Here is a 72,089-nt window from a genome sequence, read left to right as displayed (position 1 = left end):
GATCTCCCGGAGCGAAAGCCATGCTGCTGCGGCACTAATAGTGTTTAAGTTCAAATTCAAATCCATCTAACACCAGACTCTCAAAACTTTGACAATGTGTTTAAATAACAATCGGTCTGTAATTCGATGCAAGGGTACTATTGCCAGATTTGAATATGGGAACTATGTATCCTGTCTTTAAGCAGTCTGGAAAAATACCTTTAGAGAAGAATATGTTGAAATAAAATATATAAATGAGGGGAAATCACGACACTGCCATATTTAATGCACCGACGGAGGAATATGGAATCAGGACCTGCCCTTTGTTTGATCTAGCTGGCTAAGCTTACGCTCAATGGCCTCAACTGAAAGGCACCAGGTTGTTAAGACTTTGAACTCTCGCTTAGGGTGGTAGACAGGGAGATCATCGTGAGTTTTACTAAAAAATGATTGCGAAGTTAGCTGGCAAAAACACGACAATTTCTTCAGGATCTTCCGCAACCGATTCCTCATGACGAATCATCTTGGGTTATTTGTTCGATGTTTTTCCTCTGTTGACTGACACATAGCTCCAAAAACTTTTAGGGTTGTTCGACACTGAACCATTGATGCGATCCAGAAGCTTACGACGGACACCGAGAAACAAGAACAGTACATTGGGCTCTAAGTCGCCGGAAGATCGCGTAGTGAGTAGGATCAGAGGTTTCCTTGAAACGTTTGTGAGATAGCTTCTTCTGAATAATCAGTTTTTTCAAATCAGTGGAAACCAATGAGAAAATGAGGTTGTGCCTATTTTCTTACTGTATGGAAAAAATTATTAGAATAGCATTCCTGAGTTTCATCACAGAAGTGGGACTGAAAAGCGTTTCCGCATTAGGTATGTATCAACCAATGTGGTAAACAAACTGGCTTATATAGTTGAATAGTATAGCTGGGAGATCGCAGCGTCTGAGATCAGGACAAGTTGCAATTTTCCATTTGAAACGGCCACTCTCAGTGCCTATGTTCATAATTCAGAGCTGGATGATCGTCCCTCCAAAGGAATCAAAATAAACATCATGAGCTGGTTCAATACCACTTGAAGAAGTCAGAGGATGTAGTGATTATTTTCAAAATAATAATATTCAACCTCAAGAATGCAATTATTGTTCGCTGTGATGGACAAAATCAAGTTATCAAGGTAGTTATTGTCTGCAAGTAGGTCACATGGCCTGATCAACCTGTGTTAGTTTCTTATCAGGCTGGATTAAGTAAACATTGCTGCAGCCCCAGTTGGCCCAAAACTACAATTCTACTACTCTTGCCTTGATTATTTCCTGCCTCTTGGATTGACTCTGCATCACTGCCGTCTACAGTAGTAGTTTCAGAAGATTGGAACAGAAAGCTTCTCGTGCCTGTGCTCCCTCCTTGGCTCTTAAATTAGATTTTTTTAACCTAAGGTGAGAGTTAATTCTTATAAATGTAATTTGTTAATAAAGTTCATGGACAAAAATAAACTTATGTTATGGACAATAGCTTGGTATAAAAAAAAATAACTGTAAACAAATTTGATGTCATAAATGAATTTAAATATGGACAGAGACAAGGGAGGTTTATTCCTGAAATTTACATGAAATAAAATGTCAATTGATTATTCATTGATTTGCTTTTTAAGATAAAATATTGTGTTTGATGTCCAAGAAAATTATGTATCTATATGTTTGGAAATTGTTTTATAGTGGGTTGTCGCGCGGTGTGGATTTGAATACTGTATTGTTTGTTTGTTGCTGATAGTCGAAGTAGCGGGTTTTGTGTGTTTTTGAAGTAGGTTTATTGTTTGTATTTTTTTATTTATGGTTGTTGGTGTGTGGGGGGGGAAGGGGTGGGATTGTTGTTATAGATATGGGAATGGGGGGGGGGGGGGGGAGGTTATTAGATAAATTTATTAGGGAAAACCTATCAGACAAAATTCTGTAGATAATAATGGAATCATGTATACAACCTGTCATCATTGTCCATTGTGTAATGTTGTAACTGTTTGATGCATTTTTTTAATGTAATTTTTACACTTCACAGCCTTAAGGCTTTAAGAATTGGTTTACTTACCTTTAATGCCCGTACAATTTTTAATGGTCATCAAATTTTTGTTTAATTGTACAGAGTGGAATTTAGAGATGAAAATACTTTAAATATTCCTGTAATGAGAAATTTCAATAATAATTATTAATTCTTAGAACTTTGATTATTTTAAACCATCTATTTAATGTTAGAACTCAAATTGTTAATTAAATTCAAATAATGGTAATTTACATTAAATCTTATTGCTTAGAAATTAATATTTCAATGTTATAAATACAGAAAGTCCCTTATTTAAAATAAACTATGTTATTAATAAAAAGAAAAATTTTAAAGTAGTAGAATCGGATTGTACCATGCTAGTAATATTGTTTTCCCCAAACGATTTATTCTACTGATTGGTGTTATTTTATTATTTTATGCTAGTCACCATTATGTTGAAATGTGTAGTCTAGCAAATTTTATATTCCCCTCTTGGTTATGCTCAGGGATATTTTGGGAGCTGATTCCGGCTTGTGAGACTCCCACTACCCACCTGGCGTACCTAACTGGCCTTTAGCGCAGCTGCCTGGTTGCCCTGCCCTTACCCACTATCTACCTAGGCCTACACATAGACTATTGGGCGGGGCTCATCGTACCGATAAGTGGAAATACTTTTATTCTGGAAAGGACTATTCATTATTTTCACTTTGCCGGCCAATGCCAAATAATCTGAAATAGTTATGGGGAAACTTATGATTGTTAGTCTCAGTTTACACCTTGCAGGGACCAATGGTGGGGCTTTCAAATCTTACCTCCCACCTGTGGTATGTAAATTAAATAATAATTTTTTGGGACTTTTTGTGAGCCTGACCCTTACAACTGTGAGAACCCTGTGGGCCTATTGTTAGCAGTGAATGGACTTCAATATTGGAACTGTCTACAATTGTTACTGGGATATCACTTATACTACTTATTATTAACTGTTTATTGTCTATTTATTTATGTGTGTAGTGTGTAAGATTTGTATATTGTGTTAGTTATAATCAATCTAGATATAGTTAACTTGTTTATTTCAGTATGTGGTGGCCACCCAAGGTATTTGTACAAATATTACGCTATGTATTTAGTATTGATTTTTATCTCATATTATAACTTGATTTATCTCATGTTAAACATATTTTCTTGGATTAATAATGGTGACACGGGTATAAATTGAATCAATCTTTGGTCCACCATTAATGGTTTGCAGGCATTTAATAGGGCCTTATTTCATGCTTTTGGAGTACAGTACTTGTGAATTCACTTAATCAGAGAGCACCTTTGGAATAAATGGTAGTAGACAATCTTTGACATTGATTAATTAAAAACCTGTATGTCTATGTAGACCGACCTTGCCTTTTTTTCAGTTTAAATTTAAATTGGGGAGAGAATTAGTTTTTTTAGGAACTTGTATACTTAGTTTATAACTATTACAGTCAAAGTCAACTTAAAAAGAATTCTTTAACAATTTAGGATTTTTGTCTTTTTAGTATTAGTATTTCTTAGTGTGTGAGTTTAAACCAAGAAAACCAATTTAAGGACTCTCTGGCAGACTAGACCTCAGCTGATTTTCGGCTACCATTACTTATTCCTTAAGTTCCTTTTCCTTGTTCAGGCCTGGATTTAAACCTATGACAAAACAAGGTGGCGCCCTGTAATATGTTGTTTTATACGAATACTTAAAGGTCCATTGGACGTAAAGCAACTGTGTGATTTTTGAGCAATCTACCCCCCCCCCCCCTTGTCTGAGTGAAACCGGATTGTTACAAGGAGAAGATCAAATCCAAGAGAACGCCCCCTCTTATTTCCTGATCGGTATTTAGCTGATGAAGGTCCAGAATCGAAAACCAAGTCCACCAGAAACCCGGAAGAGCTGCTCAAATTAGAAGATACTGGAAGACCATCCCAAACTGTCGCTGGCTGATTGAAGTCCCCAGTAATGATTATTTTATCGAAAGATTTACCTGATGACAAAATTTCTTTCCGTAGCCAAGCCTAAGCTCCTCATAGACTGAGGAAGAGGGCATCAGGTGGACATATATACAGTGCAAAGTAAGAAAGAGGTAGAATAGCTCTTCATGCAGACAAAGACACATTCGAGAGAGGTGAATGAGGAATGCAGTCGCCAAGATGGGAAATCACTGTTGGCTAATAGCTATCAAAGTAGCCGCCTCCCGATTTTTTGGAACTAGTGTGTATCGATCTGTCTTGACGTGTACATTGTAGTTAGCTAGTTCAAGTTCAGAATTAGAAATGTTCCTCGGAGAGATTAGTTTCACATAAGCAAATTATATCATAAATGCAAGATATTCACGGCTTTCTTGAAAGTCTCCATTGTTTGACGCCATTACTACTTGCCGCTGGCAAGTTTCTCAGTAGTAGGTCGGCCAGTGCATACTACAGACCTGTATTATTTTGCTGCGATTTCAATAATAGTGTTTTTTATTAAGTACTAGTTTTAGAGAATAGGTACAATGGTGTGATACTCAAACTTTGTATGTAATTCCTGTCTCTTGGAAGTCACAGGGGTGCTGGTATGTTTTTGTGTGTATAACCTGATTGTTGTGGTATGTAAAGGTCAGTTATCCCACTCGAACAGGAATTTGCTTGAGAGATCTCGAAAAATAATGTTAATTGATTTTCTTCCATCAATGCACGATTGCAAATGTCTTCAAAAAAATATACGATATTGTTAGAATATTTATATTAACGTATTCTATGTTAGAAAAATATTAGGATTATATATGACAGTTATTGACCATACAAATAAATCATGCCAGAAAATATATAAATGGTCAGTAATAAAGAAGAAACATTTTAAATGATTTCTTAGTTCTGTAATTTTATCCAGCTTTTATTGCTACGACCATCACTTAGTAAGTCAAACGGAAGGAGACATTGTAGTTTACTGCCTTATTCATCATTTCACCTCTTTTATTGTTACGCCTAGGAGTAGTACCTTTTCCGTATTTAATTAAATTTATCAAATATATGGTAAACTTACTTTATATTTATCTTTATGACAAATAATAAAGTGAAACTAAACACTACCACGTAAAAAAAAAACTTTATTTATAACATATTCTTACAAAGGTTAACACTTCAAATAAAATAAATTAATTTTTACGTAAACCATATTGTACAAATAAATTAGAAATTTCAACTAATTTATAGAACGTTAAACACGTGTAAATAGCAGAATAAACAGTTTATTGCAATGTACTCGTATGTCCGTACCTAATACAATGAAGTAAGAGACATACGAATCATCTCAGCGCCTTTGTTAAGCGTTATTGTGTTAAGCAGATAACATTTATATTGGAATCGATGTAGCGAACGAGATATTGGCAAAGTTCCGAGATCTTTTATCTTCACGTTTTTCACATTTATCTTTATCTAAAGCCGCGCGTGGTTCTGTTGCGGTGTTTTAAGCTAATGAGATTGCAGGCCATACGATATCGTTCCAATATTTTAAATCAATAATAATTTTGTATAGTTTTACAATGGCATATTGATACAAAGTTGTATAATTGTATACGATTACAGTTGGTGGGCCTTTAAAAAGTAATTAACATGAACTCAAAGGCCTTAATGAATAAAAGTTTATAAATACAACTTATTTTATTCAACTTAAAAAATCCATTAATACGTTGTCGAAATAGGCCTATATTGATGTAAGAAAAATATCCAAGATAGTAGTATTTTGATGCAACTGCCTTTATACCTCTGTAGTTTTAAAGGATACACCCAAGCATAAAAACTAAATGATTGAAAAAATACTTTATATGTTACTATAGTATGAGTGTTTCAACCGTATTATAATATAACTTGTCGATGTTATTAAAGTTCAAGCCACCTGTGGGCTTTTGGTGCTAGATGTGTTTATAATTTTTAATTTATTAAAACTGTGTTAATAAATACACTGAAATACATGTAGGCCTATACGTTTTGTATTTCTATGTTTTATAGTAATTTTACGTATGAAATATATATTTATATATCCTTGAAATATATTTAAGAAAATGTAGTATAAGAAAGTGGTCACAGGGGAAAGTTTGAAAAACTAATGCTTTTATTTAAAACTAGACAAATATAAGACTTTTTAAACACAAATCAATGTTTAAATGATTTGTAAACATTATTGATATAAATATCCATATAGTAAAACCATTTTCTTACTGACGATTTGGGGTTTTCCTTATATGGGGAAGTTATTTATTATAAAACATCATTTTACTTAATTATCAAGCTTAGATAGGGAAGTTAATTGAATAGAAAATGTAACCTACATAATAAGTAAATATATAGTATATAAATAACATTTCATTGTATTCGGAAAGATCTTTTTGTTTGAAAAATATGATATCGTCAAAGAAAACTTTAGTATCTCATGCAAATATAAGTTTACACAAACTGACGATGTTGTCTGGTAGCAATTAACTGGGAGAGAGCTCGTGCTTGGGTTTTTATTTACCATTTAACAGAAATACTGTTATACCCAAATCATATTTTGTAAAACTCACGTGAGAGCAATTTTCGAGGAACTAATTTGATTTTATTCCAGCGATTCCAGTATGTAGAAAAATGCGTTATTTAATCTAAGGAGAAGTATGATTTCACATGTACATTACTAGTGAAAGAGTAAATTTTATTAGTAACTGGCTAATACGATATAAAACCATCAGTGTAATTATTATGATACATATACGGAGTATCCATTAGGTCCGGGACCGCTAAATATTATGATATATTTTAAAAGTAGAGCTAACAACTGTGCATGTTCTAGTTGATATAAAAAAATATTCAACTCATATTTATTGGAACGCTTCGCTCCTAGGGGGTGGGCTCACAAGGAATTTGGAGAAAAGTGTTAATAGGAGCGTAGCTTGAGTTTTATATCTAATTAAAGGTCATTATTATTAAAACAAAATGTCACAGATTCGATCTAAAACTGTTAACTATATAAACAGGGCGACTTATTGACATTTTAAAACCTTATTAGTATCATATTTAGTATTATTTTCGTATTATCTGTGAAGAGCAAATACAACGGTGACAGAACAATCTTTCAAACACCAAATTAAAGGCTTTTATTAGAAATGAACAACTTAGTTTAATTTAATAACTACTAAGATCATGGAAATTAGATCGTGTTAGAATGACAGAGGATTAATGCTCAAATGTGCTTTACACACGACTAATCCAATTACCAACACAATTTTTCACTTTGAGGGGAGATTAAAAAAAAGCATCTCTCTTGATGGATAACCCTACACACATGTATTTGGAAATATCAAAACTATAAAGCATTAGAGGAAGACTGGTCTCTATTTACACATATAACACTAACACGACATCAACGCGCAGTCTAGAATGCAAAGAGTGAAGCTCTTGATTAACAACTGAACACGTCCTGTGTTGCACAAATCCACTCCTCCCTTCAGTGCTATCCAATCTTAACTGCTCAAGAATTCATTTCTTGTGACTTGGAACCTTGCATCGGAATCTGAGCTCTTCGTTTTCCTCCTCATCTTCATCCGCTTAAGGCTCTGTTGAAGATCACAATAAATATATTTTATTATTAGGAAGCTTGGTTTGAATTTTGGATTTATGCAATAATAGCCTTTCCATTACCAACATTTTGTATGGGACATCTTTGTAATGTGAAAGAAGTTAGTTGGATTGCTATAATTTCTCCATAAGTTTCAAACCAAGCTTCCAATAATTACATTATTCTTAAACATTGAGCTTGGAAAAGTCCCTTACTTCTTAAAAAAATTATTATGAGCCAGCAAATTACTGCTACAAATACTCTATGATAATGTTCAACAGATTTTTCAGGCCTTTTACTCTATAAGATATTTTGAACCCCGGGAACATAAACTAACCACTTCCTAAATTTCATGAAAATATAAAAAGCCCAAACGGCTATATTATTTTAAATAATTTAGTTAAAAAAATGATAAAATATAGAAGAGTTTGGTATATTTTTGGAGCTCCTAGGGGTTCAGAGCTGTCAGGAAAGGGAGTTTTCAAAGACATGGAATTGCCAGAGTCGAAAGGCATGGAGCGTTTTAAAGATAGTGTAATTTACATAATATATACTATCAAGAACCAGGTGGCCCAATACTCGTAAGTTCCGTATACCCACCCTATCAAATCTTATGGAAATGTGCTTGAATTTAATTTCCGTTGATTCAAACAGTCTTATTTAAAAATATGTAATAGCATGAATATTATTAACGTAGTACATTTTACGCTATTATAAATTTTTAAATTTTAAATAAACACAAAATATAATCCACCAATATTTTATATTTCATTACAGTGCAAAATGTCGGGTATAGGTGAGTACCTAAAACGTCTAAACAACACGAATGAACTAGTTTATTGTCACATGCAAAGACTAGCCATAACAATGTTCAGTTTATCACCGAGTACTCTACAGAGGACCGTAGTGTTATGGCCTGAAGTTACATATTGCAGTATATCACGTTCTGCAGAGACTGTAATAACGGATATATTGCCTGTAATATTACAGAGTAGGCAATGTGACGTTGAAATAACACAACCACTCTTACAATACAATTAAGGGGGCCATTTACCCATAAAAATGATTTTTTTTTCAAAAATTTTTTTTTTTCTGTTTTTATTTCTTAAACATTCTGGAAGACATGTTTTGACATTTAAATAAGTTTTTATTGACTAAATCATGGTTTTTTGTGTGGTTTTGTACATGCATACCACTGCCTGACTCCCATTTTTTCGCCTGCATGCAGAAACCTTCATTATGCTACACCCAAATACAACTATCCAACAAAATTATTATTATTATACAATTATTATATAATTATTATATAATTATACAATATAACAGTGGTTGTTTCTCAGAGTTTTTGATTTGTTAGGTTGGCAATACCAGCCAGAAACAATATCTGATTTTTTTGTACTGGCAAGCAGAAAGCCAGCTGTTTGTGTGTTTTGTTTACTTCTCTAGCCTTGTTTTGTTGTGGTCAGTAAACACAGTGTGTTAATTTTTGAAGTTTGCTTTTATTTTCAGTTAGAAAAGCACAAACTATAAATAGTGAATTGATATTAGTTTTATATGTTAGTGGAAGTGTTTGAAGGACGGTGCTGTCTTCTTTGATTTGTTTTGAAGGTAGACAGATTTGTTTTGAAGAATTTTGTTGGTGAGCTTATGAATTTTTGTATTGTTAGTGAAAATGGCACCGATAAAACATTCTACTATTCAGAAAAGTGCTAGAAACTAAGAGTAACAAAAAAACTAAAAGCTGCTTTAGCAGCCAGTAAAAGATGGGGGCAAGTGGAAAAAACTTATAGGCCTACCACATCCTGTGATGATTCTAACCCTGTTCCCAGTACTTCTAAAACATCTGAGAATAAGAGTGATTTAATTAGGTCTACAAAATCATTAGGCCTACCTACTATTAGAGTAAATGATATAAACACAGCCTTTTTACTAGGCGTAACTCGGAAGTTAGCTGCGAGGGGATAACACAAGCCTTCACGGCCAGTACGCATAACACACCGGAGTACGCAGTGGTTGACATTAGGTGTTTGAAGCCTCTTGTTACTAGCCTAGCTTGCCCTCTATGCTTTCAACAAAATTTAGTTTTGAAGACATCAGGACCAACGTGGGTTTGCAATAAAACTTACGATTTCATGTAGTACTTGCGAAGAATTAAAAGCTTCTTCTTTTACTTCTGATACAATTGATGAATCTAACAACTTTGATTGTAAACCGTAGAGTTGTGAAAAAGTTTTACAGCATTAGGAAAAGGTTATGCTGCTGTAGAGCCAGTTTTGTATGATTATGAACATGCCTATTTTGAGTAGCAAAACATTTCACAAGCATGCTTCAGTTGTAGCAAATACTGCCATTGATGTCAGTCAAAGTAATCTTGAAATGGCTCGAAAAAAGAGTGCGTGAAGTATACAAAGAAATGATTGTACTGTAACTGACGATTCTGTCATTGATCTCGGTGTAAGCTACGATGGATCGTGGCACAAGAGAGGCCATACATCCAATTATGGCATTGGATGTGTGATAGAGCTACAAACTGGCCTAGTCGTAGACTATTGCGTACTGTCAAAGTATTGTCAGGTGTGTGAAATTACTAAGACAGAGTTAGGTGAAGATTCTCCAGAATATAATATTTGGTTTAGTGGACATAAAGACTTGTGCTACAAAAACTATGATGGGTCATCCCAGCAAATGGAAACAAAAGCTGCGGAAATCCTTTGGCAGAGATCTTTGACCTATAACTTTCGTTATGTCACTATTTTGTCGGACGGTGATTCTTCTGTATTGGTCACCTCCAGAGCCTTCATATTTATGGAAATGAGTTAGTCCTAACAAAAGAAGAATGTGTTAACCACGTTGCCAAACGCCTTGGGACTGGGCTTCGCAATATTATTAAGACATGTCGTGCTAAAGGTATAACCCTTGGTGGCAAAGGCTACGGAATGCTCAAGGAAACAACAATTATAAAACTGACAAAATATTACAAGAATAGCATCCATTAGGAATAAAGATGACATTTCTAAAATGAAAAGTGACATACTTGCCACTTTACATCATTGTACATCCACAGATGAAGCGCCTCGCCACTCAAAATGTCCTGATGGAGAAAAGAGCTGGTGTTTTTACAAAAGGGCGCAAGCTACAAACGTTACACCTGGTCCGCATAAGGACAACTTGGGTACTGCCATCACGCCACAGGTTCTCAGACACATCTTTCCTGTTTACCAAAGGTTAGTGGCAAAGGATTTGTTGGAAAGATGTGTAAAAGGAAGGACCCAAAATGCAAATGAGAGTTTGCATGGTACCATATGGAAAAAATGTGTCCTAAAACAAGAAACGTTTCGAAAAGACTCTTGAGGGCGCAGTAGCTGAGGCTGTTTCACAGTTTAATTTTGGAAACTCTGTATTTTCATTGAGCATGAGTGCTGCTGGAGTCTCTCCTGGAAGGTTCAGTGGTAGAATAATAAATATCAGAGACAAAAAGAGAGTTACTAGCACTGTGCGCAAGAACAATCTGCATTACAAGAGATATCGAAGGAATTTGAAGCTGAAGAAGCAGAGACTAGAAGACAAGAAAGAAGAAGAAAGAAGGGCCTACTTATGGAGCAGGGAACTTCTAGGAACTTATATCCTTATAAGTAAGTGTTTAAAAACTAAATAAAATGTAAGAATTGTGTCAAGCTTTTGTTTTTTGGACTTTTCCGAAAGTTTTAAAATTTCTGTGTTTTGCGTCGTCGCAGGAAACACTCTAACTTTTTTATTTGTTAATATATCAACTTGAAATTTTTTATGTACTCTCCTAGATACTTTATCTACACACTGTAGCATGGAAATTACAAAAATACTACAAATAACCCCACAAAAAAAATCTTTTTGAAAATTTTTTTTTTAAAAAAACCTGACTTTTTGAGGAAAAAAATTTTTTATGGTAATAAATAACTGAATTTATTAAAACCCATGCTACAGTGTGTAGGTATTTGCTTACCCTACAATAAAAAAAAAATACTTAATTATCTATAATACTAATAAAACTAGAGTGTTTCCCGTGAAAACAAAAAAAAACTGCTCTCCCCCCCTAAGGCAATGGGTGGGGGGGGGAAAGAAAGTTTTTTCATTGAAATTTTTTTTACAAAACTAACCAGGTTATAATAAAATAGTCAAATTAAAAAAAAAATTATAATTAAAAAACTTTTGGTTTTGGGTAAATGGCCCCCTTAAAAAAGCTTTAATAGATATAAAGGTCCAGACGAACAATGAGATATAGATACAACCCACACGGATTTGCATTTTGGACTCTAGGCCAAAGGCAGCGACGCGAGCATGGACGCCTCCGAACACGTGGTGTACTAGAGAGGTATCGGGCAATGTGGAGCAATTACACGATTTGATCTCCTCGTCTATACAGCGCAGTGCAGCCAGCTTATTGAGTTTTAGATAAAGATAAAAAATTTAAATCAAACTAAACAAAACAATTAAATCCTATTTTATAATAAAGAAACATGTATACAAATATTATGCACGTACATATCCTTAATATATAGAGTATCATTTAAAAATCTGTTTTAATTACCATCGAACAACTTACATTGAATAATGACAGCATGTAATATCGCGGAAATGGCAAGCTGTATATAACGTCTAATTAGTTAGTTATGACAGACAATGATGTCCATTGTATGAAGACCCAAAGGACTCATTATACCTTTAGAATGTATACCACGTTATTGTCCCATTGTAATGGATGTGTATACCGGCAGTACATCGTTTCAGTTATAACTAGCCCGCATAAAGGCTTGTGATTTTTGTGATATTATACGTCGTCGTACTATTTAGTATCTATATTTTTATATTTCTGAAAATGTTAAATTTTGTTTACTAATAAATTGCGAAAGAATTGTATATAAAAATATAAAGGATAAGGATAAGCCATATTATATCATGCAAGAATGAATTAAATTTCTTAAATTTTATTGATATTATTTTAATCATTAGTAAATAGAAATAGAGTACTCCATAAATTATGAACAAAAATAATACGAACATTTTAATTTTTAATTCGCATCAGTGAAGATGTTGATACTACAAATCATTAATAAAACAACTAAACAAAATATTATTTCCTGTACAAAGAAACTAAATTTTAGGATAAAATGTGCAGATGTGCTATACATTTATTTTTGAATAATGTCAAGTCATTATTGTACAGTTATTTTGTTGAATACGGTTACAATTCCCATTAGGTTTTCCTACCGCCTCTGTTTTTCCTAAAGCTGTAAATAATATGACAGGATCTTTGACCTGCGACAACACCACGTCATACATGCGTCCTATTAGCCTAATGATTTAATCAGAAACACTTTTCATAAAACCTATAAGCCTACATTATCAGAATGCCCTATCAGTGACTAATGGTGCAGGGTAACATTGCAAAGCATTCCTGACACTAATTGGTGTCCCAACATTGGAGGTGCCACTCTTTGTTGGGGGACAATTTACTAGCCGTAGGTAACTAGTTGTTGATGATTTACCGGGTCATTGTATGAAATTTAGCCAATTAGCCAAAGGTAACTAATTAATGATTCAACCGAGTAATTGGTTACAGACGTTAGCGATCTTGGTCAAAGGCCGGGTAACATTTGTTGCTCAGCAATGTTCTTGTGCATTATCCAGCAGTCACTGGTAACGTCATTGTTTGCATTCAAAATTATGTATTAAAACTATCTCTTTCTCCAAAGTCCACATTGCGCTTATTGTTTACTATACTAATCTTAAAGTAAAATAACTCGGTGGATAGTATAGTGTACTAATATGAGATCCGTTGAAATATTAAAGAGGTAAAATGGATAGTGAAGTTAGTGGTCTTTGCAAATATAAAATATGTAAGAGGAAAATTATATTGTTTATATAATTATAAACAATATAAGATAGAATAAATAACAATATAAGATCCTAGAATAAATATTGCATGCATTAACAGCGAAAACCTTATACAGTTTTGGCGCCTTCAAGAAGTTAAATACCGACTATACGCACACTTGACCAACGGGACTTGAACGCTTATTTTGCAGGCACATTTACTTCTTTAATATTAATACTTACGCTTTTGAATGTTTTAGTCAACGGCTGATGAATAGACAACATTCTTAATTAAAACCCCTCTTTGGAAAATAAGTTCAACGCGTAAATTATTTTAATAAAACTTTTATTGCAGTTTCAAAATATTACACATTAACTAATAAACTGAAATGTAAGCTATGTTTATTTCTTAAATCTATAAAAGGAGAAACTATTTGAAAAAAAAATCATTAAAGTCAAGAAATAGTCTTTTCAATAACAACATTATAAATATAAAATGTTAAAAACTGTTTAAATTCCCTTGGTCATTCTTCCATGTTCCACATTATTCGAGGAAATTGAAAACTTTTTTTGAAGGCTTTTTCGAAGTGAATAATTAACCAACGATAGAGTTTAAATTACTATTACTATAGTACTGATCTATAAAACCTATTCTTGTAGGACAAGTCTCATTTATGATCAAACACTGTTACGTTTAAGTGCAACAGCTCTTGAGTATTAAATTAGCATTAAGGGCTCAGTGTTAATTGTATTGATAAATATATAATTAAGCTAAAACCTATCTAGAACTCTAACTGATTTATATTATTTTAATATTCGTTATATTAGTTTACTTTAACTGTTCGCTAAAAATTTTTTTTTATATTTTCAACTCGGAATCGAAAATAAGGTGCCATTTTACAAGTAAACATGTAAAACTCACCAATCTATAAAATACATTTCAAAGATAATAAATCCATTAAGACGTCCAAGTGACGAACAGCATAGGGGTAAGAAAGGGGTGGGGTCGATATCCGGGATTTGGACTGTTGTCAATACTTCTGTAACGCTGTGGTTCTTCTGATGAATACGACTAACTATGTCTACATCATCCGAGCTATTCATCATTGTTGTCAACAATACTGTGAAACACTTAGTTAGTTGTATATGTTGTACAGCACAAACTTAGCCCGAACATTTTGTATATTAGTGGTAGTAGGAAACGTTACGCGGATAAACGGAATGGTCTGTATTACTTGCTAGTAAAAATCTGATTGACCTTTGTGTCATACATTATAGTATGTATTATTTAACATAAATTCAGCGTTAAGTATAAATATGTTTTTATTTGTAACATAGTTTAAACATTTTTTTTAATATGGTTTAAACATGTTTTTATTTGTAATATGGTTTAATCATGATTTTATTTGTAATATGGTTTTGTTTTTTAAGAGTTTAAATGCGTACATAGTGTTAAATTCGTTAATTATTTATACACAATGGAAATTCTAAAGTTAATGCCATTATAATTTTACAAATAATATAAATGACTCAAACATTTTATAACCTACCCCAATTTATTTTTAATATGTGTCGACGATTAACCCGTATATCAGAAATTGTATAAAACGTTAAGAATCAAAACAAAATGGTTCTAGCCAAATTACTTTAAAGATAAAGATGAAACTAATATCTTTGTAAGTGAAGACCCATGTAAAAAATAATATTCAGCACGACATAGACACTACTTCCCCTTCTTTTTATAAATTATACTCTGAAATTTTCCGGTTTCTATACACAACAAATGACAGTTTTTATGGGTACTTGAAACTTCTTATCACTCCGGAAACCATTAGCACATCAATGGAGAAACGTACACATGCAGTTTACGTTTCTCAATAACCTATGTATTGAGTTTGGATTATCAAATGGATATCTTTACCGAACACTAAGTATTTTTACTTTCCAGGGGCCACTTATCAATTTTTATTGATAAAATAACCAACCTAGATATTTGTAAAATTTACAGAAAAGTGTTTTCTCGTAAAAAATTTAATGTAATTTCTGCTGGGTTTAGCATCGAAATAGGGGACGATTCAAAATATAAAAAATCTGTTTTTTTTTAACTTGATTGACTCGTATGAAAGTTAACAGCGTCAGTTAACGAGCCAAACTCCAATTATTCATATGAAAGTTTCAAATTAAAATTTGTTTATCTCGTTGGATAACATTTAAAACTTACATTATCTATTACTTAATATATATGACCCATCAAACGCTGTTTACTTGGTGAAATCATTAGAAATTTCGTACAAAGAAATTTCAAAAATTACATAACTATCGGTTAGCATCGTATTTTAATGTATTTACCAATTTTTAAACTAATTATTGAAAACAGCCTAGTTATATACATATGTGATAATCGTAACCTTAAATATAAATGTAATTCATATAGTTGGATGGATTTATTATATTTAACAGTATTCATAACTGTTATGTAAGAGATTGGTGTAAATCCACCAATCTCAACTGTCTACCTAAAGCGAAAGCGTGATGAAATATGCATATTTGTAGTTTTGAAAGCACATATTGGACAGAAAATAAAGTCAATAGTAAATCTATGTCATGTAGGGACCTAAATTACAGTACATAGGTCGAAGCAGAATGTTGGCACATCGAACGTGTTGTATAATACAGAGAGACATGAAGCAGGAAACTGGTATCAATTAGCTTGCTTCTCTCAAGGTTTCCACACTGTAAGCTATCAAAAGTTATAAACTGTTACATAACATAAAATTCTTAATGTAGTCAGAGTGTTGCCAAATGTTGATTGCTCAGTTTAAATTTTAGTATCACAATAATTTTAATTTAATTGCAATGTATTTAACCATGTATATAATTAATTAACTAAAAACCTTATAAACACCTAATATCCTAGGGTGTATTAACATATCCAAAGGTATATAACGAAGTGCCTGGGTTGATCAGAAAAAGCAAAAGTATACACATTTGTTATAAATATCAAAATACGTGTTTTATAAACAGAAACATAATGTATCTAACACAGATTCTAATGTAAGAAAGTAATGAGTTTAAAGAATTATAAAAGTGTGGAAAGTACTTACTGTTACTTCTGTCAATTTTATACAGCACTGCACAACTCACTTCACTTTATATTTAATTTATAATTTTTGATTTAGCGACACGTATTAAACAGTTTTCACATTGCATGGTTACTCTGAACTGCACTACAGACTGGCGTACACTAGAGACCGGCGTTATCTAACATAACAGGATAAACAACAGTGTTGCCGTGTGGCAACAGCTGCCCCCACAACGTGTTGGGAGAGTATCCCTGTTATTTTTGCAACATGATAAGGCGGGTCCATAAAGAAACCGTGAACCTTTAAACTGGATGCCCATACAATCTGAAATATCTAAATGTGCAGGGAAATGAGCAGTTTTAAACTATTAGCAGTTAGTTATAAATTTATACTTATATGTCACATGTATATAAAAAGAGTCAAATTACAAGATGTCCAGACGTAGAATACTAATTGAGAGGACTTTTGAGACAACTGGTGATAATGCTATACCTGTATTTTCGTTTTATTTTCAATGAAACTAGACCTCCGGACCTACCCAAAGGCATGAAACATTTCACACCAACTTTTACTCAGACTGAGGACTATCTAGAATCTTTTATTCACAGGATCTCGCAGTAACTTCGTCTCAGGATCAACCATAAACCAGCGGATGAGACTGAAAAGGATGCTCTTGTTTAGATTACGGTACGGACCTTCTCAACTATTTCAAATACGTAAAACACATCACAAAAAGAAACGTATGTATATAACGACACATCTAAAAATCTTAGAATCTCTTCAAACAAAAATTTTTTTTAGATTTTAATTATAACGGAAATTCCATGAAATAAAGCTTTCAAACACTTGTTTCGTCTCATATAAACACAAATTTAAAGAACCAATAATTTTATTTACGCTAAATAAATTCTTAATAGAAGTATCTGTGTTGAGCAATACATATCAGGGTATCACGTAACACTGTCTGAAGGAACAGCCTTCTTAAAAAATGTTACAATATTGTCCCATGTTCTGTGCTTGCGCGACTTCTCAACTCTATGTTGAGTGGCAGAAAGTTCAAAACAGAGAAAAAGGAGGGCCCACAAAAACCACAAGATGGCCTCCCTCAGGGGTCAGTTCTTGTTCCTCTGCTTTTTAATGTGTACACCGATGATCGTCCCCTAACAAAGTCTAGGAAATTTAACTATTCAGATTATAGTGTCCTAGCGACCCAGCACAATAATTGGGTCAAACTGAGGTCACTTTAACTCAATATCTTTTCATCCTCTAACACAAATTTAAGAAATGGAAACTAAATCCTAATCCTTCTAAGACTGAAGTATCTAGCTTTCATATCAATAACAAATTGGCAATAATAGAATCATATCATATTAATAACAAACGAAGTGTCCAGTCTGGATATGTTCAACTTAATAACACCGAATATTCTAAGTACTTGGGAGTCACATTTGATCACTCGCTGTCGTTTAAAAGCCATATTGCAAAGACTACTTGTAAAGTTACAACCAGGGCCTACCAACAGCAGATAACACAGAGTCTAGATGGGTCATCTTTGGCAGCTATCCTCTTACGCGTACCTAAACTATGTCTCTGGTCTACTCTGCAGCTGGATATGGTGCTCCCAAAAAGCTAAACAACAAATTAAAAGAGTTGGAATACAACTTAACAAAATTATGAGGACAGTAAGCGGCACTCTGACTCCTGCTGGCCTTCCTTGGCTCCCGGTCATTAGTAACAGCGCACTCCCTGCTTTATGCCGCAATGAGGTGGTACTACGAGATATGATACGGTTTTGTCAAACCCCTAATCTCATAACCTACAGGATCTCCCTCGCGACAGAGGTTGGCTAAAGTATAGACATCCACCCCTGTAATCTGGAAGCCACCTAAAAGTACATTCAATTTAACTCAACAACTGTATGTGTATTAGGTGCGTTTGTTGGGAGACACATGTTCATGATTTCCATTCCAGCAGAAATAGTAGTTCGTGTGCCACTCCCTCAAGTGGGTAGGGTCTGTTTAATAGATTTCGCACTGACGTGTGTAGAATTGGTTCTTGGAAGTTTTGGTAGGATCTGGATCCCATTAACCTGCTATTGTGGAACTGAGACCTAGGTAATGCGTCGTATGGTTGAAGACTGTCCTTTGCTTGTTTTTTCGGGGGGACTAGTTCATTTTAATAGGGCAGATGAAGGAACGTTAGAATGGATAAAAGGACTTGATTTGGATATTTAGATTTACGAAGATATAAATTATGTTTCCTAGTTTATGTTATTTATTGTATGACTCGATTTTTTCTTGGCTTATGAATGGTAGACTTCTAGTCACCATTAAATATATATAATTTATAATAATGTATATGTATATATTATAAATTATTCATATATTACTACCAGTGTTGATGGTGCCTAAAGAAGAGTTTTATGTAAAACGCATAAACATAGACAGTCAAAATAGTCGCTAAACATTTTACGCCACCATTGCAAGTTTAGAAGAGGAAATTGCATTGCCAGCTTTATGATCTCATTTGCAGCATGTAAATCCTACATGCGTGTATTTTCTTTAGCGGGAAAGTATGGTACAAAACAACCAGATAACTTTTCAGTGTTATTGAAAGATAAAATAGTCTTCGCTCACAACTCAAAAATCTGTATCCGCGGTTGAAGGCATTTTTATGTAAGTTTAGGTGGTTAAATTGTTGTTTCGTTGATGGACTTAGAAACCAAGCTTTAAAGCTTTGTACTGACTGTAAAGTGTTCTACAGTGTGGAGAAGGATAACTATAAACCAAATTAAGTAGTAAAAACAACATTCATTTTGCACCATTTAAAATATGCCAACATTAAATTATAAACGAATAGTGGGAAGAAAGAAATGAATAATCATTTGAATCAATTAAAAGAAGTATTCAATTGTTCTAAAATAAATTAGCAAGGTCATACTATTAAGTAACAGGGGTATATAATTAAGCTAATTATTTTCTTTTGTTAAACTAAGGCTATTTCTATGTTTGGTTTTTATGTGAGGAAAGGTTGTCAATAAATAGTGTAAATGATGTGACATCCTACCTTGGTTTCGCAACTCCAGAATCATTTGTCACTGTGGAGAGTTGTGATATACACGTGACCATTTATTCCCGGCCCTTAGATCTTCTCTGCCATCCCTGGGAAACGTTCGTTTATTAAATTATATAAGTTTGTTTCAATAAAAAAGACTGATAACCCAGAAGAAGTACTGCCTTCTTATTCTTACGATTAAAATACCAAGTGTATTTTTAGGAAAGTTTGATTTTCCGAATGTTCAATTTTCTGAACTGATTGTTAAAAAAAAAATTAAATATTGGATCTGCGCATTCAACCCTATAGCGTGGCAATTCTATGCTAGAACGGTACAGAATATAAATATTGTAAGGGAAATATAACATTTTCATTAAATATGAACTTTCATTAAATATTGACTTATGAACCAATAATATAGCCAGGCTCCCTCCTTCATTTTTAAATCTCTTGAATAACCCACAAACTTAAAATAAAATCTACAAGGGAAACACGCAGGTCTCAACACCTTAAAAGTAGGCTACAGTCTCTAAATTGACACTTGGCGTCTACTGAGCACTTGTAAGTTGAGGTAATTCAACTAAGTGCCTGCTCTAACAAAACTGTTTTGGATACTTAAACTAACAGTTACTGAAGTTCCACTCACCAGTAGAGTGGTACTTGGTTTTCACTGAGTACTCGTAATAAGAGGTAATTCAATTAGGTGCTTCATCTAACAAAATTGCTTAGAACACTTTACACAATAGGTTCAATATTGAAGTATGTTTGTCGCTTACAGTAAATTCATTGTATTACTGTAATTTAATAGACGTTTCTTAAAGGTGATTATTATATGGTTGCATCGATACGAGATCATTGGATGATATTCTTCAACTAACCCTAATTTTATGTATTTAGTAGTGAATTGGAGAACATTATGATCTAATGGTATATCAAATATACCAACTTACAGTATCTAGCATTGAGTAAAATCATAGTTAAGAATCGGAAAAACTTTATCACTTAGTTTCATTGTTTTAAGATTAGTGTTTTGTTTCCTCATAACAATATGTAGTATTACAAATGCGAAAGCACATTTGTTTGTTTGTTTTGCTTTCACGCGTAAACTGTTCAACTGATTGTACTGAAATTTTACACGGACATTGTTAGGGTTCCTGATATTAATACCATTTACATATTTAGAAAATTCCTTAGGGCTACGCCCCTCTGGTCACTAAATTAGATAATAATCAAATATTGGTCTCTATAGTAGTGCAATGTAAATTGACAGATCCTATTAAATACAATCAAACTGTTTGCGTAAATATTATTTTGTGACAGCACAACCATATGCTTGATAAATTACTAGTGAATTCGTAATATTTACAATACTAAACAACTGCTTTTATTACATTGCTGTACTGTTGCTTACATTACTACTGACGAAGGGTTGCTGTTGGGTTCCATACCTATCCGATTTCTGTTAGTCAAACAAAGATACTGAAGGTAAAGGTCATAACCATACTTGTCGAACGCAATTTCATGTTACTGGAAACAAAATTAACGAGTCTTTGTCAGGGGCAAACAAACTTTGGATCGACATAAGAGTGAAAAAATTTATAAAATTACTACTAAAACATCAATCCAAAGCGGTAACTCGAAAGGTTTTAGAAGCAAGGCAATCCAAAAAGTAATTAAATTACAAGTAAACACAGTTATACTCATCATGTAAATAGTACCGCCCGGAAAGTGATACTTGGCTTCCACTCGTAAATAGAGGTAATTAATTTAATTGCTTGCTCTAACAATATTGCTTGAAATAATTTAAGTACTAAATTCAATTTTGAACTTCACTAGTACCTTAGCTTTCAATTTTTTTAATGCATGACTAGTGAATTATGTTAGCGTTTTGTATTACACTAATTTTGTAGTATTTAGAAACCTTACTATATTGTTATACAATCTATATATTCGAGGAAATATCCAGCTCTGAGTGATATAATGAGGAAAGAAATTGCTCTTGTCATTTAAAATCTGGACATTTATCATCCTTTAAATCAACTTTTAAATCAAAAAGTGATCAGATTAATACAATAACTATATAAATTTGCAACGATCACAAGACCAAATTCCTATTTATTCTCTGAATTTGAAAGGATTTTACGAGTAGAGCAGTAATAAAAACTTATATATCATACAGCCTACTGCGTTCTGTAACAGAGTTAAAATACTTTATCTTTTTTAAATAAGATTTAAACAAGATTTAAATAGCTACCAAACCTTGAAAATAATAAGGCGTGTTCTAAACAAAAAGCATCCATATGTAAGAATGGTCATATTTTAATTACAATGATTTATTATTTTACACTTTGAACAAGTGCACAACTGAGAACACAAGTGAAAGGCATCTACCTCACGCGGACCTATTGTTGCAAGCGTAATCCTGGTTTGTTTATACAATATAATATAATTTATTATATTAAACTAAAACGTTTTAATTGAACATTTAATTTCCAAAAGTCATATTTCATTTAAGCCTAAATAATCTTTAAATTACTTAATTATCTCCAAAAGATTATCTTTACATCTCCTTATGAAAAAACTACTAAATTTGGCTTTAAAGTCATACAATTGCTTCGTAGTATTATAAAAGTATTGTATATATTAATCATGTATTTATTAAACCTATATTAAAGTGCTGTTTCTGTTTATCTTAAAGTTTGGTGTACAATTCGGTCCTCATACTCAAGATACTGTCCAAGATACCTAAATGTGGTTTAATCATTTCTGACTGAACACATATTTCAAAATTGGAAAAAGAAAATTTGAAACCTTTGAAGGATCCTAAACAAAAATACAGAAAACTTTTAACATTATTCCACAAGACGTAGTAGGTGATTAGAGTAGACTTTTTGAACAGGAAGATAAGAATATAAATATTAAAGATGGTTAAAGTACTGTATATGTCGATATTTTTCTTCGCCTAACTGATTACTGCAAGTCATAAAACGATATCGAAAACACAATCGTGCGCATTGAACACATATTTCATTGGAAACAATATAAACGAATCTTTGTCAGAAGCAAAAATCTTGGAGTTTACATACTACTAAGATTAAAAAAAATTAATATATTTATAAATTTCTTAGAACTTTAGGTATTTAATACAATACATTAATCAAACCATGTAATTACAGTAGTTAATAAAAGAATCAAATCATATAATTCGCAAGATAAGCAAAATAATTTTTGGTAAAATTATTGATTAGTCTTGTTATTACGAACAATTATGTTAAGTTAACAGTAATATTTGTACTTTTCAAATTTTAATAATGACAATCTTTAGTCGAATATATATATATATATATATATATATTTGATTTACTTATATACTTATTTAATTTTATTTCCATTGTTTAGAGTATTTAAAGCATCGTACAACTTTCCAGTGTGAAATACGTTTTTAATTCTCGTCCTTGATGAAATATACGAATCTACAGAAAATACTTTCTTTATTTGGTGTGGTATCGCATATACGAGAAAGTCATCCAGGAATTAGTGGGTTGGCAAAGAATCCGAATTTCCCATTTGGCTTCAACTCAAAACATAATTTGTGTACCTAATGTTAAGTTTCCCAAGTTGACGAGCGTAAATCATTTCAGTTGGGCTGATACACATTCGTCTCCTGTAAATGGTCAAAACATTCTCCGCCTTTGACAGCTACTCTCACTCTATGTTTAGATTTTATTTTTAAACAAGTACTTCCTTGTTTGCTGTAAATCACAAAGTTACTAACGGTATCAAGATAACATTTATAGATGTCCTCATATGGATTATATTATTTTACAAGTTTAATTCCTTTTCTAACTGAATATAATAATACTGAATCGAATAAACGTACACCTATAGTTATACTAACAAAATATGTTTAGCAAGCCGTCATATTTATTACATATTTTTAAATTTTTTGCGTAAATCTAAGTGTGCTGAATCATTGTGGACAAAGGCCCAGAAAAGCAAACATTTAGTCAGGACTGGTTCAAACACTGGTGCAGGAATTGTTTGCCGTTAGAGGATAAAAAGTCACTGTGACTAGTTTTATTTATCTTGATTTGTTAAACCTTGCAAATGTAAAAAAATTTTCGTGTGTACATTTTGTGTTTTTTAACGATTCCCAAAGATAAAAATGATATATTTCATTCATCTTCAAATCTAATGCCCAGAAGGTTAAGATATCTACAAATCTTCCTAATTGTAATAAAAAATGTTGATTTAGGTTCGTATCATAAAAATATTTTAATGGCAGATACCATCATAATGACATTTTTTAGAGATTTTTTTGCATTTTCTACAATCACTGCTCCCATAACAAAATCAGTTATAAGAAATTTAAGATAATACATGTTGACGCATGGAATATAAATTAAATAATAATCCTTGTGGATATGTATATCCTATTAAATCGTACTTATACAAAAATAATGTTTGCCCATACTTTGAATAAGTTCGTTAACCAGCATTTGTCAACTACTTCCAAGACCGCGGTCGTTAAAATTTACGCTAAATGTAATTCCAGAGGAAACTGAGAAAGAAATGACTCGCTTCTACTTTCTATGGAACTAACTATAATCGTGTTTTCTTTATTGTTTATTACCCTAGTTTCTCTCTCTTTCTACATAATCATAAGACAAAAATGACTCCTGGATCTATTGAAGTTCATTGTAATATGAATTAATAATTGACATACAAGTTTAAACACACAGTCTTTAATCTAAGATCAAATAGCTTATAAGCCATCTTGTTGTTGAACATAAAGTTTTACCACTAATGTATCATTATCGAAAGTACAGTTAGTGGTGTTTTTATACATATACAAGGGGTATATACCGGTACCATGATCTGGATAATAGCTGCAAGATATAGACGAGATTTCTTATCGAGAACATAACTCCTAGAGTTTAAATATACGGTTGGTGATTTGTCCTACTTCATCCCGTTGTTGTAATTAATTTTACTAGACATAGAGGTCGTAATAAAATTATAATAGGAAATACTGAGGCTTTCAATTACTGTATGAAATGAGTTAAAATTATTACATACTACATAAAAGATTAATAGGATTTTAGACGGCTTCCATCGTTATATATTACAAAACATATAACACTACGCTTCGAGGATTAAAATCGTAACTCTTTGTTAGGTTATAAAACAATTATTACAATATATAAGTCTACTTAAAAGCTACAACGTGTGGCTATAAACTTCCACTAAAAAATAAATAAAATAGAAAGAAAGACAAGAAACACACCGAAAAAGTACATTGAATCCAGATAGAAGCAAATGAACTTAGTCGTTGTCGCTGAACGAAATACACATCATGAGCACGAGTCATAAGCGCGAGAAGTCCAGAACACAAACAGGCGTCATACCATCACAAGAACATGTGCTGCACTAATAAGAAAATCAATGTCGGCATTTCCTGTGGTATCACGGCATGTAATCTGAACAAACCAGACAGAAAGTGTAAGCGTAAAAGCAGCGCCTGCGCCCCTATGTTTTGGTCCAAAACTTTAACACTTTCACTACCGCCTACTAATTTTCACAAATTTCTCACACAGCCGCCCGTTTTAATGATTTTTAAATAAATATAATGTTTTAACAAATTATAAGAAAACCATGTGATTTACAATTTTTCACGTTGAGTTCTTTCTCTTTTTTTACACAAATGGTCACGCATGAATATTCTTGAAGAATTACTCGAAAAACTAATTTAAGACATGCAAGAATCAAACCGAATGAAATGAAATGAAACTTATAAAAATGCTCCTTATCATATAAATTTATTTGGTCAGTATACTTTACCGTTTATCAATTCTTGACTGACATTGAAAAGCACCAAATTACATTTACCAAGGTTCAGTATTGAATCTTGTTACTTAGTTACTTAGGACACCCTATTCATTCTGTGAAGTGCGTTTGTGACATAACTTAGGCGATCTGTACGCATTTTACGCCTTTCATTTAGTGGAAGTTACTAATCAACATTCAATCAATACTTCCTCTAAATTTTAACCGTTACAATTTTGATAATTCTCACTTGTGTTAGTTTCTGTTAACATATAAACAATTCTTTTAAATGAATATACAAAATTACTCATATTTAATTGATAAAAGTCACCAAATAATATATATATATTTGTACTCTTATTTTTACATCAAAGGTGATAAATTTATTCACGATGTTTTATAATCTAATAGCAAAGCTTAAAGACAGGGAAATGTGTTCATATCAAACAAAAGTCCCTGCCAGCTCTGACGGTTTAAAAACGTATTGTGTATTACTCTCTCTTGACTTTCTGCTCAAATATTTGCTCAACTCTCCATGTTTCTACGTAAATAGAGAGCTGATCATCTTTACTTTCAAAGTCGTAAGTTAAACTTTTGTTTGACGATTTATTACCCAAAGACCGCAACTTTAATGGTGTTTAATATTTTCTTAGATTTATTTTGTAGATGGAAATCAAACCATTCTCGATCTCATCCGTTACATAAACTAGTTAAAATAAACTTGGTATTGTGTTACAGTATAATTTTATTTGAAATAATATAATGAAATGAAAAAGTAATTTAAATTCTGGTGATATATAACATAGTTGGAGAGTGAATTAAAGCATTTTTGTTCCAAAGTTGATTTTCCTTATGTTTCCCGATGAAGAAAATATATATAGAATAATAGACAGATTTGAGAAGCCTACATCTATCAAAAGAAAACTAAGATGGATTTTATAACAGTCTTTAAATTTATAGTCAAAGTTAGAAGGTAACTTTGTCTTTTATATTTAATACTTAATCCTCTGCTATAGATTTACAGTTAAAAGTATTTTAAGAATTACACTATTTATTTGTTTGTTTCGTAATAAATTGAAAAATATTGTTTGTATTTTTGAAAATTTACAGCAGGAATTGGCACATTTAGTTATCTAGCATAATTCTTGACGACTGCTTAAAAAGGAGGCTTCGGAGTCACATTCTGGCCATCTTATGTTTCAGAACATTTTCTTGAGTAGGCGACTACTTACATAATCGTTGAAATCGAACAATATCATGAAAACTAATGGTTAATCCTTAGAGAATTTAAATACTATAAGTATAAACAAATTGAAAATAATACACAATGTTTACATCAAATAGTTGATTACATTTTACGGGATAGTTCAATTAATTACAAATGTGAGAAGCCTACTTTGACAACTGTGACACTAATATATAGATTTTATTAAATATATATATATATAATTATTAATAGTAGCATTGTCTTTTATATCCAATACTTAAAATTAGCTATATGTTTACAATTAAAAGTACATGAGTACTATTTAAGTGGTTGTTTATTCAAAATTCCAATTGAAAGTATTTTTAATATTTTAGAATATTTAGAGCCGAAATTGGTACATTAAACAAATAATACAGTTCAGCAAACATTCATCTAGCATAGCTTTTGCTAACCGCATTACAGGAAGTGTACGGAGTGAAATTCAGATCATTTTATAATTTAAGACATTTTCAAAGGTAAATGAATGAGTACTTACTTAATTGTTCAAATGTAAAAATTACGTGAAACTAATGGTTACATCTTTGAGAATTTTCACAGTATGAGCGTAAGGAAATTAAAAATAGTAGTTGATTTAGTTAAATATATGGTTGAGCTGTCACCAAACAATATTTACACAAAACATTTGATTACATTTGGCAGGTTCTTTATACTCACCACTGGGCTATACTCACCACTATGCACCTGAGTTATACAGGGCACTATGTTTTTGTGTATTAATAAAACCTTAGTAAAGCTCATATTTGTGGTAAAAAATTGATAAATATCAGAACAGAAAATACATGGCGGTAATGTATGACCGCCTGGCCTTAAAAAATTGTAAAGTTTTCAATTTATTAAACCGCCAATAAAAGGGTTCAATGGTAAGCATTCATGTTTCATTAGTTATCACTGGTATTTTTTACTTGGCCAGTAAAATGTTAAGATATTTTACTGAGATAAAGGTTTTAAATTATAATCGGAAGACGAACCAATTTATTGAAATCTAATTATGTTTTGTAATTTACCATGCAAAAATAATTGAAATGTTATTCCGATTGAAAAGCATTCTGCTTCGAATACTTCGAATGAACTTTACTTGATGCAATAACTGCTTTTGGTTTAATAACATAATTTATTTCAACAGTTCCATTAGATAAAATGTTTCCAATTATAATTGAATTTTATATTATCGTTACAACTAGAAAAAAAATTTAACTAATTTTAAATTCCAGTTATTGCTCTGACGGACTAGATCACCCCTTCAATAGTGCATTAAATCTAAACAGATATTCATTATACTAAGATTAACGTATGTGGTAAGTTTTCTAATTCTTTTCTACCAAGGACAGGAAAATTACTACTACCTTATCGCCTTAAAGTAAATACAATCCTTCCTTATATAAAAGACGCCTATGAAATTAGTTTGTGGTGTCTATACAACTTTCTATTTAATAGTGATACCATATACTGAACCACAGCTACAACTCCTGATGGACGAACAACTACAGTAATTGAACAATAATCCTTAGGATCCTTAATAATAAGATAAAGTTTTATTACGTACAACTTTATGAAAATGAAGTCCTATGTACTTCTCCAAATTCTACATTAAACAAATTATCTCTCATAACATGGTCCTATGTTGCAGTCTGGAGATTAGAGTGGTTCCTACTACTCTTCCACTGAGCTTCTTCCTCGCATTGACCTCCTTTGCTTCGTCCACCTTCATCCAGAGACTGAAACTTATCGAGTGTCCATTTGACAAGAAATAGAGAAATTAGAATGGGCACGGGTTGTTTGTATAGAGCTAGCTCAAAACGTGTGATGGGGATTATATCACTAGTTTTAGGAATAACACAGTAGGTAATTGATTCTTGTTTATTACATTTTAAGTTACTTTAAATGTGAATTTGAGAGTTTAAAAATTCTTAGACCGCCGAAAAGTTCTTAAAATTCCGCATGTATATTGGATAGTTCACAAAAAAACCAGCCTACATATGGGTAAATTTCAAAGTCAAAGTTTTTAATTTACGGATGCGGTATGAAGAGTTATATAATTTTTCTTACATTCTTTAATGTTTCAGCCCCAAAGTAAAATTATTACGAATATTTTGTTTTGGGTCTTATCAATTAAACTGGTACATTGTGTACAAAAAAGGTCTTGAACCTGTATCCTTACGATGGCTAAATTATTAGTGTATTGTTTATTTATAATGTCTTTTTCAAACAATTCAATAAGTAACTATACAGTACTCATTTGGTACACTCAATATTTATTAAAAGAGGATCAGATCTCCTTTCAGGCCTTATTCTGCAGGTCCTCGTTGGCCACTGGCCTGTGTGAGGATATTAAAAGAGACTAAGGGTGAGGGTCGTTACATTGCAACCCTGATAGTACTGAGAAAAGGTTCTACTGCTACAGCGAGAATTTGGACCTACGCTATACTACGCTAGAAGTCCAACGTCTTAGACCGATCGGCTATCATCTAAATCTCCTATATAAATAAAGATATTTAAAAACAAATTTAAACTTGTATTTTTAAGAATCCTGCCGTAAATGTATATGTCACATCAACCTATTTCCGTTAAAAGAATTCTAAAATTTCAATATGGCCGCCAAGCCACCCCTTCGCTCCTAAAAGATGCGTACTCGCGTACAGACATCCGATACCAGACACCATTTTTATTCGTTGTGACATTCTACTTTTCCAAAGGTGCATCTACGTATATCTTAATATTGAGCATCTAAAAATTGTGCTTCCACTTTGGGAATGCTTATTATAAATATTATGTATATATATATATATATATATATATGTGTGTGTGTGTGTGTGTGTGTGTGTGTGTGTGTGTGTGTGTGTGTGTGTGTGTGTGTGTGTGTGTGTTTCTTGTTCTCTTAATGATGATTACAAGGTAATTTGTAAGGACAAAACAGTTTCTAGAATATGAAACAAGAGCAATTTACATGAATTAACATACATTCACAGTTATTCCAGCTGTAGTTCTGAAAGCTTTTTAGTACTTTTACGTGATAAAAACTTACTTCAGGTTATTAAGGTCGATGCAAATCGCAATGCAATGTTCAGACTAGTTTTTTTTTTTTATTGGAGTGACAATCCAGAGAGTGACTGCTGTCCAGTTAAAAATACTTTATTAATGTGAGGAAACAACTAACAGCTACTAATTATCTTTACAACGAAATCAGAACAGGTACCATTCATTGAAATGGTTGTGGTAAATCTTTTTCTAAATATCAGAAAGCGATAATAAACTGTAATCCAGGAGCGTGTTGGCCTCATGAGGTATTCACAGACTAATGTTATGTTTGAGGACCTACAACACATCAATATAACTGCACGAAAGTTATCATGTTTTTTTATTGGAATTACACGTATAAAAACCTAATATTTCTATTAAATTATAACTTAATAAAATAAAGCAAGGCAGGTTTAGGCCACGCCACGTGTCGCGTAATTAGCTTTGTTGAATTTTAATTAAAAAATTCATGTTTATATATTTTTTCGATTTGCCCGACGGATAGATAGATACACAGAAAATCTAAAGATTCAAAAATTACACACTTCCCCAAACAAAAACGAGTAAAATTGTACGACTCTTACTCAAATATCATGGTTAGAAATGAACCATTATAGAACTCATCCCTTGGATAATAACAAGGCGTCATACCGCATGTTTGGGACATTCCCAAAACTACTATTTCAAGAATTATAAATTAATTTACGAAGAATCAGCGGACATTCTCAAACTCTTCATTGTTTCAATAATGATAAATAAATAGGAAATTTAAATTAACTGCAACATACTGAAGGCAGTAAAAATAAATGTTTAATCCCTATTTAAAAAATATATAAATATGTGTTATGTGTTATATAAATATGTGTTATGTGTTGGGGTAGTTAAGCTACATGTGTAATATGTTACATAATGACATCTTATATTATAGTACAAAGTTTGTTTCTACACACATGTATTCTGATATTTTCTCGTTGATATCTAATTCCCCATAGGATCAATTTAATATTGTTTGCTAACGCTCAGCACTTGGAGTGACATGCAGTACCATTGAAATTACTTATTTGGTTGACATGAAGATTCATGAAAAATTTAAAGGTAATAAGTCAGGTCCTTTTCAAGATATATTATGAACAGGAAGAGAAATAGACAAAGAGACAGAAATAAATGGTACTTTCTAGCCTTATAAATGATCATAAACATCTCTGAAATGATCTTCGTTCAGCTAATTACATTGAAATTCAAAATTAACATGAACTGCATACACCTTAAAACCTTCTTGATCGTTAATGCAGTATAATACCTTCAAACATGCAAATAGTAGGAAATATGTCAAAATACTGCATACAGCCTATAGCGTGGTCCCTGTCCCTACCTTAACACATGTAATTTCTAGCTTTTACAAATGTTTGTTTGCTTTTCGAAAAATCAGTAATATTTGAAAAAGCCTCTAAGGGAATGATCAGTGGATGTTGCAACATTTTCCTTTTCCGAATGACTTCAGAAGGAGATTATTAATATTGTAACGCCTTTATTCGTGACGTTGGAAAACATATATTTAAAAGGAACCTACAATTAATTTGAATGATAAAACTTTAAAAACAGTATAGGACTATAGTCACTGGATGATAGTCTCACTGGATAGTAGTATTGTGATTATTTAGAAAGAAGAATAAGAGAAAGCTGAACTTACAAGAATACCCAACGATGCGCAATATACAAGTGTATTGTGGAGAGTTACACGAGTCAGAATGAAATCTAATTTGTTATTTTTTTAAAATTTTGTATCTATAGCTATTCTTACTTTTACTTCCTTAAAAATTGCTAGGAATTCAAATATTCATATGGGTTTTGAGAAGAGTTTGTCATTAGAATAATATAACATGTAATAGGTATTATTTACAACAGGAAGTCATGTAGAAAATCCTTTAGGTGGATTTGCCAATATTGTATTGATCTTGATTCTGAATTTAAGATTTTTCAATTTAGCTGCCATACGTTGAAAGTGTAATATCATTACTATTCTGTCAAATTTAAGGTTATGTTGACCTAATGGACTCTATTGTAAGCTATGTGTAATATAAAACAGATTAGAAACAAATCATAATAACAGTATAGGTTGGCAGTCGTAAAGTATAAGTATAAGTAGTGAAAATCACTGTCAAAATGTTATGGTTTGCTGTATGTGAGTAAAAAAATCTTAAAACAGTTTTTTTTTTAACACAAAGACTAAGTAGCTGACCTTTTTATAACATTGTTAGCCAAGCAATGTGTAAAGTTCAATAGGAAATATCTATAACTTTCTCATACTATGTATAAGAAAATAGATGGTAGCGATAACAGAAAGAGGGCAATTTAATCATGAACTCTACTTACAATATTAAAGGTAAGAGAATGATTTCTATAAGTTGGTTACTTACTTTTTATATTGCTAGCTACTAAAGTAAGTATATGGATTGTTATAGAACTTTACACTAGCAGAACTCAAAGGATTGTTGAACTACAAAAATATAACAAGTACAATAATATATATTAAGAGTATGATTAGCGAGTAATGTAGGTAAAATGTATTTCTTATATTGTGATTAATAATACTGTAAATATACTATTAGAATGCTAATAATTCAAAGTAAGTTACTGAATAATACAGAATTCCGTTATTATAATGCATTTTTATATCAATGTAAAATACTTCAATGTTCTTGGCACAAAACCAAAAACTAATTTTAGTTTTAATTTAATTTTTTTCATTTATAATATATTTATAATTCCAATTAGGATCGACAAATATAATAGAAACCAGTATGTCACCCACTTTCTAGAAAGAATTTTTCATAAAAGATGTTTCTACTACTCTGATTAAGATATTTTATTCTTACAAATCTATCAATATTGCTATCAATCGTGTGTTGATCGGTATTTTACAAAACAAAATGTACAGGGTAAGTATTTTTCACCTACATAAAATAGCTCAAACTAAATGGTCATAACCAAACTCTTTCGAGTATGTGAATAATCTGTTGGTATCACAAACCCCACGTGAGTTGTGTTGTGGTAACACTGTGAATGGTCTCTGGTCAGAGCCTAATGATGTTACCACAAATCCCAACCACCACCACCCACCTTCCCATCCTTATCTGACACCGGCATCTTCAAAAGACGACTTAGAAACAAGTAACTTATAAGTGAAGTGTGTGTTGTAATATCTGACAAATATTTCTATACATAATTATTTCTCAGAATGTATTATTTTATGGTATAAAAAAATTCTACATATATATTTTTTATTCTCCCTTTATATAAAAACAAATATTCGTTCTTATTAAAACAAATTGTATTACCTGATTGTCTAACAGTGTGAAATAATAATATATTTTTTTAATTATTTAAGGACCAAAATACATTAAAATATTATACCTATCTAGTTATTTGATTGGAAATCAGGATAAAGTATAACAATTTAAAGATTGTGTATCATTGCAAACGACCCTTAATAACTTACGAGAGTGTATTTGTATTCCTGTTTTATAAACCATAAACAAAACGTGTATTATGTTGCTCACCAGGAGTTGCGAATGAGTGTCCATACATTCAGTAGTATTCAAATAAAAAATAAAATAATATCCCTATAATAAAATAAAATCTTTATATAATGGTATATAATGTTAGTAAAAACCGTATTTAATAACAGTTATTGCAATAAAAATAATTCACATGTATTCCATATTATATTATAGGAACAGTAGTTAGTGACGGAATACGTAAATCAATATTAAGAGGCTTCTATTTTAATAAAATTGGTTTATTATGTTATATCACAAATTAAAAAAATGGAAATAGATACATTTACCATTATTGTTTCAAATGTTTTCTATCGAAAATGTACTATATACAATCACTGAGGCTGAATAATTAGTTGATAATGAGGTGGAAAGGCAAGCGGGTCAAAGTTGTACGGTAGAAGTACCCAGCAAAATACTAATTAGATGACTTACAATTCACTTTATTGTGCTGCAGATACTGAATATAGTGGAATTCCAAACAAGAATTGTTGAATGATTTATTTGCAGAGATGTTTCATCATTATATGGTTGTATTATCTATTTATATCAAAATTATATGAAAGTGTCTTTCCAGTCATAATTAATATCTATGAAAATGTCGTAATAATATTATTGTGCAGCAGATTTTTCAATTTAAGTAATTCATTGATTTTATTAGTTACGTATTCAACTAGGCTACTATATAGTATAGTATTTCGTAAAGGTTTTTAATCGCACATAGAACATCCACTATTTAATTTTACAGAATATTTACGAGTTTTTGCCACGATATTAGTTCTCATAACAAGGTAGGAATAGGCAAAAAGGCAGGGCGTAACAGGCTTTGCTCAAGTTTATTACTAATTTCATTTGCGAGATGCTTTATGGAAAAACGGACAAACTAGATCAATCATAAAAGAACTGTGGAATATTTTCCAGTCTACAGATAGACACCCAGTCAAATCCCATTAATAGACATGCGCCATACTCGAACTGAATATTGTTTTTATACACATCAAGCTTCAATGAAAGTTCTACAGTCAAGTGGTTCTCTGGACATTGTGCGGGAAGTAAGGTTACATAAAGGCTCTGCAACAAGTCAATCATCAAACACGGTGGTACCTAATTAGAAATGAAGTTACATTTCTAAATTCATTTAGTTATTCAGATATCCTGTAAAAATTAGGCATACAGGCAGATAGAGAGTCATAAAGACAGAGTACGAATTTGCAATAATCCTTAGTGATAGTTAAGCCAAACAGAGAATATCAACTTTATAGCTCAATTTACTCTCTAGATATAATTCTGACTTCTAAGCTTTGTAAACCGTCCTCTACAGCCAATGGTGGCACAGCCACCGAGCGTTACCTTTAATACATAAACTAAACTGATGTGATGGAGAAAGCCAACAAACACACCTGACATCTCATGTTAAATAGTTATTAAATTGAACCCGTCTACGAATTTGTTTATTTTCTGATTTCCTCAGCGCCACCATAGTTACCCATGAAACTAACATAAAAATCTTTGCTAAACCCCCGACAAATCTTGCGGGGTGATATGCACTTAAATCAAACGCGATGATCCTTGTCTGTAAATGAAGCTTCATAAAAACATTTAATTCTGTCTTTGTTTTTATGATATCATGCGGACAGATAGACATAAATAAATTAAATTTTATAGCTCCACGGGTGATGAGCTTCAACTAACACTTAGCCAACGTTAAGATGTTTTCTCGAATATGTGGATACTAAATGCAATTAGTAATCTTTCCTGGCTCTAATAAATTTCACTGAGGTAATGTACAAACGATATGCACTAAGACATATTGTACTTAAATCACGAATAATTTGACTACTAACTATATATTAATATATTCCCAGATCCAGATAAATAACAACCAACACTATCCTGTGTTATACGCTGCAACTGTTCAGCAGTCCAAAGCTTTGATGGGTTTGTTTATTCATGGCAGTTGCGACCAATACTACACCTTGGTACAGAACCCAGAACATTCAGATTACTACTCGTATATATATATAATAATATCTCGTAATATCTTGATTAATAATATTTTGATCTCTACCGATTACTTATAAGCATTTAAAGCTAAAATATATGACTTGGTAAACCGTTAGCGTTAGAAATTTTTAATTATTTTAAAAGCTCTCCAATTTAAAGTTCTACCTAAACTCCAGCGGTTAACGATATGTTTTTTGCTAGAAGTTTCTACATCGATTTAATAAAAAAAGGCTATGTGTTTTAGAATACAAATTAGCCCTCGGAATATTATTCAGGGATTCATAAATTACACATATTCCTGTGGAATTGCTGTTGTATCACATTAGGTTACATTGGAAAACGTAAACTTGATAGCAGGATGATCATTGTTTTTACCATCGAAAAGTACGGATTGAATAATACTTGATCTACATTACGTTTAGAGAAGCCAGAACCATAATAATTGTATGGAATTTAAACTAGCGTTGCTTTACCACTGCTGACTACCAGCTGTTCCCCTTATGTCGATTATGTGGTCTCTACTTTCTGTTGAACTTATATGTTTGCTTGAATATAGATGGATGAAATCAAAGTACGAATTTGTGTAAGGTAACATTGAATAATGTTCGTTTATTAAATCAGGCGGACCAATGGTTTTTTACACACGTAAAACTGGCAACAGTGTTGGGCGCGGGATTTAGAGTGGGAATTGAAACGCAACAGCCACCATCAGACTATTTTGGTACGGCCAGCTGCATTGATTGCTTTTTTCATGAATAGAATGAAGTGTTTAAAATGTCAACATGGTATTATTACTATTCCAAACATAGACAAGAATGAGTTCTATGATCTTGCATTCCCATGGATACTCATCAGCATCACTCCAGTAGACCGACACAAGTTCTCTTTGGTTTGCTAGGGAGTATATAAAAATGTCTTTGCTGTTTCATTGTTTGCCGCTCTATATGTCAATAATATAAGTAAAGGGGAATTTTTAACTTGAAACTTTAAAATTTCATTATAATCAAGCGAACTCCTTAAAATCAAGCGATGCCTCTCCATCTATCTGCCTGTATATTTACAATATAAATTACAATATAAAATTGTATTAATAAAGATTATTATTTAAATGGGAAATTGATTTCAAGGGTTGATTCAATAAAGGATTTGGGTGTTTACATTGATTGCAATTTGTCTTTTAGCGAACATGTTTTTAGATGTATTTCTTCTGCAAATCGAATGATGGGGTTTATAATTCGGCAAGGAATAAATTTTACTAATATTAGAACATTGATTGCATTATATAGGGCCTTGGTCAGGTCCAGGTTGGAGGCGGCTTGTATTATATGGAATCCCATTCATGTTATACACAAAGATGCCATAGAAAGGGTTCAAAAAAGATTTTTACGCTACCTCTATTATAAATGTTTTAATATTTATACATATTTGATTCCTTATGAAGAGCTGATGAGTCTGTTTGGGTTTGAGAGTCTGAGCCTGAGGAGGGATGTGATGTAGCAGATGATTTTGAGGGGCCTGGTTCAGGGACGGGTGGACAGCGCTGAGGGTCTGGGGGTTATAAGTTTTAGGGTCCCTAGCTTTAACAGTAGAGGCAGGCTACTGTTTTGAACTGCCACACGTGCGGACGGTGGCGCACGCGTCCTCGCCTCTGCTCCGGATGGTGAGATCACATAATATGATGCTTTCAGGTGGAGGTGATATAGATATATTTTTCGAAACGGATTCTACTTTTAAAAACAAGTGTCTAATGCTTCTTAAACTGAGATCTTAATAATTATGTATAACATTGTTATTTATTAATTTATTTATGAAATTGTTAAATTTTTAGAATAGATATATTACACAACATATTGTTTTTGCTTTTTTTCTGCATGTTGAAATGTACAACTTAAAATATGTTGCTTGTTTGTTGATTATTAACTAAAGTACAATTGATTTATTTGTGAATTCCAAATGCATGTTATACTCACATATTGTTGTTGTTTATATATTGTTATTTTTTTTTATTCTGGCCATTTATTTATTGTTGTTATTTATTTGTTGTTGTATTTATATATTATTTGAGTGAGTTATGTCTATTTACATAAAGGATATATATGCGTGTGTATTCCTTAAAATTAAGGTGTAGGTATAATTATTATTAAGTAGTAGTTTCAATTATTATTGCTTTTAAAATTTATTGCTTGTTGCATGTGGTTGGGGACTTTAACCCACAATATATTGTATTGTAATAAGAGAACTGCCCCAATGTAATTGGGTTGTTACCTGTTTTGGAGCATGTAAAATAAAAAATAAATAAATAAATAAATATCTCTTCATAGAAATGGTCTTTAAAGTTAAAACTTGGTACATGGGGTTTTCATAGTGTAATGAAGTAAACCGTTGATTTTATGGCCTCAAGATACGCAGCAAAGATGAACCTGACTAGTTACAGTTAGGGCAGTAGACTTTTCCTTCGAAAGTGAAAGTTTGAAAACATGCCCTGTGATACTCCGTTGTATTGGTTTATTACGAATCGGCAGGTTAAAAAAAATCGAAACGATCGTTTTATCTGTACGTCTACAGGTATGATACTTTTTGACGAAAAGATCACAGACACTTGAAATTTCTTACTTCTATTCTTTATTATATTTTATTTAATTTCTTATTGAGTAGGCAATATAATATAAAATGGGCAGCAAAGTAACAGACAATTATATTCTAACGGATTATATCTAGACACTCAGTATAAATTTGTGTATGTATGGACCTGAGAAAAAGATCAGTTTGCAGATCTCTTAGTTTAATGCACTGTATAACTAAACGATGGTAAATTCCCCGAAAGTCCTATTTCATGCACAACCCTTCCATCGTAAAAATCATACTTCAAACAATGAATATATGTATATGTTTGTGCTACATGTACCTTGGTTCTGTATCCACAGTATCGCTTCATTTAGATTCAGTATTCATCAAACAATTACGTAGCATTTATTTTCTTAGTGGTTAAAGTCATTATATAGATTTAAATACATTTTAATATAAGAAATAACTCTTCATACTTTTCAGTATGTTGAATGAATCGTCTTATAGGTCAGAAGCACTCATGTGATTGGTGCGAATTCCGTAACATATGCTGTAAGTCAAACTGGCTGTAAAAGGTTTGTGGGCCTCTACAACAGCAGCAGCTGTTCCGAATTAATTCTGCGTTTCTACAACACCTGCTTTCAATTTCAAATTGGAATCAACGCGACCAGCTGGGAAGCAACAATTGGTTTTATCTTAAAGAAACACAAAAATAAATCCTAGCAGTTTCCAACTGAGTTGGCAAGATTGCTAAATAATAAACAAAACATAGTAATAAATCAAAACTATATTATGAGATTGGACCAGAACCCTTTCGCTGCTATGCAACGATATATCGTTTTCGGTAATCGTACCAAAAAATGCTATGCAACAATATATCGTAGTTGGCCTTTGTTCCGAAAAATGCTATGGATCGATATTTCGTTGTTGCGAATTTTTTTTCCACCGCTAATTATTACGTTAATTTTACACGCGGATTGCGGTAAATGACGGTTGAATAAGTTTACTTTTCCTTAAAAATAATAACAACACTTGTATTTGCTGTTTTTTTTATAGTACACTAACGGCAAAAACAGCTGTGATCTAGATAGCACAGGGTAAGTTTTTTGTTTTTTCATTACATAAGTAAAAATCTATATTTTTGCATGCAAATTTCAGTATGTACTCAAAAAAACATATGGTTTTAGGTAAAAATGTATTTAAAAAAATAAAGGTTAAATTTAATTATGTTTTTCTGTGTCAAATGTTGAAAAAAAAACAAAAACAAAAAAAATGTTTGTTTACATAGTTTAGTATTTTTCAAAACGTATTATTTTTTATTTTCTTACATATATTATACTACAAAAAAACATAAATCAATGAATAAAAATAATAACAACACTTGTATTTGCCTGGGTTTTTTATAGTACACTAACAGCAAAAACAGCTGTGATCTAGATAGCACAGAGTAAGTTTTTTGTGTTTTTTTTCATTAAATAAGTAGAAATCTATATTTTTGCATGGAAATTTCAGTATGTACTCATAAAAACATATGGTTTTAGGTAAAAATGTATTAAAAAATTAAAGTTAAATTTAATTATGTTTTTCTGTGTCAAAGTTGAAAAAAAACAAAACAAAAAAAAAGAAAAAATATTCATTTTGATTTGGTTACACAGGTTTTTTTAAAAAATGTATTATTTTTCTATTTTCTTACATATACTATACTGCAAAACAAAACATAAATCAATGAAATAGGTTACAATTTGAGGAACTTATGATTTTTTGTAGTCAAACTCTACAAATTCACCATTTTAGGCTTAGCACTGTTGGGATAAAATCCGATAAAAACCTGAGCAATTTTGTGATAACATGTAAAAAAATTCTTAGCAGCCAAAGGGTTAAATTCTAGTGTATTAGTAAATCTGTTGTGTAGATCTATTTGTTAAAACTAATACATTGCATTTGTATTTATATTTTACCTACTTTTTCAAAGTGATGCCTATTGTATACATTTTTGTCTAAGTTTTTGAGAAGATTTATATGTTTCTTTAATTTTGAATTATTAGATTAGATATAATTCGGAATCTGACGCTGTTGTAGGCTTGACTCCTGGAATCTGGAGTCATGTTCGTCTGAAAAAATAATAAAATAGTTGTTGACGAAGAAGCTCAAAACAAACGATTTACACCTTTTCAATATCAAAGACTTCTAGATTACAAAGTTATAGACTATTTACGGAGAATTGGCATTCCCGTTGTGTTATTTTTCTAGTTGCAGTGTTTTGTAATAATCAAAATGTACGATCTTTTTTCAATGTTATACGAGCCATTTCAAGGCTGGTACGAAAGTAATGTTAATGATCGATGTATTCTTAACTGCATTGTGAATAACCAATACTGCAATTTAAATTCAGTTGGATCCCACTACCAGACATTATAACAAGATATATAGCTTATACAGAGAGTGTGAAGAGAATGAGACTGAGCAAGATTTATAATTGTTCTCATGACACATAAACTAAGTAGGCTGTATAAAGAATTTGCTCTCAAACCAATCTAGTTCTTCTAAGTGTTTTTAACAAAACGGTTTTATTTAATATATAATGTCTGATTGCTTGAAGGACACAGGGGAAAAAGAAGTCGTCAACTCTTCACTATTTTGTTTTATTGCACCATTGCTTAGTAGCCATGAAATGCATTAAATTTATCATATTATTTCCAGGATAAACGGTTATATCACAAGTAAATTAAATGCGAGAAGATACTGACTCTAGGGGAAGAAGAAGTTACGTGCAGCGCTTTTGGGGAAGAAGAAGTCAAACGCATGACTGAAAGTGTGTTCCTTTATGATAAATCATACTAAATCAAGATTCGTTCCGAGCCAATTGACTATTTTATCTGTTTTTGTATAATAATGACTAGAGCGATCTATTTCCAAATTTATTGGATCCAGATAATGTTTCAGCTGATGTAATTTAATACTCTATTTTGAACCTACTAGTGGCTATTGTTTTCATTTTACAGCTTGCCAACTTCATGGAAAACCGTTATTTGAGTGACTTTGTATAAACCACAGTCAAGTCGAAATTTATTTGTGCCTATTATGACGACAAACTACGCGTCTTTCAAAAGACAATTTTAAACATATTCGTTTAGTGCACACAGCCCAGACAGTGGTAAGGGATTTTCATATACTTACTTTAAGTGCGAATGGAATAAAGGAAGCGAGAAATTTGCCAAACGCTATTCATTTTGTAGAAAATCACATGTCTAAAAATGTAAAACAACTCCAAAAACTCAAACATTCCTGCATGGTCAAAATAAAACTGTATACAGTTATCTTCATTATTTGGCACATGTAAATAATAGATTCAAAGATTTTTAATTTGCTAACCCGATAAAAGGAAAATCATATACTGAATGCGGCCGCAACATTGTCGGGGGAAATGCAACTTTTGGGTAGACACTCCATCAAAAAGAGACAATTATGTTCAGAAGGCTCACCAAACTCATCACCGTTTGTGATAGAAGAAATTGACTACACTTTTTACAGGATATAAAAAAACTTAACTTAAATATATAAGTATTATATAAGATAAATATATGTAACAATTTGTATACTCAATCATAACAAGAAAATCAGTTAAATAAGGGCTACGAGATAAATAAAGAGATATTCTGCTCTGAGCGTTTGCTTTACTTATAGTTGTCCGAATTATATATATATATATATATATATATTATATTGGTGACTGGAAAGTGTTGTCATAGCCTTACCGATGAGAAATAATTTGTTGTTTTTAAGGCTAAGCTTAAAGATGTTTTTTAAAAGGTAAGTTAACAGTTTATAAGGTAGCACTAAAATTATTATTTGATGTAAACCTTGTATAAGTCACTGTATATGTCCAAATCTAATACAGTTCATAAATTTAAAACGCGCCCTAAATTCAATTTTATCCATACAATAAGTTAAGTCTATATTGTATTTTTTGTCAGGGATTACTATGGAAATCTCACTGAGCAAAGGAAAATAAGAAAGCAAAATAACGAGTTGCAGCCTGTAAAAATAATTAAACATTGTTTTTACCTTCGAAATATGTAATTATTCTTTTATACACATCATTATTGTGAAAACTCTGTTATCTCATATTTACCACTGACAAAGACATTTTACGTGAAAAGGCGTTATTAATGTGTCAATTACCCCGTTATAAGCACAGAGACAGGTGGTTCTTTTTTTAAAAGATTATTTTTACTGTGATCGAAATAAAACTTAAGACTAATTTAATATATTAAATGACCAACCTTAAAAAAATAATTTAAAATAATGTATTATAAATTTGTGTGTGTGTCACAAATTTAATGCTGTTCTTCACTATCCCAAAAAGTTTGTTGAAGGGCCCTTAACTCCTTTTCCTGCGATCTTCGCAAATCTTGTATTAACTTTAAACACGTTTTGTCGCACCTCATTATATAAATAACGCGTAAATTAACTACCTGGCCCTATCAACAATTTTATTTTTGCATTTAGTTTTTTAAAGTAAACTTCCGTTGAACGGAATGTAACTAACGATGTAATCGTTTGGTTTGATTTAACATGTAGACATACCCAGATACTGTAAATAATATCAATGAAAGATATTTACAATGTTGACGCGCTAGTGCCACACTTTACTGTTCTCATTATTATTCGATGATGATTCACTTGAGGTACAAATAACGTCTAATGGATGTTTTAACTGACATAACCATGATTACGAGTACATACTCTTTTGGTTATGCTCCAAACTGTGTTACACATAAAAGCTACCGTAAACAAAGCAGTTATTGTTCTTGTGTGAAAAATTGTAATAATCCTGATCAAACAGTGTTCGTGATAGTCCACGTGACAGCTGGAGATTATTGAAATGACCCTTAATCTACGTTTCATACTGTTACCACCTAAATAAGTATAAATAGGTCAAACTAGGGGGTATGTGTTGAAGTAGATATTCAAACTACGTACTTATTGAGAGATTGTAAATGACATACCCTTGATCACATTATGTTGATCCCACTCTAAGTATACAGAGATCAAGTTAGGAGTGATGTTTTCTAAGAAAATTTCTCTCACAACAACGTAGCTACTAAGAAATTGTGAATATTCGATCTACCTCAAATCATATTATGTTTCATGTATATCCCACCTGTTGTGTATACAGATTGCATAATGAGGGGATTGAATTTATTAATAAAGATTAAATGCAATAGAACCACTCGGTTCTTATACATGATTAAGAGACTAGTAAGAGGGAAGAAAGGTAATATGATGCCAATTCGCGGACGTTGTTTTAGCTTTTTATCTAGCTCACTAGGTGAGATCCTCTAGCTCTTTCATGTACTCCAGGGGGTCGACCGATGACCATGCTACCTGTCTTGTCACTACCTTAGTCACTAGCATCGAGAAGGGCGGTTGGTTTTATGGAAAGTCACTACTCTCGGATTTGTGGATCGACCGAACCATACACTAGACGAGATTCAGACCCGCAATACTGACAACGATTTAACTAATGACCGAGATCTTTGTTTAGACACCCCTCCCGGATCATACCTTTCTAATAACGACCCCGATAATTCATTGGCGGTTCAGGTCTTCACCGATGCTGTCAGATAGACTTATCCAAGGACCATGAGATGAGTCCTCTAATGAAAAACGCCCGTCATATCGGTCTATAGAGGCAACGTCCATTTGATTACCTCACTGATTTTAAATGACATAAAACATATTAAATCGTATAAGGAAGTCTTATTCCAAATAACTAAGCTAAAGCTTACTATTTCTAGATATTTTAAAAATATTATTTACCGGCTCCGGTAGGAAACACTAACCAAACACACTTAAGTAACTTAGTTGAGGAGAATTGGCAATACCTGACCGCAGGGCTGGCCAAGGTTCCTTCTGAAGTAGGAACTGTCACTGCCCGGGTTGTCCTTGGTGGTGCGGACGCCAGGTCGCATCCGGTGGTATGTCCGGATTCAGTAGCACAGAACTTCGATTGTATCGTTGGGCTGAGGAGAGTTCGTGTGTTTGCACGTTACACGATTCGCCACATCAGTCTTGAAGCGGTAGGAGACGTTTGTAACCAAGAATGAGTTTAGAGTTGTGTACCACCACAGGGACCACGGAGAGTCTATGGTAAAATTATTCTGCGCAATAGCTAACCAGATGGGCTAAGAGGTGCGAATCACACAAGTCCTGGCTACTTACTGTACCACGCTTAAGAGGGTAATACTAGTGTTTTATATTGGCTTATGCGCACTTCACTTTCACTGTTTGTGCACCACAAATACACAAATGTAACGTAGCCACTTTCATGAATTCACTGGGTTATTCAACAGTAGAAAACAAGGGATAGAGATGAAAGTCACAATTTTAATTTCTGACACAAAAGAATTACACTTTTGGGCAAGTTCTCTGGTACTAATCTTGTTTAACAACAATGGAAAGATCCAAAAACAATTTAAATTTCGTTGCGAACTGTTCCTAATATCAAATCACAGCAAAAATTAGATTTAAAAGAGTATAACGGTTATTTAAATTGCAATTAATTAGACCAGAAATATCAGTGTTGTTATTGTGGATTGGTTATTAAAAGAGAGATAAGTTAAAATATCGTTGAGCTGCTTTAAAAACAATATACTTTATAAATCATTGATTTCTTTTGTATCTAATAATACTATCTTATTTGATTGCTGAGTGGTTAGTCAAACAAAAAGTTAAGCACATTCTTTTGTCTATTATTCTGGTAATTTTTTTAAATTGGTATTGGTTAGTGAAGTGACAATATGCAACATAATTGATTGTTTTCTGTCATTTACCCTAAGGTCTTTGGTACAGTAAATGTATTGTAATACATTACACTTATAAAAACATTTATGGACACGTTGCCTCACCCATTAACAAATTATAATCTAAAAATAAGCTATAAATCATAATAAAATTCCTTAAGTTTTGTTAAATAATGTTTCCGTAAGTCATTTACGTAAATAATGATTTTAGGTAATTGAAATTTCGAAACCTTAGAAAATGTTTCAAACGTGTAAATGTCAGAATAAGCAGAGTACTGTAATATATCTACGTTCCTGATACGATGAAATGTAAGAAACACGTGAATCCTCTCAGCGCCTTTATTAGGTGTTATTGTGTTAGGCAGCATTTCCATTGGAACCGATGTGGTGAATGAGGTATTGGAAAAGATCTGAGATCTTTTACTCTCACATTTCCCACATGCATCTTCATCTGAATCGTGCGTGTTATAAGATAATGAATTTGAAAATTATAACATATCTTTGGCGCATTTTATGCATATCTTTATTTGAATACTGTCCTTAATAGTTTCTATGGGTCGAATATTTTTATAGCTTCGCGCATTACAAAATATGACCTATTAGCAACTTATAAACACTAGGCAATGTGACTTAATAGAAATATTCTTTTGTAGTATATTTGATTAGACCTCCATCAAGTAGTTTGAATTTAAAATATATTTCCTTGGTGGAGCTTTCATAGATACACAAGTTTCATGTGATACTCTTCATGTTTCAATGGTAACCTGAAACCAACACAACAAGTTGTGAGTTTATTACAATTAAAACCCTATCCGATTTATCTTGATAATTGTTTGAGTTAAATATCACTTCACAATTATTTAATTCCTTTAGCAGAATGTATCAGTAAATGTCAAAAGCTACCTCATTCGCGGCTACATTATTCATTGTTTTCTTTTACTGGCATACCTGAAAAGGATAAGAGTATTAGAGAAAACATGAATAGAGAAGAATTATTTATAATGTATATTAACTCAGTTAAATTATAAGTCACCAATATTAACAAACTATATCTAAACCGTTTTGATTTAAGCTGTTCTTGTTTTGAATATATAATTAAGTTATAAATATTAATGAAATAACGATCCATAAAAGGAAAGTACTGACCCAAAATGTCTTTTAAAACGAAGCATATAATAATATGAAATAATAAAAAGAATAGTTAATAGATCATTTAAATATACTCATGTATTAAATTTGTTGTTTAAACTTCACAGATCATCTTTTGTTAAAAAATGTGATTTTTGTATCTCTTGTAAATATAACTTTACACAAACTGACGATGTTTTATAGTAATTATCGAAGCCATTAACTGGGTGAGAGCTCGTATTTAGATGGTTAAGCTTAAACAGAAGCACGTTTATAACCAACGCATATTTTCACACAGTGGAATGAGTTTTTGCCTGACGTAACTCACGCGGAACAGCAATTTTGAAGTAACACTTTTCTTATTCCCAACTATCCCAACTGTATTAAGAAACTTTATGTGTAGTTTAATATGGAGAAATCACTAAGATACACAATAGTTAAAACGATGAAATTTCAATTATAATTGGCCAATGAGATATTATGTTACCTACGAGTATAATGCGTTTCCCGTAACTCCCCAGACATAGGTTCATCACAATAATGCACAAGCAAAGACAAAACAGAATTCACCATATAAACATGGTACTCCTGTGCTTAGAGTACCCCCTGTATGTCTGTATGTTTCTTATCAAAATATTAATACTATAAAAAATAACGCCACATAATAAAATGCCACAAATATGGGTAACAAATTCAATAAATATAAAAATTTTATAACTCACAATTGTTCAAATCGAATATTACATAATTTATTTAAAGCAGATTTGCTGTGATAAAACACGGTCCACACATTTAGACTCAATTTATTGTATCTATTAGGGCTTTTTATACCAGAAGAAGAGTGCATACTTCAGTCATAAAAACGTAGTATAATTTAAATATGGCAAGCGGCCAATATCCTAGTATCCATTGAAATCATCCATCTTCAATAACAAACGTCAAACAAAGAAAGGTCATATATGTTGTCCTTATACACCATACTGTAGAAGAGTATACGATTTGCAAATCTTTCCTGATACTAATGGATGTCCAAAACTGGCTCTTTAACTAAAATAAAATTGTCAGTGATCAGTTTTACGTTGTATAAATGATGCACTAGGCGTAAAGCTAATCTTCGTTACTTTCGAGCTCATTTTAAAGGCGCATACAATTCTTTATTATTAGTACTTTTATTTACATATTTTATAGGCACAGAGGCTGAGGAGAAGGCATTGATTACAATTAAAACTTTCCTTAGGAAGCGTTTTTTTCAATGGAAAACATGATCTGAATTTAAATTTTGTCGTAGTTTTCACATATTACACGTTTACTGAAATTACAGTCTGTGCCCATTTCGTACGTGCAAAAAAGGAAATCCTGTTAGATACAACTTGGTATTGCAAAAGTTATTTTATGTTTTAAAGACGATTGTATGAACATGTTTTTTTACTTTACATTACTTTGGATATCAACAGTTTCATCAACTGCTTAATAATTCCTTTTTAATTCCATCTTAAAATATTTCAGGAAATTGATAAAGCTGATCTTTATAAGGTGAACGATCAACTGCTGGTAAAGCGTTTTTATTAGTACAATGTTGTAGTATACCATAAAAAATTATCATATAGGACGCGTATTGTCTCTGTTGAAACAATGATACAAATTAATACTCTTAAAATTTACAGTAAATGTCCGGTCTTAATATGAATCTAATTATCAAGTTAAGCAAATGCGATCAATTCATACTATTATACAGTTTTGTTTAGTTCAACATATAGTAATACAGTTAAATGTATCTTCACGACAGCAACAAAAATAAGAGACATTTCACAAGACAAGATGCATTACACAATAATCTCTAGAATACATTTCATGGGTAATAAATCCTTTAAGAGGTTCTGTAGCAACGAACATTCGAAGGGAGTGGGGGTTGAATCCAGGATTGTGCCTGTTGTAAATAATTCACTAGAGGTTTCTATTATTTTTTTCCAAAACTTCATTAATTTAATGTATTATTCTGGATATTAAAATATATTATTGGAAATACTCGAATATCAACCGAGTTCTTCGTGATTATATTATGGTCCGTTTTTTATACAATGGTGTGTAAAGTTGTTTAACATGTCATATTATTAAGTGATAAAATGTTCCAAGCAGAATATTGGCAAACTGAACGTGGTGTACGTGATGAATATAGGGGTACGAGAAACAGGAAATTTGTATCAACTCAACGTGGCTGTTTTGGAGGATTTCCATAAGTATGTTGGTTAAAATTAAAAATAAAACTTCAATTTATATTTGAATCAGACGTTACCAGCAGTTGAAAAATTGCAAAGTATAATGTACTGAGATTGTATTAAAATTTATTTTATTTTATATTCCAGCGGTCAAAACCTTTTTACATTATAATTTATGCGAACAAATGCTGCTCATAACTAAATATTGACACTAACTGCTAGATCACACTACGTAAAGTCTACTTCGAGGTATTTGCATGGACCAAAACCTTCCTCTGAACGCACCCCATGCAATCACTGAACCAGTCGATACTGTATCCGAATATGCTACCAGTAACCTCACTAGGCGACTACGGTAGTCGTATCCACAAGTGTAGTGTATCTTACGAATTACATTTACAAAGGAATTGTCAGTGAAAACATAATCTGGACGTTAAATATATGTTGAATTAGAAAAAATATGCATTACGTAAACTATCCAATTCAATCTTTCAACTAATCTTGCAGATCTGTAAATTTACATTGATTCCCCTTCAGTATTTATAAGGTCAAATTTCTGGAATTAAATAGTTTTAAATAAAACTGAAACTGAAACTTACGGATAGATAAAGATGTTCAATTGTTGAATAATGTGTGGCTAAACTATAGCTAATTCTTGGACAGAAACATTAGAAATAATTTTACTTGAATAGCCGTCTGTTTGTCTGCCCACCAGATATTTTAAGGACTGGTTGTGGTTGAGTATACCATTCACATTGATGATTGATGATTTAGAACAGACACGTATTTATCGCAGGAATATTCTAATTGATTTACATCACTATTTCCATCACATTAATAAGTCTAATATGAATCAGCGCAAAAGTTTTGAATCGATCCATGTCATGCTTACCAGTAAAACAAAAACCTTTGAAAGTTAAAGGTTTTTAAGCTGTGTATATTGTGAAGCATAATTTGCATGTTGCTCTATTAGCATCAGGCGTTACAAATAGCTCTCCAAGGTTATCAAGTGAATGATACCGCAGTATATTTTAGTATCAAATATAGACTCACATCAATGACTCTATTAGTGACACGTAAGCCATAAATGTATACTCACATGTCAGATAAATATAAAAGAGAATTATGTTAAAACTATTACCAATACTACGACACTCAAGATTCAATCACTAAGAGATCTGGTAGATAAACCTATGTCCATGCTCTCACGTGTATCAGCACAATCCCGTACCTCGTCCTCAGAATATACCTTCTGGATACAAAGAGTCAATAATTAAAGCTAACCCTTTCTGTTCCAGATGTCGGTGTCATGACGGACGTACAGCACGACGCCCTGCCCTGTGCCTTCATGTTCAACAGCAGCGGGCCCCAGGGCTCACCCAATGGTACCTTTTCCTCTCCAAATTTCCCTAGGCTCTACCCCCGGAACACAAAGTGCCATTAATTCTTCCACGGCGACACCAATCAGAGGGTGAGCCTTCACTTCCACCACTTCGACGTCGAAGCGTTCTTATGTAACGCATCATTCCCTAACGTCAGTTGTTTATATAGACAGTTATGTACTTTTGGCTATGTTTTTAGAGAAGGTATTACGCACAAGAAAAGTATATTTGATATTATAAAATTCAGTGTTTATTTAAGAAATTTCTCAAAAAAATATTAATGACTACTATTGGGGTAGGTAATTATTAATAAATTTAGAAGTTAGCTGCTTTCTTTAATGTAAGGCTGTTTATAAGCATGTAATTAAACGAAGAAACGTTACCAATAAACAGTATAAATGTTTTGGCATCCTATGTCGATCTCGCAATTCCAGTGAATAAAGTGTTACTCCTGAGAGCTTTGATAGAAACATTGACATTTCTTCCCAGCCTTTAGGTATTAGAAGATTCCATCCCTGGGCATCCATCTTTTGTTCATTTAATTGTTCCCTTTCCTGTTTCACTACTGGTAGAAGAGACAATTTTATAAAACTCAATACATTTAAAGTTTTACAATTAAGAGGTGTTTTAATAACGGCTTTCAATGATTGTCTAAACATAATAATATCTGGAATCTCCAAACTAATTCACTTAAAATGACTCACTAATTGGTTATTGAATGTACAATTGTACTGATACTTTCAAATTAGAAATGTAGGACATGTGTCATCAATTCTCCTGCAACGATAAGTCTGTGCTATAATGCAATAAAAAAAGGTAATTCCAAGTTATACTATTTACATTAAATTAACTTACATTACGAAGCAATTTATAGCTTTAAAATACCTCACGTACTGCGTTATGCAATGTATTCATGTTTTGATGCGCTTTGAAAATTATAAATTCAGTATATGTGTCCTCAATTCTCATGGCAGAACAATGCTGCTTATTTTAAATCCTTGAAATAATATACAAATTCAAACTAAACAGTTACAGCAAGTAAACACAGACCACTCAACTGAAGACTACCACTCTAAAGTGACACTCGGCTTCTACTGTAAGTGGATTTAATTCAACTCAGTGCTTCCTCTAACAATATTGCTTGGGATACTTTAAGTAACAGCTTCAATACCGTGATGTGCCATTCTGTCTCAATGAAACTATATTGTATTAAAGTTGTTGATTATGGTTTGTTCAAAAGTTAAAAAAATAGGGTTGCTTGAATGCACGAACGTTGAATAATCTTCACCTTCCAAACAGTGCTAACTTCTTCTAGGCTAAGATAGTATATCTAAGAGCACCTTATTATTATGACCTATTAAAACTATAAACTTAAAGACAGGCCCTAAGAGAGTTAAAAAATTAATAACGAAGTAGTACGAATTGGACATAAATTCACAGCATCTTTCGTATTTTCAACATTTATTTATTGCTACATCCAGTAAATATTCAGAAAGTTGCCTTTCTGAAATATTTCATTAGATTTTACTCACCTAGAAACCCATCGAAGCCATGCAATAATAATAGATAGAGTTGCTATGTTCATGAGACTATATCATATGTACAAACTATAAATAAATGTTGATTTTCGGTCCATACCTTAATAATCAACTCTGTATTGGAAAGAATTTGAAACAAGTAACTCACAGGTCCGACTCTTACTTTAAATACTGATGCGTTTTATATATGACGTTTAAATAGCTACCAAAATATCGAATTAGTAAAGAGGGTTCGAAACAGATAAAAAATTAATTTTAAAATTCTGGTATTTTTGTTACAACGGGTCATTTATTATTTTATACTTTTATCAAGTTCACTGCTGACAGCACAAGTAAAAGGCACAACACATACAAGCGTTTCTTTACGAGCGTACTCCGTGTTTGTTTATAGGGGTTGGACTCAAGTGGTGAAATAACTTGTTAAACTCCTGCCAAAATTGGCACTTTCGAGTAAACCTCATTCTTTGCTTCTTTTACTACTGTAAATTTTTGAGCAAAATTACCCGGCTTTCTGACAAGAAATTGGTATTTAATAGAAAGTTGTCTAGAAATGTTTGTTGTCTCTAAATTGTACATTTAAAACCATCAACGATACTGTAATTCTTTTGTAGTACCTTTCTACTGTAATATTTTTGGATAGAAATATTAGTAATAAGACCTGTGCTTATTATTACTAATAATGAAGATACGAAGGAACACCTATTGTAGAATGAATTCGAACGAAATATGATTAAGGTTTAGTTTAAGGATATATTATGTAGATGATTTGTTATAGTTTAGATTATTATAAATAGATTATTTATGTTTATGTTTTAGTAAAAAATTGAAATAAAAAAAAAAAAATAATCGGTATTGGATTTTTGGTATTGGTATTATACAATACTATCAGTGTTTTGAAGTAATTAATTCTATAAGTCTGCTTTCCCAAAAATTGTGTTCGATGTATGTAATAAAATTCATTCATACTAAGAAAGATTGTTTGAGCAACAACTCACCACGCATTACATTTTGTGAATTGAACCATTGAAAGTAACCTACAGTTTGTAAATCGGGTATCATTTTTTAATTATATGAGTATCAGTTAGTAACTATCAACTTTCAGTAGAACTTTAGAAGGTTACAGGTTTTATATAGCTACCAAAATACTTCTCGTTTTTTATATTTTTTTATTATACAGCCGAATAATTATGATACTCTCACAAATGGGTGCATAGTACATTTACATAAAACTTTAATTGGTAAATTTGTTTCACGATTAAAACTATGTATAGTAGTTCAAAGTATACTGTTTAAACATATGTGCTAGGCCTATTATAATATGTTAAATCTATCGGTTGCCTTTAACCTGTAAAAAATAATATTCTACTTTAAAAAATTTTTATTATTTTGGGACAGTCCTTATTCAAATATTAAGCATATAATGTAATACAATATAATTCCTCAAACATATAAATTATATTAATTGAAAATTCACTGCCAAATGATTCTGAAGTTTGTAATATATTAAGATTTATACATAAAATTCATATATAAAGTAATAGTTTTCAGTAATAAACCTTATTGTTCCTTATATTCATGTTATATAAATGTGCGCATCCATATTAACATAACATTTTAAAGTGAAGATGAAATACATTAAGGCTTAATATAAAATATTCAATTACGTAACGTGAATTAAACATCTTTTGCATTACCTTGTTACAATAATGAAATATACTATCTATGCCAGTAAAACAAATGCGAACATTTAGTCATGTGCCCAAAGATTTTACGAGTATAATATTTAGGAAATTTAAAAAATTCAAAAAGTTACACGTCATTTTGTTAGAATCTGACAAAAAATAAATAAAATATAAATTATAACTTTAGTTACCACATTGTGCTAAAACATACGTTATATTACATAAGTGATAACTGCAGCTTATAACTAAGTAGTAATCAATACATTTATTTATATACTTAATATAATCCATATAACGTTTATGTAAACAAATATATTTTTCAACATACCACTAATTTTTTCTAATAAAAAATGTAAATAGTCTAAGGAACCGTAACACAGCCACAAAGGTCAGGAGCCCTAGGTGGTTATGCCGGCCCATAATTATTTGTTACCGATATGAGTTATTGCGGCGACTTGTCTTTCCTCAAGCTTGCTCCCTCTTTTAGTCCGGTTTTTAATTAATTTTCTTTTTCATACTATTCCAGAATACCATGTATAAGAGTATATATACAAGTTAGTAATATCTCAGTTTTACAGGTCCAGGACCATTTTTACCTTCAGGATTAATGGCGTCCTCATGTCTTTTCTCAAGCTTGCTCCTTCTTTTGACCTGTTAATTCATTATGTATTTTTTGTCCTACCTTTCTAAAATGCTATGCATAAAATTTAATTAGTATCTCGATTTCACAAATCCAGAGCCAATTTTTTCTCTGTGGAATTATGACGACGACCTGTTTTTCCTCAAGCTCTTTTGCTCCTTCTTCTCGTCAGGTTATTAATTCATTTGTGTACATTCTTTTGGTCCTGTTATTCTAGAATCCTACGTTTCAGTGTATGTGTCAAAGTAAAATAGTATCTAGATTTCAGAGGTCCAGACCTATTTTTTACCTTCAGGAGTTATGACGACGACCTGTCTTTCCTCAAGCTTTGTCCGATCACCTGGTTATTAATTCGCTCTATCTACATTCTTTTAGTCCTGTTATTCTAGAATCCCATGTTTCAGTCTATGTATTAAGGTTGAGTAGTATCTTGATTTCACGGATCCAAATCTATTTTTTTACCTTCAGGAGTTATGAAAATAGAAAAATGACCTGGTTTCCTCAAGCTCTTTTGCTCTTTCTTCTAATCCGGTCGTTAATCCTATTTGTCTCACCCCTTTTGTGCTATTCTAAAATATCACGTTAAATCACACTTGAAATTACATAGCATCCTTGGTACTATTCCATATGTTATCAATAATGCTTGAACTAGTTACCTCGTTGGGTGCTTTTAAGAACCTTTATATTCTTACGAAATAATCTACATCCTTTATTTTTATCATTATCGCTAGTCTATAACGGGAGTGTTTTAGCAACTCAGCTTAAAATTAAGTTGAAAAAATACAACATTTGATTGGACTTTAATCACTTTAAAGTACGGTTAAATTATATGTATACATGTTTGGAATAGTAACAAAGCATATTAAGTTTTCCCATCAATAAATTAATATTTTATTAGTTAGAATACAATTGGTAAGGTTCCATTCAATGCAAATATTAATTTAGCTTCAGTTTTCCTTTTTCTTAAAGTAGTGTCTGGATTATGAATCTGTCACAGACTTCACACCTTATCAGATTCCAGAAGTTGCACTAATAGGAAGATAAATTGGAGGTACGCTCAACATTCGCAAACTTACAATGGTTTGTTATGTATATTTACACTTTTTATAACTTAGATGCAATAATTAGTGTAAGTAATTGTACTAAATCAAATATTAATCGGTAATGATTCTTATTAAGGTTTTAATAATTTGAAATTAAAGTTATGAATATTTCGTGTTATGTATCATGTATGTATTATTAAAATCGTGTACATGTAAATTGATAAAATATTTTTCCAAAGAAAATAATAGCATATTCAATGTAAATATTGGGCCTTCCATTCGGATAGTCTGACAGTAACCGATTACCGCGGTCAGACATCACTCTTTCAAGACCAAATTTTCTTATTGCTGGGGAACTTCCAGGAACGCCGTATTAGGTCTTGATGACCACACATCACGCGGTAGGAACCACAATGCTACGCTAAATTTGGTAGCTTCAGGACTGATAAGTATTAGTATAACATTACAGTTGTTTAGTGCAGCTGGTCAATGAGTAACTGGGCAGTGCTAGACTAATTCACAAATTGTGTTTGTGTGGTGACATATCTTTCAATACCCATACATTGCTATGCCTCCCTTCATATTGGAAATTCGTTCATGTTTATTCATTGAACCATCCCGAACGATAATATAGCAAAGGAACTCCTCGTTAAAAATAGAACATAACAATTGTTTGAAAATATAAATCGGTCCTTTACTATAGTATTACGTCTTCTACTTATTTATTGATATATATATATATATATATATATATATATATATATATATATATATATATATATATATAATGTATTATACTTACAAAACTTATAGGTGATCCTAAAAACCACATTTATTATGGTAATTTATCATAATACACATTTGATATGTTATCATATTGGTCTGTGATGCAGGTATTTCAACATTGGATTATTTCGATTTAAAGATCAGATGGATTTGAAATATAGGTAGCTAGCAGAGAACATATTTTCTTTATGTAATGACCAGTTATTAGCTCATTAAAACTAGTCCTTAATCCGTCAAATATCATTTTGGCGTAAATGTATAATTATTACATCACTTAGTTTTAACAATTTAAGAATAATAAGTTAAAAACCTATAATACCAAAACGATTGATCCAAAATCAAGTCAAGACTTCAACTATATTATGTTTTTTTTTAATACTTTTAGCAAAATTATATCTGCTACAAACAAAGAGCTGTTGAAGGGTAAAGGGATAAAACATACACAAGGTTTTCTTTACAAGTTCTCTCTTCAGTATGTTTATAGGGGTTGAATCGAGTGGCGGAATAACCTGTAAAATTCCAGCACAACCAGAGTCAGAGATTTTTACTTCTTTATTTACCAATGCCGATATAAAACTATAATTTAAATACTGTAAAATCAAAATATCAAACAATTAAATTAGTAGTGTGTTAATTTACAAATTAATAAAAAATAATGTATAATATGGTTCCAGGTCAGTGTTACATTCTTTGCAGAGCAATACTAATATTTATTTTATTTATACTGAGAGCGCCAAACATGTCACAGTTGAGAAGTAACAGTAGTTTGATACTCCTTGCTTGTGCAAGTCTACCTTTAAAGTGGTTGTGATCGCTTATGTACAGACGGATCTCGTTGCAATATTAACGTTAGTATTGTTATACAATATTTTATACAGTTGGTATCTTGTAATTTTTGTAACTAATGTAATACAACTGATTCTTGTAAAAAAATATTTACTGTCCCAGCTTGTGTAAGCTAAACTTTAAAGTGGTTGTATTGCATATTCATTGACAGATTTCGTTGAAACAAGTACCGTTATAATTTAATAATACTGTTCAAACAGTTGATATTTGGTAACATTATTTTATAGATGTACTGAATTTTCTGTTATTTGCCTTAAAAATGTTCTATAGACGCCGTTTCCTTCATATTAAAGAAATAACACAATTTTTAAAAATCTTATCTAATTTAAACGAAGTGTTTAATTTGGCTTCTTTATAACAGTTTTATTAATAAGATTTCTCATAACCAATCAAAAATAGCAGCTAGGGACTAACGAGACATTTATAAACTTATGTTTATACAAAATGTTTTATTTGCAATCATTATTTTCAGAACTTTGAGAACACCCTGTAAACATGACTTAAGATAAGGAAGATCTTAAATGGTATAGGTGTATAAAAGATTAACTCATCTAGTTGAAGTAAATGGTTTAACTATTGCTATCAATACTGTATATATTGAAGTTACTGATATTTTATCCTATTAAATCATTCTTATTATCTTGTCAGATGATATCAGGGCCTGTCTAAAGAGTTTATAGTCTGATTATACATGAATCGGTAATGTTACAAACTGTGATAAATTATTATACAAATATTTTTTCCGTATAATTTTCTTTATTTGGCGTAATCAGTCTTTACGCTCTGTACAACGGTCCAGTTTAAAATACGTATTAATATACACCGTTTATGAAATGTACGAATCTAAGATTTTTTATTCCGTTGGTACGGTAGAATATATATCAACCAACATAACTAATCCTGCAATAAATGTGTTGGCAAGGGGTCTGAGATTTCCATTTGGCTTCAAATCAAAACATAATTCGTGTAAACATAAGTTTCCCAAGTTAACGAGAGTATATCATTTTAGTTGGGCTGATACTCATTCATCTCCTGGTAACAGCCACAACAATCTCCGCCCTTGACAACTAACTGTCTCGCTCCAAGTTTTGTTTTTATTCTGATTAATCTTTGATTGCTAAAAAGAAATTAATCACAACTTTTTGAAGATAGAGTTTATCCAAGTCCTTATATCAAATACTTTAGAAGATTAATTCATTTTCTTTAAAAATTAACGTAATGATAAAAACATATTAAGCATAAATTCTAGAAACAAGAATAGAATATTTTTAGGGCTAAACTGACATATTAGATGTAAGTTTTGCGTATATTTAAGACTGCTGAACACCTAGGGCAAAGACCCAGGAAAATAAACATTTAGTCAGGACTGATGCAAACACGTGTGTTGGAATTGTTGGCCTCTAGAGAATAACAATTTATTGCTGAAACCAAACCGTTTTGTGACCGTTTTCTATTTATTTCAACATGTTAAAGCTTGTTCAGCGGCTTAACAGTTTCAAATGTATTTCCATGCAATGCAAAATCGAAAAAAAGCAAATTAATTCTCTCACTTAATATCAGATAGTCAATTTAATTTATTTTCTAAAGTTTCTTTTTAGAACAAGTTTTAAATGTTTGGTTATTCAGGATTTATAAAAATGTGCCTTGTACAATCACTCGAATAATAGATTTTTACAGATTTCCTTTTTACCAATGACGGTTCCTAAAACAAAAAACACAATTTTATGTTTGCATGAAATAATAAATTATTCAACTACACTTGGTACTAAGATAGTACTTTGGGAAGTTTTATAGTTTTCAATCATTTCCAATTTGACAGTGGTTAGGACTTTTTGCTAACACTGCTATAGCAAAGGTAACCGAGAAGCATGTGACGCGAATGTTTGCTCATAATTTTCTCATATTTGTTCTCTATTTACTCAAAATTTCTGTGTAATATAAGACAAGATGCTCTCTTTTTACTTTATAATTACAAGAATAATAATAAACTGGATGAAAAGTGGTTTGGTGTAATACAACTTAAACATTGGCGTAAAATGTAAGGCACATGATCAATCTAATATCATATAACTTGTAAACTATGTCAGTGTAAATAGAAAAACTAACAACGTGAAAACCCACTATTCTTCGGGTTCACCAGAAATTTTTCTTCGTCGAAAGAATAGTTACATGCCTAATAAGTGACAGTACACATATGATATAAGATATTTATCAATACCAGGATCTGGAATATCACAAGAAGATATGATATATACGAGGTTTTTAAGCGATTTGGTAATTCACAAAAGCATAACAGATAGACCTGAGATTTTACAGTTAGTGCATTGCATCCATTGTACTTCATCCATTGATTATGATAATTAATTAAAATATTTTCAGGAATATTTAAAAATACTTAGCAAAAACATTTCATTTGTCATTCATTGTTGTACTGATTTGTGTTGTTTATAGCCTGTTAAATTCTTGAGAAAAGTATCTCTTTTAAACAAAAGTATGATTAATTTCCATTTTAGTCATTTTTTTCCAAATAAGAATAATTCAAATGTGCCGTTTGATTTTTATTACTTAACGAGTTTTTATAACCCCTTCATTACCTATATTAGAAATATAATTCTCACCAACTGCAAGTGTTGAACGAAGACAGATAATATATCTGCAGGCGTGAGAGGGGACTGGATTCAAATAGGTCGGCATTGTGGTTACTTGTTTCTCTAGGTTATTACTGTCCTTCCTAAATGCTCCATTCACCAGGTTGGCCAAGTTGATTTTACTGGAAATATACTATGTTATTGTCTGAGTTTTAGCGAATCTTACCGATCGTGGGGCATTTCCGTTTGTCTGTCCTCAGTAAATGTCGAAAACGAACTAAACTTGAAAGTTTACATGAAGTTTAATTTTTATATGAGCAATACTAAGTTCTACGATAGAGCCTTTCACTCTATGGGAGTGTTATCAAATGCAATTAAATTGGACTCATGGGTAACCATCTTGGTAACGAGTAAAGATCAACATGAATGAATCTGTAAACATACTCAGTACACCCATAAGAAAGTCACACGTACGACATATTAATATATCTAGCCTAACTATCCCATCACATAGAACATAATTGTATTATGAATTGGTGGAGAAATTATTCAAAAATGAATATGATAACTAATTTAACGAAATAAAATTCTAGTGTAAAATGTGACGAGAAATATTTCGTATATAGGTTTGCATTCGTGTATAATTGATGGCTATATAATCATTAGACCAATCTTATTGACGAATAGACAGTATACGCCACACTATTCACTATTCTGACAAAATATAATTTCACCGCATTAGAGGTGAGACTTCCTTTGTCAGACGCTCTTAATTGTTTATACGACATTGTCGAGGACCCTATTGCATAGTTATGATGCTCATTAGATATTTCGCTCCTTGTTTTTTACATGACGGGTCATACATATGGATGTAAATATGACTAAGAGTAAGAACTCAAAATCGCGGCAACTAAGGCACGGCCTTTGGCTGCTTTTTGAGAAATCCCCAGAATTGCAACTTGTGCCTTACAGTTTTGTTTGAGAAAAAATGAAGCTGATATCATTTTACGAAGTATATACACAGTTTTAGATTGTATTTCAAAACCCTTCTAGTTTCCATAATTCTTTACTCCAGTTAACTTGTATAAGCTTACTATAAATCTTTTCCATAACATTTTTTGTAAACTTTCTTAACCGGAATTCAAAAACTGACAAGTTTAGTTACCGAGCTACATTGTAAAGTCTTTTAGTAATGAAACTTGCATACAGTGCCAAACATGAATGAATGTCCATGATAGGTAAGAACAATGTTTGATCCAATAACTTAACAAATTTATCATTTTTTATATTACATTACAATGAATTACAATGGAGCCCGTTAATAATATGAAATTTATGACCTCGCTTGAATTTTATTCTACAAATCATATGTATATTATACAAACGAGTGTTTAACTGTGAGCTATACTTAATAACAATTCTTTCTTAAACTACAACGGGTATTCGGAGAACATTTAATTGTATTTTAGCTAGAAATTGCACTGCATGCGAGTTAAAATTAAATACTGTGGGGGAAAAGGATTTGAGAAAAAGGTTCAGCTGGCACCCTGACAGACAGGCGGATATTGGACAGTAATGACGGCGAGTTTGCTAAGGTTGGAACGTGACGGATGAAACTCATCTTGACATCTTGACGGTATTGGTCAAGAGTTATTCTGTCTAGAATTAATATTAGAGTTCTTGCTTTGAAATGAATTAATAACTGGGACATTAAGTATATCTCTACTAGTACACAATATCACACTAATTTCAAGTGAGTATTGGTCTGTGATGACTAAGCGTTTGTAGAAGTTGGTACGTAAAGGGTTAAATTAGGATTCTAATAACAAATATATGAATATTATAGTTACTATGTTATGTCGTTACAAAGGTTGCTATACTATATCCAAGTTATTACGAAAAACTGAGGGCCACAAAAACTTTTTTATATGAATTAATTCTTAATTCTATTAGTATAATTGTATCGAGTGAATCAGTGACAAACCTAATTCTTAAAAGTCTGTACCGTACACTACAGACACCTGACTACTACTTAAATATACAAATGTATATCTTTGACAATACTTAGGATTTGTGAATCACTTTATATTCTGAAACTTTGAATAAATTTGAATGTCTTACAGTCTCAGAATATATTTTTACACGTTTGTTTAAATGCTATTTTACCAATAATGCATGGTTTAAGGAACATACACAACCTTTGAAAACAAACAACATGTCTGCAATAAAATAAAATTTCGCTGAACACTTATTAAAAACTGGCCATAACTACACAAATTTTGAAAAGAACAGGGAAATTTTAGATATCGAAAAGAAAGGAGAAAAATTAAATAGGTAAGAAGAATTACATGTCTATCAAAATTATAATAAAGCTCCTTGTTAAATTTTAAATATTTATCTGAAAAGTAAGACAAATCTAAATTTTGAAAATATTTAAATATTAAACACAGAATACTAAGTAAAATTACAACTATATATTATAAATTTAACATCTGTATATTTTGTGTTTAATTATCTAGTCCACATGTGTATTTTATTGTGTATTATTTATTTAGAGGTCAATGTACGCTGATGATGTTTCAATACCGAAACTTGTGTATAGATATAAAATAATGTAAACAAAAAATTTTATTTGACTACTCATTATAACGATAATTTACTAGTATGTTGTTTTCACACAAAGAATAATAAATACGATCTGATATATTTATGCACTTTTTAATGCTTTACGAACTCAAAATGATTTTTATTATACAGAATGTTGCTTTGTATGAATTACAAAAAGCTTTAATGAACAAAAAATACACTCTTAGCAATAAAAAGTAACAAACTGTAGTACATACTTCGTAAATAGCTTTAGTTAACGAAAATAGCTAGAGGTTATAATGCAATTTTTAATGGAAGGTAAATGAAAATTCAATCGTAAATAATGTTTTGTTCAACAGGATACAATTCAAAAAGGCATTTCTGTGATTTCGATTGGTCAATAACTCGATACTTCGATATATAAAATATAACTCGATATAAAATATTTATATAAAGTTCGTTGTTTAATATTTTGTATAGCACATTTTCAATACATAAAGGTATTTTGCAGTCGTATTCATGGGTATGTATGCATTTGTGGTTTTGTTGTTATATAGAGTGAGTTAGCTTTAAAACGGTAGTTTTAAAAATAAGTAGTATAAACACTTTACTTTGTAATTCATGTTATCCATGCATTTACATTCAAATTCCGTAAAACTTCTTGCATACTTCATAGTCCAGCGAGCAGAACACACAATATGCATGTATTGTATTGTGTCCTAAGGCATAGGCAGTGTAAATAACGCAACAGCAGTCGCTTTGTGTAAAACATTCAGTACAAACGTTTCCCTGCAGTCTTGTGACTACATTCCACTCTGAGATGTGGAAGGAATATTTTACTGAATTGTGGCGTGAGCTAAGACAGCGTCAGTTTAAATGATGCAACAATAGAACCTTTGTGTAAAAACTTTCAGTGTAAATGTTTTTCTACAGTATTGTAACTACATTAAACTCTCAAATGTAGGAGGAATATATTTCAGCATCTCTTCATGCCCTGTTACAAATATACGCTCTGTAAACTGTACGCGGTATGCGTACTCAGGTGTAGCGTAGTTAAATATTTGTTACGCAGAGTTTTTTTAAGTAAAAATCTATCATTTTATTTATGGCCTACAAACTATTAAACTATTCATTTAAGGATTTCTATATGCCTACATAACACATTTACTTAAAAAAATCAGTGTAATGAGAAATACGATCCTCACTCTTCGTATAGTTTCTCATGTTCTCATCCAGATTATTCGAAAAAGTTCATAATAACAAAACGTTCCATAAGAGTTGATATGCTTAGTATTTAGTAAATGAAAATTTAATGGCTATCTCCTTCAAAATATTTAGTAATGTCTATTGTCTATAGCATTGTCTATTGTAATTACGCACTATTGCTGTTGCGACGTAATTACGTTGTAAAAGGTTTATAAATACTTAAACACTGTATTTATGCTATACATGGTGATGATCTTAATAAAATAATTTTCGGTGATCACCAATTTAAAACCTAATAATCATAGTTTTATATAAATAAAAACTTATTTAAATACTAAGGATGTTCTCAACACATACTTTTTGTAATTTTTGCGTCCATGAACGCGTGATACCTTCATCTTTATGAATTCGATAAAATATTGATTTACTGATAAAAAGCACGTTTTACTAGCTATATTGCATTTTCTTTGGAATTGTCAAGATAAAACCACTAGTTATTTCTCAATCCTACGTGAAAAATATTTTGTAATTTTTGCGTCCATTTACGCGTAACACCTTGCTTGATAATTATGATCATATATCCAAGCATCATATATAATAATTCAAAATTTGTTAATACGTTTAGTCGTATGGTAAATAACTCACAGTAAAGCGTTACCGGGTCAGCTATGGTTAAATAAATTAATACTTGTTTAAACCATTTAATATGTAGAATTATATAGTTTCTTTTACATTCAACCAGATTTACTATAACATTTAGATTGTGCCCAAAATTATATTAATACATTTTATTTGTTATCTCGTACTATATTTGTCACATTTAAAGTAATGTAATACCATAGTGAGTAATCGAATGTATTATTAATTCTTGAATCATCTCTAACCACACAATTTAATGTTTTCGTGTAAATTTTATAAATATTTTCTTCAAATAAGGAAAGTTTATTTTTTATATGAATAAAAATGAACTAAAACTGGAGGGAATAAACAAATATATTATTAATGTTTGAATAATCACTAACCATACTGTTTCATGTTTATCATTAAAAGTTTAAGAATATTTTCATCAAATAAAGATAGTATAATTTCATTGTAAAATTGCTTAAATGATAAGTAAATACACAATTAATGTACACAATGTTTTCTTTTAAATTTCATTAATATTTCAGTCAAACAAAGATGGTAAAATTGGATCACAATAGTTCGAGCACAATCGGATATTTTCTAAGTGTATTTGTAAGGCCTCTCGGTACCAACTAAATATTCAAGATACTTACTCAAAGCGAGATGAGATTTCATGTTAACTGATTGGAAACACTATGTAATCAGACAATGTGAATCTATATCTAACAAATGATAAACTTTGACTGCTGAGCGTTGGTAAGTTAAAGTAAGCAAATAGTTAGTTAACTATATTCCGCACAGTCCATTTTGAAACATGAGCCTGAAGTCTGTGACAGCGTCAGATTTCAGAGCTCCACTAAGTAAAAGGTAAACTGGAGCTTGTTGGTGAATTCAATATCCACGTTGATTCAACCCCCCCCCCCTCATAGTTATAGCTACGCTTTGTGTGAAAACTCGGTTGCTCGATCGTGCTTATATCGGGCCGTGTCTTAATTGTGCAAGTGATGAGGCAATAACACTTCTTCATCAAGATTACACAATATATTTTGTACTCTAGATATGTTTAAACTCCATCTTCGCCGAACGATTTGGACCTCCTCATAAAATTAAATAAAAGTTTATTTGGTTGTAGTCTGAAGTCTTTTACAACGTAAGATTTCTGAAGCTGCACTAAGACTAAAGTAAACAAGAGATAAGTCTAACATTAAGATTATACGAGTTATTTTCTCCTCACTACGATGTATTCTGCCAAAGGGTTTAGTAATAAAAAGTATTTTACGTGATTCAATACTTACAAGGTTTATTTGAGCACGCCCGTTTTTACTTTAGCGATTAATACTTTTGATAGCATATAATAATAATATTAATAACCATTACGTTTCAAGATCTGCAATCTGATCTTTTCTTCAGGTAAATAACTAATGTAACACATAAAAAAGCTAGGTTAAAATAAATAATCTGGCCAGAGCATTGTGTCACGCATATGTGAATGTGAAATCGCAATCGCAATGACATGTGATGTGTCGATTTTACTAATTCCAAAAACCCGCACCTAATAAAGAAACAAAACACGACACTTATTATTAAAATTGTCCTACAGAATACATGTCACAATATATCTGCATTCGCCGACGAACTATCTATGACTGACCAGAGCCCAGTAGTAAATAGCAATCATCATGGCAGAAAAAAGATAGGGTTAAAAACAAATAAATGTGAGCAAGCCTTTTTTATTACTTTCTCATGCTATAAGAACACAAATTGCTACTTCACATGGTTTTTTTATCAATATCTAGTCTGTTTGATACTTCTGGATTTATTCTTAGTTCATTTTTCACAATTTGCAACAAAAGCGGCCTAATCCCGACTGATGGTTGACTGATTGCTTGGTTTGCTAGTTTAATGTATGATGCCTCGGTTAGAATTAATACACGAAATTAAATTATGACAATTATTAGAAACATATAAAAAAATAAAGTATAAGTTATTTAATCATTTTAAAAAATTTGTTGATGAAAAGCTACTTTTTAATTATAAGAACTTTAGTTAAGAATAATTAAAAAATCATAAGCAATCTGTAAACAAAACAAAAATAAGTGTGTTTAATTAAGAAAAATGTAAAGATATTGTTGAAAAACTTTCTCTTGTACATTTTACAAACGTATGCACATTATTAGAAAAAATATTTTTATCTTAACTTAAGAATTACACGTAATATTCAACTCTTAGCTGTTCAAAATGGCATGAAAATTGCTTAGAATTTCGTAAAAAAATGATTGATTAATTATACAAAGTTTTTAAATGATCTTTCGAGATCCAAATAAAATATTGGTAATATTTAATATTATCGCCTATAAAAGAATATTAAAAACATTGATTGTTTTAAGTTCAGAAGAAAGTATTTTTATCTTTGAACCGAATTTAGAGTCTCGAAGATATAAAATTTTTGAAAAATAATTAAAAGAAGTTGATAGCAACAATATTAAGGATAAATTCAGTTTAGAATGTGTATATGACAAAAAATTAGATAATAGCGAAACTCTGATCGTATTTTTAACGTTCATGTTTTTATTTGTAGTTGGTAAGATAAAATGAGTATTCGAGAGCAAAATAACCAATATAATAAAGGGTATGGTTGGACTTTAAATAGATGTATTTAAACGATTTTAAAACTAACTGTTCTAGCTATTTAATAATCCATTATCGCTCTTAAATTTATTGCATAACTTCAATTCCCTCTCACCTTCCTGACTTCAGTACATATTTACATAAGCACATAACTTACCTCACCCTCAATGCTCTAAACCCATGTTAAACTTAAGTACAATAACTTCTCACCCACTGAACGAGTATTAGACACTTAAGTTGATGTTACTTATATGATTGTATAGTTGTTGGTAAGTGTAAAGTTAATGGTTAATTTGTCGGTTTATTATCAGTTCTCATGCTAATTGGTTCGTCCTTTTTCGATATTTCTCATTAAAAACGTATAAAACTAAAGTATATTTCGCAGAATGGTTCATCAAATAAGATTGGTCAAGTGTTCATTTTAATTTTTTTTATTGTTTCGTAAGATTGTATAGCATCATTGGATGTCTTACCTTATCTTCATTATATTTCAATTTAAAAACAATAAAATGTTTAAGACAAATTTGGAAAGATTCATATGATTATAATAATTGTCTGAGTGTAAGCGAAACTCATCATTCGAGGGGCCTGAAAATGTTTAATTCTCCCTACTTGCCTGCTTGCCGGTCTGTCCCTATGGACTATAGTTTTTGCTTGAAGCTTCACTTACATACTTTTGTGGTTATGCACCTTGGAATTTATTGGTGTTGAATGTTACACATTAGGGATTGGCTGAGCGATAGTGAATAATTTTTACATTAATCTTATGATTAACCATGATAGCAACTAAAGTCGCAGAAGAAATACATTTGTATGCGTACTGTTTACAACCATATCAAATTGTAACGCGTGCTATAGTAACACATGTAACATAGCTATTGGCAAAATATCTCAATATAATTTTCAAATCATAATTCAATCCCTTCTCAAAATTTCAACCTGAAAATTCAATTTGATGACGCTTAGTTTGATAGATATGCACAATCATCAAACTTGATATTTTCTATTAGAATGAAACCTTAATGCAATATTTAAGTCTATAGTCCTGATGCTAAATACTCAGTAAAAAAATAGAAGATTAATTTTTCCAACCCTGATTGGTAGGTCTGTTGCTCTCACTTGACCATTTAACTCAGAGGTTTCCTGTCGGGTGCATGTGTAACACAATATTACACCACATAAACTAGAAACACAAAGCTTTATAGAAGTGCCCACATCGACCGGAAAAGGTAAAGGAGCAAGTAACCAACCTGTAAGCTTAGTGATAAAAGGTCATTACTTTAATTCAGAATCCTGACCTGAAGGAAGACGAAGCACTGTATAAATCGTCACACTGATCCTCGTATTTGTGACTTCCTTTTTGAACAAATTGTATTGTCAGAGAACCTGTAAAAACCAAACGAGGCGTATTACACCCTTTATTGCATCAGTAAGTACGGTTAAGATAACCGTATATTGTAATGGAGAATGTTTATTGTGATACACGAAACTCTACAGAGCGTTCCAGCTCTGCCCCAGGATGCATGGAACTCTCATAACAGTATTACATGCTTCCGCAATTTAACATTAAAGTCTGAAAGTGATAATAAGCTGCAAACAGCAAGCCTGAGGGCCTCATATGGTATTCACAGACATTTTGTATGGTTACAAAACATTACTATTACACCGTATGGATTATTGTGGATATGTATTTTTTACAAGACAATCTATACGAATCCGCATACGCTTAGTCGTAAAGTTAACAAGAACTATGAAAATAACAAATTAAAGCTATGTCTTAATAACAATCAAAAACACTGCATTAGCATAAATACTTTATCCATGTATTCAAATTGTACTAAATACACGTGATTTTAACAGATATAAACATACAATCAATGCGGTGTAAGGCCTCAAACTTTAAATCTGAATTAAGAGGCAGCGCAGATTAAAATCCTGTCTGTGAACGCTGAAAATTGTGTATGTACTACAGACCTTTTAATTTACTGACTGTATTCCTTATTTTGTTTGATAAGATCCTCATTCGGCTAATGTCCCATGAGGATGAGTAGATAAGGCATGAAATAAATTGGCCTCTACTTAATAATCATTTACCACACTTTAAATACTTTTAAATCTCACTCTTTCAATTTTAAATCAATAATATTGAGAAAATCTAGTTAATATACATGAAATTCATACTATATTATATGGCTTTTATTTTAATGTGTATATTATGAGTTGATAACGCCAATATTGTAGTATTTATACTCATACATTAATCATAATAAAAAATACAATTTAATGAATATACATATATGTGATGTTGAAGTGCCTTATCTGTATGAATAAAGTACGTTATTTAGAAAGTCAAAAACTTTTAATTTGACAATATAATACTGATTACACATTATTTAACTCAGTATTTGAGTATTCTACAAATTTAATGAATTCTTTTGGTATGTTTCAGTAATTTTACTCTATTGCTATAAACAACAACCAAGAACCCTAAATTAAATAAGTATTTCTAAAATAAAACTGTTCTGTAATGGAAAAATCGTAAGACTTAGTGAATAAAAAACCCTATTACAAAGAGAAGGTGCATTCAAAGCCAGTCGTGATGTGATTATAACGAGGTCTTGACAAGATTTTTAAAGAGACAGATCCAACGTCTGAAATGTCAATTCAGTTTAAATATGGCAGATATCCGAGCTTACTGTATTCTTTTTCTTGTGCCGAATTAACGCTGTTTCATATAAAAGGTTTTGAATATAATGAATGCTTCTTTTAGTGCACTTTAAAATATAAGACGTGGGTATTATTAATGTTTAATATTATAATTTTTATCCAGTCAGAATTATTATATAACAATAATGGTATTAACAAGACCTGTTACTTTCTTTTACCGTATTTTAAATTCAGTTCAATAATAAGTATTATTTACTTGACTTCAACCAAACGATGATTTTTTTAGTTTCCCTGAAGATGTCCAAAAGTGCGCGACAAAGAAGTTTAAAAAAATACCTAGACAACAAAATATATTGTGTGTAATATAGGTGACGAAGTCCCATTGTCTCATCAGGTGAACAATGAAGTGCTCTACGATATTTTAGGCACGGTCTCGAAGCACGATGGAGCAACCTAGTTTTCAGCACATAACGTGAGGAGGGGAGGGGTCGATTCTATTTGATTATTGAGTTGAGCTCCAGTTCACAGTAGTGGAACTCTGAAATCTGACGTTGTCATAGACTTCAAACTCATGCTTTAAAAATAGACTGTGCAGAATAAAGTTAGCTAACTATAACTAGTATGGTATTAACTTATCAACTCTCAGCAATGAAAGTTAATCGTTAGTTAGGTCTAGAATAACATTGTCTGATTACATAATGTTCGCAATCCGTTAACTGGAAATCTCGTCTCGCTCTGAAGAAGTATCTTGGGTTTAGTTGGTACCGAGAGGCCTAAAGAAACACTCTCAGAAAATATATGATTATGCTGGAACTATTGTGATCCAATTTTACCGTCTTTGTTTGAAGAAAACATTTATAAAATGTAAAAGAAAACATGAAACTGCGTATTTATTGATCATTGAAGCAAATTTATATTCAGGTTATACAATCTACATTTGAGGAAAATATTCGTATACTTTTAATGTTAAACATGAAACTGTATGTTTAGTGATTATTCAAGCATTAATAGTATACTTGTTTATTCCCTACAGTTTTAGTTCATATTTTAACATTACAATACGAGATACAAAATGAACTTTACTAACATAAATTTGGGTACAAGGTGAATGGGATAGTGAATCTCATTGAATATAAAATTAATGGTACATCTCATAAAACTAAGATAAACATGAAAAAGTATGGTTAGTGACTATTTCAGTATTAATAGTATATTTATTTATTCCCTGTGATTTACAAGTACAATACGTCTGTAAAATATCCAATTCTGGTTAAATATAACAGAAATGTAAAAAAACTATTTAATTATTAAGTACTAACTGATCCGACCACGCTTTATCGTAGGTTGGTCAGCATACGATTTAAACTATGTAAAAATTATGTATTATTAATGGATTGTATAAAATTAAATCAACAAAAATGAATTAAAAATTAAAATCCTTTACTGCTTTCATTTGTATGTATTAAATTTTATCAATTAGGATATGAAAAGCTTAATTTTTACTCCGATCAATTAAGAACTATAAATTATAACTACTTAAAAATCAATTAAACGCTATTTGGTAGACAATATATTTAGTTAGTCATAATTTTGGTAATGTAAATAAATTCGATGTTTTACCAATACGAGAGCATGCAACATGTTATGGCCATAAGAAAAACATGTATTTTCAAAACTTTTCAAAGCCACTAACGGACTTTGTCTGACCTTGAGAATTGTTAATGGTTATCGCGAATGCTAATCTAACAGGGAACTAAAGCTTTTTGAACGATACTGTCGTATCATAAAGTATCATTAAGATACCTGCAACAGTACAATTTCTCCCTTTTAGTCTAAATTTGAAATTTTTAGTCTTCAATATAAGAAATGTTGTTACTGTCAAGATTACTATATGCTTTCTAGAGTATAAATAATAACAAATAGAATATTGTCCTTAAATACATTTTAGGTTTGTTTGGGCTATCACAAAACTATTTTGATACAAAACAGTAAATTATATTTCACAGCCTTTATCAAACCTATATCTAAAACTAAAATAAGTTCTTAAAACAAGATTTAAATTTATTAATATTGATAAAAATATTATATATTTTAAGTTGAATCAAACAAGTACATAACTACTAAATTTAAATAAAATTGGATTAGTACTTTCATAAATTATTGTAAACGAACACAGTAACACAAAATTTTTATAAATAAATATTTTTAATTTATTTATTTAAGTTTAAATCAATTAAATAAATATACACACGTGAATTAAGTTTCATGATTAGATGAATTATCTATTAAACAAGACTACCGTATTTAACCATTTCACAAAATGCACACAGGCTTGAATAATAGCTAGTGACCTTGTCTTAACAAATCCTAAATTTTATATTGTTAATACAATGTGCTTTGAATCAATTGATAATATTTGAATTTGAGGTTATAATTATTGAGATGTTAAGATGCGTTACTTTATATTAGTTTATCAATTCTACTCCCGGTATACTCAATTTGATAGAAACATATTTGATAAGAAAATCTTAATATTTCAACTAATTTTTATTAATTTAAAACTATAAATATTACGTTTTAAAGTTTTGTTCATTGAAATTATTATTAGCAAGAAGTGTCCATTCATAAAAGAAAAACAGAGTTTTAGTACTTTTTACGGCATCATTGGGTTGTACTATGACTTAATATAACTAAATATTTAAAGACGATATCAATAAAATTTTGAGATAAATACTAACCGTATCAGCTCTTACAATTTTGTTTATTAATATAAACCTTTTCGAATAATGTGGATAAGATTATGAAATTATACGTAAAGTGAAAATCATATTTCTTACTACATAAATTTTTATTTTAAATGTGTTTTAAAGATAATTTAGAATGAATCTTTTAATTAATATTGTTTGTTATCTAAAAAAAATATTGAAGTACCTACTGTTTAAAAAATCTAAGTTTATAAAATGTATTTAATTGGGCTATACTTAAGTACTTCAAAAAATCGTTCAAGGCACAGAGCGTATGTTTGTAACAAAGCATGGAAAATGCTGTAAACTATTCCTCCAACATCTCAACCTTTAATATATTAGCAATACTGCAGAAGAACTATACAATAAATGTTTCACACCAAGAGACTGTTGTTGCACCATTTACACTGATTTACACATTTATACAGACAAACATAAAAAATGGTTTAACGTGTAGAACTTAATCCCTATAACACAAGAAATAAAATATTGCATTATCATTTGCATAGAAACATCACTGAATGTTCAAGGAGTGTGTTATGCCACACTGAATGTTTACAATAATCTCCTGAAATTTCAAAAAATTAACATATTGCAATTGATTAAGAAGTATCTCAGTGCAACTTTACGAATCGGATATAATTTATAAGTTTTCAAACAAATGATCAGTACAACTTTTAACACCGAACATAGGTGAGTTATTTATGAGTTTTAAAATAAATGATATGTTTTAGGCTGGACGCTTTTGTTATTTTACTTCACACTTTTTAACTTCTTACTAGAAGTACAGGTACCGGGATTTTGGGTTTAAAGCATACCGATATTTTAACGCATATATTTTGTTAGATATTTAAAAACTTATATAATCTTACCTTGTAACTAACCAGCTGTTTCAGTGTCTATTTGTCACCTCATCACTAACAGTGATTCTATTAACAATGGAGATTTCATCCTCTACCATTCTACTGATGACTCCAGTGAGAATAGGAATAAATTATTCTTTGTTGTAATCTTTGTCCCTCTATTTTGCAGGCCTGAAAAAACATGTAAATTACTATTATGTAGGTTACTATATAAGTAACGTTTTTCAAAATATAGTAGAGCATTTTATTACCCATGCTTCATTCTTTAAATTAGTCTAGTTAGTGAATA

This window comes from Homalodisca vitripennis, chromosome 5 (assembly GCF_021130785.1).
Source record: "Homalodisca vitripennis isolate AUS2020 chromosome 5, UT_GWSS_2.1, whole genome shotgun sequence".
NCBI lineage: Eukaryota > Metazoa > Arthropoda > Insecta > Hemiptera > Cicadellidae > Homalodisca > Homalodisca vitripennis.
Note: the sequence above shows the minus strand (reverse complement) of the source record.